The sequence below is a fragment of the Trachurus trachurus genome, assembly GCF_905171665.1.
Source record: "Trachurus trachurus genome assembly, chromosome: 15".
Classification (NCBI taxonomy): domain Eukaryota; kingdom Metazoa; phylum Chordata; class Actinopteri; order Carangiformes; family Carangidae; genus Trachurus; species Trachurus trachurus.
Genome location: NC_139906.1, coordinates 9512833 through 9574058, shown reverse-complemented (window position 1 = coordinate 9574058; position 61226 = coordinate 9512833). Strand labels below are relative to the sequence as shown.

The window sequence follows — 61226 nt, the reverse complement described above, 5'->3', positions numbered from 1 at the left end:
AGGCTAAAGAAAGCATAATGAATCGTTGTATCTGATTTGTATATTAGCTGTCAGGTCTCTCCCTCAACCACAGCTTTGTGGTAGCCTATACAATTAAATGTAGGCTAATGAATTTATCAGTTTTTGTTAGTGGTTCTTAGATTAAGGTGAACAGAGAACATTGATTAGCAAGCTCAAATCAGGCAAGACAAAGGCCAAACAACATCAATCTCAGCTTGTGAGAGCAAACCATAACTTGACCTTTCTGTCTCTCTTTCTTTGCAGGTCATTCCTTGTTCAGATTTCAGTTTTCAAAAGCCATTCAAATGAAATATCAACAAAAAAAATTGCTCTATAAATGATATTGATTACACTTCAAAATTAATCAGAAAGTGCAAAGCAGAGATATGTTGCACAGAAAATGTAATGTGATATTTTCAAAAACAGACGATAAGATTGTTGAATAGTCATACAGTAACTATAAGTACAGCAGATACTACAGGTTACTGGATAGTTAAATAATACCAAAAGAAATACCATACTGATTAAGACGTGCCACAAAGACAAGGAGAAAAAAAAAGAACCATTATATAAGACCCTCACCATAAAACGTGGACAACGTGGAGTAATACAACTGTACAGTAGCTAATCTCAGCCACTGAGGGATTATTATGGAGAACAATCAGTTACCAGAAGTGCATTGTAATGAAAACCACCACAATGCAGTAGAAATACAGATGCAATCATTTCCATAATAAAAGTCAAGAACATTAATTATGTTTCTAAATGCTGCCATCTCCTGGATAAAAGGTAATTAACCATGTTGTGTATGAAGCAAATGTAAGGAATGCTCAATGATCATTTTCATGTAGGCTGGTTTCTGTAATGGAGTAAATGTCAGTCTCAGTGGAGACGTTATTTAATGTCTTCATTAGATGAATGTAGTTACGGATAAATAAATTAACCTGGTAACCTCAATTAGTTAAGAATCAGGTCAGTCGTGTATAGCCGTCATGTGTAAGTCCCTTAACAGGATTGAGCTCAGTCATTACAGCCAATTAGTCATCCCACGTCTCTCCACTTCTTCTGTAAAGAAGACCTGCACAAACATAAACACTATCACAGATAGACTGCGCAGCAGGTTTGCTCCTAAAGCAGTGATTTACAGGATAAATATTTGACCATTTCTGAGATAACATTTTTTTTTACATAAAGGGGACCATTTCCAACATATATCAAATAGCTCTTCACTGTTGAACCTGCTTTCAGTCTGATTTCAAGGTATTGTTTTGAATGTATCAGTGGCACCACATTGTGATTCCTGGATACTGTGACACATGGAATAATGTAATGAGAAAAAGTTATTTTTATTGGACAATAAGGCATTAAACACAACAAATAATAGTTGGAATTGTTTGATGTGTCATATCTAAAGGGATAGTTCCACATCTTGGGAAATATGCTTTTACTTGCCAAGGTTACTTACTTGAGTTTGTGTACTTATTTGCCTAATGTAATATGACACGTTCATTTGTGAGCTTAAGATGTGTTGGATTGGTGGTGGATTTCTTTCTACCTTTGTGGCGGGTTAATCTCCTGTTTTAGTTCATTTTAGCTGAATGAACAAATACTGTATGTTTGCAGTGTCATCAATCTTATCATCTAACTCTTGGATAGAAGGCAAATAATCATACTATTCCTTACACATAAACCACCTGATACTGCAAAAAACTTTATTATTATTATTATTATTATATATTATTTCTGCTGCCAACGTACGCCCAAGTTATGCTACATTAGATCAATATCAAATTTACAGCAGTATGAAGTCTTACAATGACACAAGGCCTTCACATGATGGTATTACACACATGTTTAGTGTCACAGCTCAATGAAGCACTTTGGCTGGTTGTGAGGTAGTGGGAGAGGTTTGTTTTTGACTAGTTTGACCGCGACTGCATCAGGAACCACTTTTACAGAACTATATTCAGTTCTGAAGATTTTTCAATGTTAAGGCTTGTTTCACATTTAGATGCTGCAGAGAGAGTCGGAGAGAAGACCAGAAGTGAATAAATCCTCTTTGTCCTTTTATAGATTCTACCAAGGAAGCTCAGTCCCGTCCCAGCTGTATGCCTTGCCAGTCTTTTCCATATTCAGTGCCTCTATGATGCTCATCAAACAGCTGACAGAGTGTTCGGCGCTGAACAACTTGTCTTTTGGCACATTCCTGTGATAAGGCCGGGAGAGGTCTGTGTTTACCGTTCCTGGATGTAAGGATACACACACCACCTAGAAACAATCAGAAACAAGTTCTTTAAGTCCATACCCAAACACATTTTCTCAGTTGGACTTGATTTTGTTCATGGAATTTAAAAAAAAAGAGTTAACATTCAGGCCTACCTTGGGTCGACTACGCCCCAGCTCTATAGACAGATTTCTGGTGGCCATGTTGAGAGCAGCTTTAGACATCCTGTAGCTGTACCAACCCCCAAGACCTGAGAGAAGAAGGCAAAGGAAGCAGGAAGTTGCAGTGGCGTAGTGTACATAGCCTACTGTGTGTTCATGTATATAAAAGGATTCTGTATTGTAACCTGTTTTCTGCTTTACAATGCCTACCGTTGTCACCAATGGATCCCACTTTGGCAGTGATGTTGACGATGATGCCACTGTGCTGCTTAGCTTTTTCTGCTGGCTGTTGCCCAAAACTACCTCCACCCTTCTGAAGGAGAGGGGCAAAATACTTTGCCATAACCAGTGGACCCACAGAGTTGGTTGTCAAAGTAGAAATGATGCCCTAGAAGAGAAAATCAATCAAAAAATCAGTACAAATCCATGGTTCAAACATTTAAGATGGTGGTGGGCTTTGGTGGTGCCTCCTGTTCATTTCCAGGTAATAGAGACACCTGGTGGTTTCCCGGACCTCAGCATGGACACAAAGATGACAAGTTTATATTAGGAAAAAATATGGTTGAATACTTCGAAACTGGATTTAATAGTAAACCCAAACTTTGCATCCAAGATTATATTGCCTCACAAAATATGATTTATAGATTTACAGTAAGGTCCAATTGCTCAAAATGATAGATTTTGTCAATGTAACAGGAGGCTTGTTCCTTGGCAGCATAATCTGAGCCAGAATCCAAGTATTGCATTTCAACAGCTGTGAGTTAGCTGTAAAGTACATATTTCCTAACTGACAGAAAAAGATACACCACTTTAAAGCACTACAATCAAAATAGCATGCTTTACCTGAGCAGAGACATCTCTCAGACTGGTCTCTCCCTTCCCAGATGGGTGAAGCATTGCCGACGAGTTGACAATCAAATCCAGCCGACCGAAGCTCTCCTTAACCCGCTCCGCAGCTCCTCTGATGTCCTCCTCCCGGTTCACGTCCAGCCTGAGGACCGTCAGCCTCCCCGGGTGTTGGCCGGCCAGGCCCCGCAGCTCGGCGGCACCGTCCGGGTTTCGACATGTCGCTATAACGGCAGCAGGTGTTTTGTTTTTTAGGATATGTTTGCAAAATTCAAGCCCCAGTCCTCTGCCGGCGCCTTGAATGAGAGCGATGGGGGCAGCCATGACAGGTAAATGACATAACAGTGTGGGACATGAATGGAGGAAGGTTGTATTTGCTGCGTTCATGTACTATCAGAACGTCGTTATTTCGAGAACTTTGATTGTCAAGATAGTAAATACATGACTGTAAAATTACTTTTACAAAACATTAAAGCTAAATTTGTTAACTTGACACACTGAGTAGAAACAATATGTGGTTTGGGATCAAATTTTCGACTTTATTATTAAGAATTCAAAACTAACGAGGCGAACCTAAAGGCAGCATGTTTCACAACATGAATAGTACGCCCTCTGTAGGTTATCAGGAGGTTTCTTACACAACTCCGCATACACACTACACGTGTCTCTGTCTCATTTAATTAAATCAACACTACTTTCCTTTTGTCCTATGTAACACGATAAAGTCTTACTTGCAAGCAATCACGAAAATACAAAGTACTAACCTCATAAAATAAAAGAAGCAACTTCAGTAGAGATTTTTTTCCCCCAACAGCTCCGTCCTCCAGCCAGTAGGTGGCGGTAGCTTGATAGAGGGGGAAGAAGCGTGTCAGATAGTTTCTCTTTTTTATGTATAATACATTCAATTTGACAATAAACAAAACATAAAAACGATTAATATACCACATATATTTCTTGAAATATATTTTTTACAAATCATAAATTCACACTAAACAAGATGATCTGGGTATCTCCCTCTAGGCAACGCCTGAAGAAGAACTCGGTTGCCTAGCGACCAGTGGAAGTGTAGCGTCAGCTAGCCACTGTAGCAAGGACCTGCTAACACCGCGCTAACACATTATAGATTATTATGAATCATAAAACGACGAACAAATGCCACCAAAAAGAAAGGGACCTTTGCAGCTTGTCCAGAGAGAAGTGGACGAAATCAAAAAACAGGTTTGTTACAGACTGGTGCCTGCTTTGTGTGTGTTTTTTTTGTCGCAAAGTGATGCTTTAACTCACAGTGTGAAACTGAATATTAGCACGTCAAGAGAAGTTGATGCAGAGTTATTTCAGGCAATGATCTTCTGTTTATCAATTATATCGATCCCAGAGTTTGAGGTGAAGCAGTTTCGTTAGAGGAAGTTTGATTGGCCCAATTGTATCATTACAGTTCATCTTACAGTTCGTTTTACCTTGTAGCCTCCTCTAACCATACGTTGATTTCAGCGGGTAATCAATGTAAACAAAGGTAAACATTTGGATTTATTTGAAAAAGTACAGGCTTTTGATGGCTGAAACTAATCCCGAAGTTTGTAGAATACACCAAGGTAAAGTAGATAACAGGCTGTTTAATGTGGAGCTCACTCAAGAACTAGGAAATCATTAAAATGTCTGATTTTAAATGAAGACTGGCCTGCAGCATGGCGTCTTAAATTAGCTTCATTTTTTATGTACAATTTTTGTTTAAGATGGTCACAAGAGGAGACAAACCAAAGACCAGATTACAAGACCTGCTGCTTGACTGTCCTGTGTTCAATATATATTTTGAAATGGTTCTTTTAACCCAGGTTGACAGTCTGGTGAAGGATGTGCAGAAACAGGATGGATCTACTGAAGAGGCTTTTCGAAGGTAAACAGCTTCAACAGAGCCAAAGCATCGTTTCCCTAAACTACAACTCCAGTTAAGACCAGGAACCTCCTCCAGACTTTCACTGAAACTAATGTAGTTTCATTTTAAATCTGTCTAATTCCAAACAGATGTCAAGACCTCCAGATGTCGGCTGAGAAGACACAAAGGACGCTAAAGAAACTGACAAAGGTAAGTGATGTGCTGTCCCCACAAATAATGTTAAACCTAAGTTTGTTGACAACCAATTTTGGGGTAGACATCAAGGTAATTTGTTCTTTGAAGTTTGTGATAAATCTTGGAATAAACTGACCACAACACTGCATGTTATTGATTCAAAAATTCATGATTTGCCTCTAGGCTGATGAGCTGGCTCCCGTTGGAAATTATGATAAGAGGAAAGAGGAAGAGGAGAGACGACTGCAGGACATCATGGAGCGTCTGAATAAGCTCTCTCTGGAGCTTTCACCACCAGGGCCGAGCACCGGTGCAGGGTCAGTGACCTGAGAGCTAACAATTAACAATTTTAAAACATCTAAACACCTAAATTTAAAAATATCTTGCATTCATCCACAGTGATGTTTCAAAGGAAGACAGTGAGGACGATGCTGATGAAGACAGTAATGATGATGATGATGATGATGATGATGAAGATGATGCTGACGGTGATGAGGATGAAGATGAGAACCAAGCTGTGAAACCATTCTCTCAGTCAGACCCTCCCGTCTACACTGTCCTCTGCGATTTCAAAGGAGACCAGGAAGGAGATCTGCCTGTTCAGGTGAAGTACTTCCTGTTTCACGCACTGAGAATGAGCACGGACAACAAGTTGTGATATACAATTTCTAGGTATTTTATCTCATGTAGACAGACAGACTTGTTCCCAGATTTCCCAGACTTTCATACCTGCTTATCATGAATTGAGTTTCATCTGCTTTGCTCTTTTAAATGTTTCTTTAAACAAAAACAAAAAAAGTCTCTTTGAAGGCAATGCATGGACTAACGTGAAGTGAAATGACTTTGAATTTACCCACTTTTTTTTAAAGAGGGGGGACATATTGAGGATTATCAGGAAGACAGCAGATGGATGGTGGCTGGCTCAGGACACTAAAGGCAACAGAGGAGTGGTACCAAAAAACTACCTGAAGGTACACAACCTGATAAACATCTGCACCACACAGTGTTAAATAAATACTATTGATTATTTATACTGTTCATTTAAACAAGTATCAAGCACTTTTGTACAACATATAAGATAACTGTGAACATGATGTGTATTAAAAAAGGTTTAAAATTAAAACGAAACTTCAGTATTCATAATAAACCGCCCTAATTTTCATTGAAGTAACTTTGATGTGTTACTGTAAAACAAAACACAAATTTTTCAGATTGGCTCTGGTTTTGACAATGAAAATGAAGATGAAAATGATGATGATGATGAAGATGACGACGACGACGATGATGATGGTGACAGTGATGAAAATGGGGAGGAGTCAGAGGAGGAAGAGCAAGATGGTGAAGAACTGACCAATGATCGAGACAAACAGAGGTTCAACTTTTAAATTTTTTGTAGAAATTAAGTCGAATGATGTCTATGGATGACAAACAACAACATGTGATCGTAATGTTAACGCTGTCTTTTTTTCTGTGACAGCGGAGCTTTAAATTCAAACTGGTCCACAGTGAGGAAAGCTCTGACTGAGGTAAAACTACATCCTCTAATTATAACGACTAGAACTGATAGCGCTGTTCATGTGCCCAACTAAAAATACTGTGTATTTCATATGTGTGTGTGGACCAGATTGATACAACAGATGTGCTGTCTGCCATGGGGGCAATACCTTCAGGATTCAGACCATCAACTCTCAACAAACTGCTGGTGGATGAAGGTCATTATACACTCTCAGACACACACACACTTACACGTACTGTTAATCAGCTTCTTGAATAATTAACTCATTTCAGCTCTGAATTGTTTACAAGAAAATCACACCCAGTTAATACAAATTTCCTGGTATTTCTGTTTTTAAAACCAGTCTTTAATCATTTCTTTAATAACCATTTGTGTCTTCGTCTAGGTGTCACGTACAGAGGAAGTCACCATATTCAGCCTGAGCTCAGCCAATCACAGCTGTCCTTTAAAGACCTCTTTCTGGACCCTGACACTGGCAGGGTGAGATGGTTGCTCTTTCTTTCAGCGTTCTCTCCGTTTCTCATCATCCGGTCACGATATATTTTATTGCGTATTGTTGTGTACTGTATGATGGTTTTATCCACGCTGTAAAGCACTCTGTGTATTCGTACTGAGAAGGGTGCTATATAAATAAAGTACTTACTTACTTACTTACTCACGATCATGCCGTCTTGACTCAGATTTCTCTGAACTTGTCTTGTAGGTTCGGGCTCGGCAGGTCCACACGTGTGTCTGTTTCACTTTGTGGAGCTGCAGGATGATTCCTACTCCCGGGGTTGGAGTTCAGGTCCTCAGCCGACACGTCCGCCTCTGTGCCTTTGATGGAGCTCAGGTATCCTGCGTGTGTCTGTTGTAAATACAGCTCTACTCCTTTACAAGTGGACACCATTTAATACTGGTTATTTTTTAGTTAAAAGTTAAAATTAGCCTGTAAATCCATTTTCAAATCACTACTTTTAGATACAAATGTCCCTGTTAATGTGCAATTGATTAACCTTGATTTCATTTTTAGGAAGAATTATCTACTCTAAAATCTTTTTCTATCGCAATTTTTTTCTAAATGAGTCTTTGTGTTTCAGGTGTTGAGTAACATCCACACAGTGAGGGCAACTTACAACTCCAAGAGCCCCAAGACCTGGAGCTTTTCTCCTAGGGTAGGTTTACAGCATGATTGAAATGGTATCACACACTGTCACACTGTTCCTCTCATTGTCTGGTCAGATACTTTGCTCAAACTATTTCTGCCTAGGAAACTCAGAAGTGTATTTGTGTGTGTTTGCTCCAGATGGCAGGAATCCTACCCAGCCTCCTAGACGGAGACTGTTTCTTACGCTGCAACTCCACGTCTCCTAACCTCGGTATCCTCTTTGAACTGGGAGTCACATTTATACGAAATGTAAGGATAAACCCAAACCCACACATACAGATACACATGATGTGATGAATAAAATACAAAGAAACATATTTTTTTTGTTATGAAAGAGGAACCCTTTATGATCACGAAGGAACTGCACGTGTCTGTGTGTGTTTCAGTCGACAGGTGAGAGAGGAGACCTGAGCTGTGGGTGGGCTTTCCTCAAACTGACCGATGAGGCTGGCAATCCACTTCCCAACAGGTATATACTGTATATATATACACAAACATTATAGTTTTAATTTCACATTTACTTTTTTTTTCTAATATGCACATCCTGAATGAAGAAACTGTGAACATTTACAATATGAACAATGTCTTTATAAAAAGTTACAGACTTAAGTAATTCTGCACTCAGTACTTAAATGTCTTATCTAATGTGTGTGTAGGACCTATGAGCTGCCAGTGAGCGGTGGAACTCCCTATGAGAAGGACGTAGCAGTGGAGGCTTCGGTCACCAGAGGATGTAAGAAGACACAACAACAGATGTCTGAGAGAGGATTGGCTTTGAAATACATTAAGGGAAAAAAACAAGAAACACTGGAGTTGTGAGTTTAAAACCAGCATCTCTTCTCTGCTTCTCCCTTTCTCAGCTCAAGCTGGTGTTTTCCAGCAGATGCTCCAGGCCCGGCGTCAGCCCAAATTGATTGTCAAGATAAAATCAGCGAACAGCCGAACCAGAACGCAGCTCAGGTGGGAGGATGAATCAGTGATAAAAAACAACAACAACACAGCCTGAACACCTGCTCTGGATTATGTTATATAATTAAGTATTATGTATATAATCATAAACTAATCTAGAGGCTGCTTCTTCCCTTTCAGTCTCCTGCCAGACACTCTGATGCACTGTCTGAGCTGTGTCCACCTGCTGGCTCTGCACAGACAGCTGCTGGCTGACACGCTACTGATGGACAGGCCGACCATGCAAAATGCAGGTAAAAACACACACACACACACTTCATGCCTCTTATCTAAATACCACATATCACCTGTTCTTAGAAACAGCATTTGAATACCTTTGGTGTGTGTTTTAGATCTGATATGCAGTCCTATACTCTCTACCTTCCCTGTGCTGTTGGACCAACCAGACCTGCTGGATGCACTCAGGGTCAGTATGGAGAGATTATAGCATGTTTGTTGTTATTGAAGTTGTATTATAAGCACTAATTGCTAACAAGCCTCTGGAACAACATTTGGACCAAAATTAGTTACTAAAAGTTGCCTGACACACAGTTATAAGAAAGAGTTGCTTTAGCTAGCAGGATGACTCATCCAGTTTATATAATGAACAACAAAATCTTGAGCGCACCACTGAGTAAGTGGGGGAAAAAAAAACATAATTCAGCAATTTTACAACTAAAATGATCAGATGTTTTCTCCTTCAGGGTGCCTGGCTGGATGCTGAGACCAATATGAGCAGAGCACAAAGGGTGAGATGTGCATGTGTGTGCATGTGTGTTTGTGTTTGTAATGCCAGTACAGACCTGTAGAGGGCAGTGTCAGTATGAGTAAACGGGTTGCTTCTCTCCACCGTCAAGTTAAAGCGTGTCTGTGTGTGTTTGTCCCTGAGTGTGTATCCAGTGTACAGTATGTCGTCCGTGCCAGCTGCTGATGAGTTGTGTAAATAAATTGTCTCATCTTTCTGTGTGTTTGCAGAGAGACTTGAATTTCCTGAAGCAGGAGTTTGTTAAAGTCTACATGTCGTCCATCTACTTCCTCCTCCACTCGCCCTCGCTGCCCGGTCACCGCTGGGCCGACCCTCTGTCGGAGGAGCAGCGGGGCAGGTTCATCTACGCCACCCTGGACTCCCTCAAACACACCCAGCACACCACCGGCCAATCAGGAGGTCCGGAGGTCTTTGTCGACCCCATGCACCCTCATCTTGCCTTTGATGTCACAGAGTTGACCTTTGACCTCCTTAATGTAGCGCGGTAACAATTACAAATTGCCATTCATCATAATTTGATTGGAGTGGATTATATTTATGTAAATTGTAATTTAATTGAGTCGAGATATTAGTTTTGTCTATTCAAAAGGAACAAAACCCCCAAAATGTGCCACAAATACTTTTTTTAAATGTGTAAACTTAATGAAGGAAGCAATATCTTGTATTTTTGCTATTGTAAATAAACCCCATGAAAACCAACCATTATCTCAGGCTCAAGTCCACTGGTTTCAAAAAAAAAACAATACCCCAGAAGTCCTACTAGTTATTGAATAATTCATTCCAGTAATGTAAAAAAAAAACATAAGCAAATAAACAGACCAACAGGAAAGGCTGTATGTTTCTTTGCCATTATGCCAAAGGAACAAAAATAATACTCTTTAATCTGAAGACAGAGTGCCTTAATCTTTTCCATGGCTGTCTACATTACTCAATATGTAATAAGACTTTTCAGATCTTATTTTCTGGGAGGAAAAACATCAGACTTTGGAACTTGTTGTAATGTTTTTGGCTTTTTTTCATGGGATTTGTTGAAAATAGTGAAAAATGCTGAATATCACCACGCTGAGCAAACACTTGTGATGACACTCCAGAAATGCTTACATAATGCTTACTGTACATACCTTGCAGAACATACACAGACATTTGTGTACCTTATGACAACTTGAGACACTGATCATGTCTGTTCATCACTTGAACAGGTGTGAAATGGAAGTTGAACAAATCATTTAATCATTGGTTTCACTTTGCCCCTGTTTAATTTAACACATATTAAAGGAATAAGAAGAGGATGGACTCTTGGTGCTGAGGCCAAAGTGGAATTAAAATAAAAGAACCAATGTTGGCATCATTATTGTGCTTTGATACTGTTATTTACTGTCAGATTGATCTATTTTATAATAAACTAATAAAACCAGATGCTGATTTATGGCTGATCTACTTGTGTCATGTTGTTTTCTTCAGCTCTGTCATTTATTTGGCTGGTCACTTATCAGCTCCACTCATCTCCACCCATTAGTTCAACATCAGTCATGTGTGTGTTAGTCTTTCTGTGAGTGTGTGTGTGTGTGTGTGTGGTATAGGGTTACAGGCTATAAGAGCAGTGCTCACAGTTAATAATTAGTTTGCTGCCGTCTTTTTATAGCCCGGTATAAAAGAACAAGAGCAGTGAGAGATTGGATCAGTCTGAGCACAGACATCAGTTCATCAGTTGTGGTTTCACATCTCAGGTAACGCTTATTAATCAGGTGAATAATGGCAACAATACAACTGTTATAGATGTGATAAACACGTTGACATTCATCCAATTTTGAATCGAATTAGCAAAACGAAGTGAAAAGCACTGAGGTTACCTCATCCCTCATAAATCTTGCGTTTAATTCAGACTTCCAGAAATATTAAAAACATATACTTATTTATTTTTTAAGAACTTCAAAGATGGATTTTTATTTGCATAGTTAACAAAATTGTGAATTAAGTCTATTAAGCTCTCAAACTGAATCTTTTTGCAGTGGATGGAGGCTGAATAAGTGCTTCCCTGTTTTCACCGCTGTTTTTCTCTTCTCATATGTAAGTATTTGCACAGTTCCTTTAAGAGAGTAGAAAAACAATGCACACCCGTAAACATTTAACTATTCTGTGGCCCCACTAAGAGCACTCGTTCCCCATCATCCACCCAGTTACAAGCCACCAACAACTTAACCTTTGACCCTTAAAATGGCCCCTTGTTTAAGTGAGGACTGACTGAAACATCCTCATGTGTCTCCATCACTCAGGTCCAGAACCTAAATGTACACACACACACACACACCTACACACACACACACACACACACACACACACACACACACACACACACACACACACACACACACACACACACACACACACACACACACACACACACACATGAGCCTCTCTTTTGTGCACTGTTTGCTGGGGAATAATATTGCAGATCCTGCGTATCCACATTCCTGCGCTGTTGTTGGTGATGTTGTCCGTGGTAACCAAAGAGCAGTGTTCACTGTTGAGCTTAAAAAATCTATATAAAAAACAAAACAAAACTATAGATCAAGGGGAATTAAATTAAAGAAGCTGTAGCCAGTAGGATTTTTTTAATTTCTTGTTAAATTAAATATCAAATCACTCAATCAACTTACTGTTTTAATTGATGCATTGTGCTGTGATTGGTTTGTTTATTGATTGATGAATTAATCAGGCATTCATTTGACTAATTTTCCCTGTTTTTCATTTTCATTTTATCAGTACATGCTGTTCATGAGGCAGTGGCTCTGCACATCACTGGATACTGACAACTCTTGCCTCCTGTAGTGCAAAGAAACTCAAGCACAGACAGAAAACCTCATTGTAGACGAGACTGCCATTGTCACCTGGAAACGCCGAGACGTTCTCACCCACTTCTCTTTTTTTTGTGCCCCGGCAGAACTATTGTGTCTGAGGAGGAGTAAGAGGAGTAAGAGGAGGAGGCCCAAAAGCAGATCAAGACCAGTCGAGCAAGAAAATGTGAGATTCCCGAGCATAATTGGGTTTGAGCTGGAAATATGATCCAGGAGAGGTGTGTTTTTTTCCTCCTTGTTTGAAAAAGTAAACATTCATCCATCCTGAACAGGACTGTATATCTTTAGGAGCATGAAGAGCAGTAATCCTTAAATAATATTGACTGATACAACTTTCCATATTGTATGCAAATGTATATGTGTATGTCTGAGACTGACATTTATAGACAGACAGGTTTATAACTTTTAAAGGTAATTTTGCATATAATTAAACATACTTTGTAAAATATGTGGTTGCAACTGCTTATACCATATAAAAATGAATCATACAAACACGTAAGTAAATGTGCATATACAATTTGTGCACTAGAATATTGATGTGTAGCATATTTGGCAACATCACTCTTGATATAATAAGGATATGCATGCCACATTTCTGTATAGGTGGTAAGACATTTGTGTTTGTCATCCCTCTGGGGAGGTCAAAGGTCAGGCCCAGCTCCTCAGCAGACCCCCTGGAGCTGGAGCTCACAGGGATTCATCAAAGCACAGAGTCACTGCAGAACAAAAGTGCATCAATCTGGCTCCTCAAGTTGAAGTTCATCTTGATGGAGAGAAGTCCTGAAACATTTCATTTCTTCTTTATCTTTTTGTGAATGAAAAATATGTGTGGGATTTGTAAAACAGGAGCCAAAACACAATGCATTCTTTATCAGGGTTTGTGTGTGTGTGTATTACATTATATAACTACACCTGATACTGACAAATAGCCATTGTTTTTTGACGGAGCTGGCAGGGGTTCCCATGGAGGTGTTTGTGTACATAGATATGTGTGTGTGTGTGTGTGTAGGCCTGTAACCAGATCCAAATGGAAGGAGCTGGTCCAAGGTGTGTCTCTTTTAACATTGGCCAAATGCAGCTTGTCGGCTGCCTGGTGAGAGTTACCCAGTTTCACTGTCTGTTTATCTGGTGTTTAGACGAGCCTATAGGGCAGTTTTACATGTGGTTAGGTGAGATAAAGTAAAAACAATTACATGTTATGCAGATCTTTTTTTTTTTTTTTAACAGAATCAATTGTTGGTAGGAATATCCAGGGTATCTAACTCATACAAAACAATACAGATAGATTTAAAAAATGCAATACTGTGTATGTTAATGGCTCTAATGTGTCAGTAGATAGATATATAGAGACAAATATATTTGTGTTTGAAAACACAATAAATGACAGGTAAGAAGTAGAAATGTGTGTCACAAATGCTACTTTATATGTATTTATTGGAAATATATTGTAAAACTGTTGTTAATTTGTGTGAGCATGACCTCATAAAACCTGAGAACATAAAAAAAAACCTTCAGATTATACTGGGGGTGTGGTCATCAAACTGTTTGGCTGAAGAGCTGCCTGGTTACTCTTCAAAATAAAATAAAACATAATAATTTCACCCCCAAACTGACACCTTTCACCCCCAAATAACCTGCGTTGAAACAGTGAAGGCGTCACGTGTGTGTCATTGATTGTGTTGCCAAGAATGTAGAACAGCTTTAATGAACTGGAGGAATCTGGCAGATGTTCCTGCAGTCATGTCAGGTTCTGTAGGATTGTGTCTTGTGAACATATCAGTGACCGTTTGCTTTGCAGCAACAGAGAAAATTTTACAAACACAGTTTTAGTGAAAATGGGGCGAACAGGTTATAGGGTGAGTCAGCTTGGGCAGGACAAAGCCAGTTTATGCTGTTGAAAAGACACCTTCCCAACATGAAAGCTTAACTTCCAGAATGATTCACCACCATTTTGTACGGGCAGTTAGCCAAGGGCATCATTAGCGTGAATCCCAACATAATGCATGTTTTACAAGAAAAGACACTCCTTGCTTGAGGCTTGTTTTATTGTGAAATAGTGCAGCGATCCGTTAAAGTGAACTTAAACACAGTCAAAATGATACATGCACGCTCAACTTTCAGATTATGCATATGAGCCTGTTATGCGTCTTTACTACAACTCAAATACACTTAATTGTAAGCAATGGCTTTTCTTCAGTACTTTTCTTCTTCTTCTCTTGACCTCCAGAAAAATGTCTCCACTTTGTCTAACCATTATGGTGGTTGGCAAACAGCTTTTTGGTGCATTACCACCACTTTTCTCATGTTTATTAGCTACAAATGGATGCTTTAAATTCACCGTCCACCAAAAAAAATGAACACAACTCAAGCACAACACTGACATTCTACATCTGTATCCATGTGTGTGAATGATAGGCCTATTTATTTAGTGACAACGCTGCTGAGTGACTGATATTGAATTGACAGAGATGAAAAGACAGAGCATCGTTCGACACAATGGGTTTTGTATGTTGTCCTTAGATTTAATCCTCTGGCCTGGAGACCATCACACTGTGTTTGTCAACTGGACTGGACGACACACTCAGACAAAAACCCCAACCAGATCACACACTGTGACTCACAGCCGATTGATCTGCACCTCAAAGATAAACTTGATGCTGATAATATTGCTGTAGGTAATGGATGAAGATATAAACTTAGCTTAGCGTGATTAGAAACAAGGGGAAACTGCTAGCACAACTTAAGTTCACATTATAGGCCAACGCCTTTCTTTAATCCATATTAGGTTTTACAAGCATAGCAGTGGGACCAGTGCGACCAGTATCTCCCTGAGGTGTCTCATGGTTGAATCATTTATTCTCTTCAGGTGGAAAGCTACAGTGTGATGAATAAAATATTTGATCCCATGCAGCCACTCCTGAACTCTCTTTCTTTCTTTGCTTTGTTTGCTCTCTTATTTCAGTCCAAACCACCTCATCTACTTGTGTGTTCCTGTTTGACTTTTCCTGTCCCAACCCCTTGCTGTCTTCATCCCTTCATGTTCAGCAAAGCGTGCATTGTGTTAACAAACCAAACACACTGTGTCTCTCTCTCTACCTTCGTTCATTAAGTTTTATCTTTGAAACCAGTTTAACATGAAAGAAGGTCAGTGAGTTCCTACAAAAACACAACACTCAGACCTCCATTTAGCCCATCCTCAGAAACACTGAAGTTGTGTTTTTAAAGTGTGTTCGTGCATTTGCTTGCACTATGAGTATTCGCAGCCTGTTTGTATTTTTTTTCCAGTGTTGTGAGTTTTTACAGCGCATTTGCAGCATTTGCATGTGACATCAGTTTTTGCAGTACGTTCCTGTATTTGCAAGTGTTGTGACTTTTTCTCAGTGCATACATAATTGAACCGATGACACACAACCGATGTTGCACACTTATTTGCATGTGTTTTACTGCACAGGGCTCTCAGGGCCACCATAGACATTGATATATAGGCTAGCTAGCATAAACAGCTGTTTAGTTCCCAGTCCAGAAGAAATGTTGCACATTCAAACTTTATCCTTGTTTCCTTGTTTCCACTGGTTACAACAAGCGCCAATGTTAACTCTCAACTCTTTCACATTGGAGCTACTGTAGCATAGCCCTTACTTATCATCTCACCTTCTGATAGCGACTCACTGTTTCCTCACTCAGTGTGTTAAAAGGTTGAAATATTCTGTTATTATTTTGTTCTATAAGTCTACATAGGTAGATTAATTGATAACTTATTGTATATGAGGCCAATTCTTTCCTTTTGTGACAATGCAACAATGACACATGACATATCCAGAGCTTAAACTGAAAATACAGTAATATAACATTTTCACTGTTTTTTAGCCATGGTCACAGTGGATGACGTTCACCATCAGCTCCTTTGTTAACCAATGAAAACACTTCATTAGTTGCCTCACAATCACTTTTTTGTGTACATGTAAGCAGTGTTGATGTTATTTATAGACGTACACCATGAACAAGTGAGGGCACACAAACACAAAAGAAGAATGCACACAGAAACACACACACACATAGGCATCCTCCTAGTGGACAAACACACTCAAAAAGCACCTGTTGAACAGGTAGTTTCAACTAGAGGAATGGATGTTTAGACAGCGGAGGGAGGTGCAGGCAGAGGGAGAGAGAGAGGAGGAAGACAGCCTTTAAAAAGCAGATTAAAACTGGTCCCACGTCATTCACGGTGAAATCACACGCACAGTGTTTTGGACTATGGCCTCCACCACCTCTGGTGATGTTCTGCCCACGGGCAGCGGGATCTTCACCTCCGTCCCTGACGTGTTCTTCATCCCTGAGTTTGTGAGTTTCACATTTATTCACTGTTATTGCGATTTTTTTTTTTTTTTTTTGTCTTGATCTTGGTAAAATGGTTGATGTTTGATCAGTCGAGCCAGCACAGAGGAAGAGGGACCACTTAACCAGTCAAGTAAAGACTGGAGGAATTGTTTGAAAAACGATCCAAGTGACTGATGAGGAGGTTAAAGCCCTACCAGTTAAAACCATTTAGCCTATACCTGATTTTGATAATGACAGTTTGTCCCCATGAGACAAAATATTCCCAGATGAAAAGGTGTGTTTCCATAGCAACATGAAAACACAGTCAATTTTAGAAACACTTGAGGTTGAAGTTTTCAATGAGGTTCAATGGTCCAATAATTGCCACTTTTTTTTTTCCTGAAAACAGACAAACAAACAAAAACAGTGCAACAAGATACATCCATTAAATCCCCGAATAATAAAACAATTAAGCAGAATTTAAAGGGGGGAAAAAAACTGTCCAAGGCTTAGCTGCAAAATTTCATGAAGAAATGTTTAACCTAAACTGATTTACAATTTGCCTCTATCCTATTTTAAATTCTACTTATGGATTGCCTGTGCTCTCACTGAATGCAAGATCATGTCTATATTGGGTCAAACAAAATGTTTAATGAACTATTCAGAAACAATTAGAGGCTGTTTGCAGTTTTTATACAGGGAACTTTGAAGATTAAATCTGTGTGACTCAGGTGGAAAAACAGCTTTAGTTGCAGTGGGAGGTGTAAGTCTAAACCAACCGTCTCCTGGTTTAGTTGCTGCCTTTGGTCTTTTTTCTTGCCGCTGGTCATCATGCTTTTTCACAGCTGCAGCACTGGTATGGAAATATACAGGTAATCAGACATTATATACAACTGGTTTGGCAGCTTTTTGCTTGGCAACAGTTCAGTTTAGTTTTCCCGGAGTTGAACTGAACGATTGAGCAAGTTCAAAGAGGGTAAGTTCAGACGGGAAAATCCATCATGAGGACATGAACCTGAACTCAAAAGCTTCTTGTCATGCAAAGTGTCCTTTAGAAATGCAGAAAGTTGACGTGTGCTACATTCAATGAATGAAATGAATGGAATGAAATGAAGCACGCCGCCAACAATGACTTAATACTGTTAATGGGATGTTGTTTGACTTGGCCACAAAGTCAAACAAATAAAATGTCGAACAAAAATAAGCACAGGCCATGCTCGACTGATTCTCCATGGACAATCCAGCCGTCGACTATAAAAGGATCACGGCTTGATGACATCAAAGTATTGGAGACTGTACTCAGCTTGGATGAATAATAGTTACCATGGATTCCAATGGCAACCAAGAGTCAAAACAAATGATTACTCAAAGCGTAGCAGCGTTAAGCCCTATATAAATAAGTTCCAAATACCAGAAAAAACACATTATTGGTTAAACATTTCATCATTTTTAAGGCTGCAGGAAGCGTTCACTGACAGTCAGGTTAATTTTGATAGTTTTTGCAGGAGTCGACTTCAAAGGTAGATTTCCTTTGTAAATTTAATAGGCTCCAGGTCAATCCCCTTTAACTTGGGAGAGATGCAAATAGATAAGGTCCCGCCGGTATGCAGTTAAGTGAGTCTGATATGGAGAGTGGTGGAGATAAGATTCATGTAATGTTTGTTGATAAAGCCTATACCACTACATGTGCAGCTCTAGGTAGGCTAATGTTTGTCTGTTTGTTCTCACAGAAATCAACTGTTGCTCCAGGTGTGTGTTCATGTCAGTATCGTTTTCATCACAATCAGATATTTGACTTATTTGAGTTTCTATAAACTTAACGAGCTTTTACATCAAATGGAAACCAAAAGGCGGAGACAGTTTCGATACCGAAAGTCACCAGTTTAAAAAAAGACATACTGTTCTTGAATTAATTCGACAGAGGTTTCTATTTAACTGTAACCACATGGGAAACCACAACTCAAATAAAACATCCAAGACAAAATCTAGGTAAACACAAAAGATGAATTATTACTTACTGAGTTCAAACAATATCTTACCCATTTCAAACACTATTAATAATGTTACCTCTTTGTATTTTAAGGTTATGAAAGATACTATTATATATTGAAAAAATGAGATTTGAAATGTTTTCAAACACACATGCAGGTCAGGTCAGCCAAACACAGGGCAACTTTTAACTTTGATCAAAAAGTGTATTATCCCTATGGAAAAGCAAAATGTGACCATTTTATTTTTCATGTTATATGTACAGTATCTAGACATAGAGTGACATTTAAGTCTCGAAAGGCTGGATTCTGGAGAATTAAAACCATTTGATGTGAATGTGCATGGAAACCATATGTTTAGCAGTTAAACCAACAGATCATTTGAGCATCAAACTTCCTGCATGCATGTGCATTGTTTACTTGAGGGCGTTGCACATTCTCTGCATGTGGTCAGACTGAGTGTTGCCGGCTATAAAAAGCATAATGGCTCTATTATGAAAAGATTGTCAGCAGACAGAAACCTGTTGTTTTATGTTTTTAAGTACTAATTATCTTTCATAAAAAAATGTCAAGGTTTTTAGAGAGCTGCTGAATTTACTAACAGTAACTTGTACAGTATGTCTCACTCTAATCTTTGGGTTTATGTCAGTGCAGCAGAATTCGAATGATTTTTGTTTAAATTGAAAATCCGGTGTATAATTCACCACCCTCCCAAAACAAACATTTTTTAACTTGGAGAGTAAAACAGGACAATGCCTTTTTTTATTTTTCAGAGTAAACAGGAGCTGTTCTCCCTCCACATGATGTCATATCAGTATTTTTCTCCAGTGCCTCTCCTGCACACCTGATACTTGTAGACTTAACAGTGATTGGTTGAGCTGAGGCACCTAAAAGGGGGGCGGGGCTATGTGTGCATCCCTAAACCACTCCACTGCAGAAGCCAGGACACAATAGGCCTATTTCCCAGCAGACATGTTGACTTGTTGTAACAGGAAGAGCAGAGGCGTTACCAACGGCACAATCGAGAAACCTGAACCTGAAGCAGCCGCAATTAATATTTTTTTTATTATTTGCACTTGTAATTTTCCTCCTGTGAATAAAAGGGCCTCTCGTCATAAAGCGAGAAAGTCATGTTGCACAATGGAGTATTTGTGGTATTATTTAATAGTCCATCTTATCGGTATAAAAAGTTTGCCAAAGGAGGAGAGAGATGTGGAAATACAGTACACAGAAGTGGCTGCTGCGTGTGTGTGGGAAATGTAGAATCCAGTTTTTATATAGAGACTAAAATATTCTTAAATCCTCAGCTCATTATGACTCATTGTTTTAAATAAGAATGTATAAATACCAGTAAAGGATTATATTTCTCACCAGAGTCTCCTCTCAGTTTTACTGAGCTGTTTTATAGTGAGTTTAAGCATCATAAGCTGTATTTTACTGTTCACTCTCACTGTAAGTGACTGGCGTACACAGTGGTGAAGTTAAAAAGCCTGGTGATGTTGTTCTACAGAAAAGAAAAGAAAGAAAAGAAAAAAAAACCCAAACAAACAAACAAATAAACAAAAAAAAGCAGAACTTTTAAGATGGGAAGTATTTTTAAGAAAACCAGAAGTTTTAAGAGGGGAAGTATTTTAACAATGGATTTAAATTACAGTCACGTTGCTGCTGGATGTGTGCATACGAAACTTTGCTGACAGTTGAGGTTTGCCACATCAGTTAAAAAGGTAAATGTCAGTGTTGTGTTCTTAATTTGTTTCAGTAAAATGGCCAAACTAGTTTGACATATAAAAGCTCAAAAGTATTGATTTAGTGTAAGAGGAAAGTGTTTGTTGGAAGCTGTAAACATGAAAGGGGATTTTCTGTCTAATTGACCTGTGTTAATGAGTCAGGTTGAGTCAATACATTGTTATGATTCCTTTACTAACAACAACAATTTTTCAAACCCCCCTCCCTGCAGGTGTTTGGAGGTTTGGTATGGATCCTGGTGGCCTCGACCCGAGTCTTCTCGGAAAACCCTCTGGGCTGGGTGATGTTCGTGTCCGTCTTCTGCTTCGTATTGACGACGCTCTGGTTCTTCATCTTCCTCTGTGGAGCCAATCAGAGCAGCATCTGGCCCTCGTTGGTAAGACACCCAGCCAACCGGATTCACAGTATTTAATTAAAATCCCAAATGATTTTTGCTGGCTCTTTCCAGGCCAGACAGGAAAATTATTTCCTTCACTTGTCCCATCCTCTCTTCTGTGTTTTGTGTGACACTCTCCCTCCTCTTTCCACTTCCCTCTACCTCCTCCCATCTCTCTGTTTCTCTGCAGGATGTGGGTTACCATTTTGTGGCTGCGGTTTTCTACCTCAGTGCCTCGGTAGCTCTGGCGTACGTCACACTGGTGATTGGGAGAGCTACCACCCTTTCTGACGACTTTCTCAAAATCTATCGACTGGATATTTCTGCAGTGGTATGATGATCAAACACACAGACTGATCAACACAGTTACACTAGGGACAGTATGACACCAGAGTCTATGTCTGTAGGTATGACATAATGTAAGTCACAGTGAACATATTCAGATTCATGAAAATACATAACTATCAATAGCACAGTCATTCAAAGTAAAGTTCCTGCATTTTCTGCAAGTTCTGCTGCAGTGATAATTGAACATTGTAGGAAAGTGCAATAAATGATCAGAAGTATAACTGCTCATTATACAGATTTGTGCTGACTGTCCTCAAGATGTCAGTCAGATTACAGTAGATGGTCCTAATTTGCCTGCATATCAACTGGTTGATGTTATGGGTTGTATCTCCCCTTTTTTAAATCATGGACTGAAATGTTGATCTGCAAACAATCAGACAAATGTAGTAAAGTAAACTGTATAGCATCTATAATGTGGTGGAGTAACAGCATAAAGTAGAAAGTGGTGCTGAATTTTAAAAACAAGCTTGAGCTAGAAAGTTGTGATAGGATCAGAGAGCATCTGTACTTGTGTGGTTTAAATCTTATTGTTGATAGCTGCACTTTCCTGTGTCTCAAAGTGACCATCACCCGTCTGTGTGTGTTTTCAGGTGATGTCCTACTTGGCCACTCTCTTCTACTTCCTCCATACCATTTTCTCTGCCCTCCGATGGAAGAGGTCCTAAAACAAAACACCAACAACCACGAGTCAAGAACAGGATGGAGAAGCCAAGCTGAGCTTTCATTAGGCTCAACACAGATTGGCTTTTTATTTTTTGACTTTTTTCTTTCATGATAAAAGAGTTATTTATGCTTTCGAACCAAGTTGCAAAGATGTTAAATGAATGAGTGGAAAACAAACAGGCTGTTGATAAATCGCCTGGTTAGTGTTGTATGTACACTATTAGTTAGAAAGGCAGAAATCCTGTCCAAGGTCAAATTTGTTAGTAGCCTAAATATACCATGAGCAAGGCAAGGGGGGTGTACATTAAACAATTAAAACTCACATCTAATTAATTCAGGAGCAAGTATTACATGATTACATCAAGATGAATTTACAAGGACATCCACAAAACAGTATTTTTGTCCTTAGATAAGAATAAAAACAAAAACAAAAAAAGCTTTGCTTACCAATAACTCCAATGAGGGAGCAATTTCTTAATTATTTCACAGCTTCATAAAGTTGTATCAGAGCATCAACTTTGAAGTAATATCTTCAGGATATTTTAATGTCAGCAGTTTGGTCCCAGCCTGCATCAAATATTCACAAATCAGTAGTTCAGTGCATCTAAATTGGAAAGTTTGTACCTTTTAAAACCTGAAGCCTCCATTGTGTTTCCTCCATGTTTACTATGAACAAATGGCAACTATCTATAAATGGATAAATACTTTTTACTTTTGACTCTAAGTCCTCTCATTCAGTTTCAATACACTGGCTTGAAAGTTTTCAAGGCTTTTTTTTTTTTTGATGTGATGTATGGATGAATGTTTCCACATGATTTGTTGTGTTTGTTGCATTTTTATGAGAACTTAAAAAAAAAAAATGCAACCTGTAAATATTTAGCATATGGTAACTTTTAGAATCTATGGTGTAAAATACATTATTAATGGGAAATACCAACATAGCTGTTGAGATGTTGACAGAGTGGAGAGAGACTGAGTTAAGCCATAACGTGTCACAGGATGAACTCCATGAGACAAACAAATTGTGTAGACATGTCATTTTCACCGATTTGCCATGAGAAACAACTGATTGTTCCAGATGGTTTGCTACAGGAGGCTTTTCTCTTTATTTTAAACCATGATTAAAGGTTTATTACAATGATCTTGGAGGTAAATCGTCTCATTGCTGCAGCACTAAGAAGAATTTAAAAGAGAAAATTCAGATTTTTTACAACAGTGTATTCCGACACACACATTTTAACAAGTACTACTGTATATCAGGACCCAGAAATCTGCCCAGTTAGTCATGCAACTTCAGTTTAAGTTAAAAAAGGATTATGAACACTGCTAGAGGACTCAGTGATATTGAGTCTTCAAGATATATTTCCTCTGAAGATAATGACAGGTTAATGAACCTGTAGACAAGTTTATTATGTCCCCAATATATCTCTCTGCTTCTGATTTACCACCGGGGGAGCCAGAGACCACAAGGCAAAAAAGAGACATCATCATTGTTCTTTCAGGATGGAGGATTGGGTTGCCGATCGGGGTGGCTCGCCACTACTCCAGCCCAGCATCCTCGGCCGTCTCATGGTGTGCTGCCTGAAGGGGGCCGCATGGTGTAGGTGTAGTGTTTTTCACAGCCACATAAATCCCAGACTGGGCCCTGCTCAGACTGGAGGATTCAGAGCGGCGCATTGATCGATCAGAGCATAATAGCAGGCTTGTGTCAGGGTGTCAGAGACTTATGCGTCTGGACACCTTCTATAAGCCTACTTGTTTTCATTTGCCTACTCTAAAAAAAAAAACCTAAGGGGGGGGGGGGGGGTTCAAAACACTTTTAAGGCTCATGGCGACTCATCATAAATGCCAGTATATTGTGGCCAATACTTTTGATTTTGCCTTTATATACCACGTAAAAAAATGTTTAACATGCCCATGCTTGGTATGTTTTTTTTCAGCACAACTTCATCCAATAATTCTGAGAATTAATTTTTCACTTGAACCTACAGCACTTTAACACATTGGGCCTAAAAATACACAGAAATCACCAAATCCAAATTGAAAAAATAATATACTATTTATTACAATAAAATATACAAATATGCTCAATGAACTGTTTTGGAACTTTAAAAAGTAAATATAGGTTGCAAATATGAACATATAAATGTAAAATTAAAATTAAGTATTATTTAATAAAAAAATAAAAATATTTACCATAAAAAGCATGTATATTTATAGGCATCTTTTTTTTTTTTTTTTACCTTGCCAGCTGCAACTCTTCAGCACGGACTAAGTGCAAAACTATACAGAGGCCTACACCAGTGCTTTGTGTTCCAAGAGTCTAAAATAGTGCAAATGTAACATAAGAGGTAAAATTGAAATGCAATAACACTATATACAAATATTTCAAACAATTTACAGTAAGGGTCGTTTCCAGGGCTCCAAGTGATGGTGTCGCTGAGCCTGTGGAGCTCTGGGGTCTCATTTATAAAACTGTGCGTAGGATCGTTACTAAAAGTGTACGTACGGCCAAAAGCCAAATATTGTGTGCGCCAAAAAAAATTCAGATTTATAAAACCCTGTGTACGCATACTTGCAAGCAAACTTCCCTTTATAAATCACAGAGTTCCTACAAGTGTGCGCAGCTGAATCGGCTTCACGTCCCACCCTTTACACGCCCTTTTTTAACCATAGATGGTCAATGCAAACCACCTCATGAATGCAGTCTGCATATACATGAGTCTGACGTGCTCTTGTTCTGTCGATGTTGTGAATTGGCTGCAGGTGTGAAAGTGGCAACGCACATGTTGCTGCTGCTGTTAACGGCGTCAGTGACAGAGTGCACTGTGACGTGGTTTTGGTCGCTGCCCTCCCAAATGCTGGACCCGGTAGTTTCAACAATGACAACAGTTGTAGGGAATTTGTTTGTTTTTTAGAGATCACAACCTTTGCGCATAAAGGCCCCCACATAGTTGTTTTCGAGGTAAATTCATGCAAAACAGCTGATGTGCGTTCCTGTTGAGGGCCGTTTTTCGGCAAGCAGTCTCTGCATTTGCCTCGAAAACAACTCTGTCTTGTAACGTTCTGTTATTATCTCATAGCGTGGTGAATGTGCAGGTCACAACTTGTCCACAAGAGCATTTTGGAGTTGTTGGATTGTGTATTTGATGAGTTTGATGAGGGAAACCAAGAAATCCCATTAGCCTCTGTAGCGTAGCTCTAAGCAGCTCACGGCTCTGCTCCGCTGTTCTAAAAATAGCTTGCACTGACAAATAAAGGTAAAGAACCTACTACTATGACTATAAAGGGATTATGGCAATGGGCCAATTTGCCAAAATGTTGAACTATCCCTTTAAAGTGACGTACGCCGCTTTCAGGCTCCGTTTTTTTGTGTATGCAACAGTTATAAATGAGACCCCTGGACCTCATCTGTCTCCTCCTCCCACGCCCTCTCCGGGTAGGCCTCAGTGTAGGGTCCTCATACCTGTATAATAATATATAATTAGAGATTGTTCAGGTTATTGTTCAGCACATGGAGAGTGAATTCAAATGTGGGCACTACATTATAATTCTCTGGCTCCCTACCACAATATGAATAGCCTACTTAAGAAAGAAACATTACAAGTAGGCTAATACATTAATTAACAAGATATTTCACTATGACACATATAAACACTCTTCTCTATAGCCTATGCATAAACCTACCTATAACGTTATATACGTATAAAACTCCCTCCCGCGGTTGGTTTCCGGCACCGGTTCAGTGATTTTTTTTTTTGTTTGTTTTTGTTTTCAAACTTTATTGAAACTTGCCAGCACACACAGATGCATATAAGGATGATTCTTCAGTTATCGTAGAATTTGTGTCCCTGTCAGATATAACAAAAACTTAAACACATTTCTTGTTTTTTTTTATTTTTGGCACACTACATGACATCAAGAGGAACTTTAAAATGGTCTGAAAGGCTATGTTGCCATGATGGCAAAAGTTCTTTCATCTCTGCACTTTCACAGGTGTATCTGTTTCTGCGGGGTCTCCACAAGCTGTTTTCAGGGGTGTGGTCCCAAGTCCTTAAAGTGACGTTACGCAAGCCCGATGTCTCTCCTCCGGTGCGCTCCTCCCCTCCCTCTCCAATACCTGGATGCGCAGCTCCGAGACCTGAGAGCTCAGCTCATCCCAGTGTGCTGCTGCTGCTGCTGCACCTGTTGCTCAACACTGCTCAGGGCAGCTCTTCCGCCGTGTGTCGCGGTTTCATTATAAACCAATTTGACTTGTGTCCATCGTTTTACATCTAATAGCCTACTTAATCTGTTCTCTTCTCCTTTATACTTTCTCACTGATCGTCTCCTTTGCTGTAGCTTAACAATGTGTATTTGTCACCTCTGCGATCAAATTACATTTCTAGCGTTCATCCAGCTCTCCATCCAAACTCTCCAATGCGTAAAAGCCATTTCAATATACTGCGGTTAGCGCGTGTTGTCATTAAAACAATTAATCTGATCATCCCCCAAAACGAGCTATACGACCAAACATGCAAAAAAAAAAAAACATGCAAAACAAACAAACAAAAAAACCCGAATGCGCATCTCAGCACGTTTTACTTTACTTTATTAATTAATAACCAGGCCCTCAGGTGTTTTGGGGCGGGCGGTGGATGAAAATGTGGGTGGTGCAGTAGATGAACGGGTTTGTGTGCAAACTGAGCTTTCTTATAAGGGTCAGCAACACCTACAGCTGCTCCATTAGTTCAGAGGAGAAGGCAGGTCGATCGCTGTTGACTCTCTGGGTGAAGGAACAGGCAGAGATGGCTGCAACTACTGCACAGCCAATGGGGTCGCTGCCCAGCGGACTGGAGATATGCACCACGGCCCCGGATATTTTATACCTGCCTGAATTGGTGAGTGGACACAACGACAGGAGGATGAAGCGTCTTAAGTCGTTTCTGAGGGGGGGGGGGGGGGGGGGGCTGTCCTCTGCTGAAATTCACTTACAAATGCGTTTACATTTCTTTTGATTTTAATGTATTTTAGAAAAAAAACAAAGCACAACAAGCCATTTTTTCAATGGCAACAATGAACCATGAATTATCTTCAAATTGTTTCTCAAATGACATCAAGTTGTGTGCTAACAAAATATAAGCAATGAAATTAAAGGGAAAACATAATAACACATAAAAGTATGTGATATTTACACTGTTAATACATTTTTATCAGCACCACTATACAAATATGAATTCATCTGCTACAGCTCAGCCCAGCATGATGTGATAACTTATTGGTCTCGAAAACATTTTAACCAAAATTGGCTCTAATATTTTATGTTTCCAAATAAGTTGGCTATACCGATTTACAGAAATTGTTGCATTTTTGGTGAAATGGGAGATGATGAACCTGAGAGGAGCCGCCCAAAGTCACATCTCACGTTTCCCTCATATTCTATCTGTGCTACTAATCTTAGAAAGAATGCGGCCAACTCGTCTTGGATGATGACAAAAGAGAGACAGTGCTCAGATAACCGCCAGACAAATAAATTGCTCAGGGGAAGGTGGCTCTGTTTATACAGTACATCTGTTTATGTTAGCTTTTAATTTAAAGGAAGGGTTGTAATGCAGATGAACACCCTAATTCAACTATGCAGCAAGTTGTCAACATTTATAATCCAGCTGAATCATTATTTACAGGCTGCAGTTTGTCCAATATTTTACACACTGGGTTCATTTTATGGTGGTTTTCTACACTGTTCGTGTTCTTTCTAAGTTTAGTTCCCTAATTCTTGCACAGCTCTTAACTGTATGAACAACTTAAAAGAATTACATGGAAAAATCCACCTTTACAATAAAAGCCAATCCAAAGATTTCCTTTTTTGTTCCTGTGAGGAGTATTTGATCCTTGTGTAGTTCTGCAACACTACCTGCATCAAATTCATGTTTGGTCAACAACTCCGGTGACTGACTGTCACACCCTGTTCCAGTCAAAATAATGGTACTGAAGGATGACTTAACAGTCAGTAGGAGCCAACGCTTGGATGAGACACCACTTATCATTACCAATTCTTCCCTTCCTTAAGACACGTTTTCCCTCCATCTGCTGCTAACCTGTTGTGGCTTCAGGGGGTTTTAATAGTTAGGCTTGAAAAATTCATCACAGCTTATAGCCTAAGTATGCTGCAGACAGTATGCTTGCAGGTCATCTGGGGAAAACCGTCTCACCTCAGGAGCAGAAACCAGAGTCTGAAGACATGGTTCTGCTGCTGGTAGGGTTTCAGTTCCTCAGGGAGTTACAGAATATGTTCATTTCAGAGTGACTGCAGGATTCAGTCACTTGGGCTGCCACAGTAAGACAAAGGGAACGAGGGTTAAGATGGGCAAACAGGGATGTTGAAGAGAAGTAATAACAGAGGTGTTTGTTTCAGTCTATTTGCTCTACATTATCAGATGGGTGTAGGTGGAGTACGGTTTGTTTCAGGATTGAGAAACACAGTTCAGGTAATGACAGGGAAATATTACTCTGAAATGTTTCCTCCCAGCGCTGCTCACACACAATGTTTCTTTTTTATTACGGTATATTGAAATACTTTCTATATTCTTTTTGTTCATCAACAGTTCAACAGACTATTTTTAATTTTTGATTTAGTCTTTAAACTGGAGACATTTTAAAATCCTATGTATGTACTCGAGTTTTTTTTTGTTTTTCTTTTTAGTTTTTACAAAAACAATAGTTGAGGCTTTCTTTACTTTTCAGGCAAGAAACCAGTTTTCAAACTGCCCTCATCTCCCAGTCTCGTCCTGGACTCACATAATATGAATTCAATTTTCAGACCTTTACCCTCAATATATTTGGCTGCAAGATGGTGGAGACAGGTATTTTAGTTTAGGTTTTTAGTGTTCATAAATGTACAGAGCAACTTTTCCTTTAGGTTGTGAAGTCTTGTTGCACACGGGAGTATTATCAAATTTAAACCAACCAGCTCAACCAACTTCTTTGCTTTGTGTCTCTGGGAGGATGTTTGTTTTATACACAACTGGTAAAAGGGCTTCTGTCGCCTATAGTCTAAGCTGTGTACTGTGTAAATGCAATGTCATTATCTTAGTCTCTGTTTCTTGTTTTATCTCTCAACAACAAAGGCAAATATGCTGCTAAAGATGATCTTAAACTGAGAGAGAAAGAGTCACTTCACTGATTTTACACATGAGGTCAGTAGTTTGATGTCAGAGTGCGTGTAAAGGAAAAAGTGTACATGGAATAAAATTAAATGCTGCTTCATTTGGAGCGTACCTTAATATCATTCCTCTGCTCTGCAGGTGTTTGGTGGGTTGGTTTGGATCCTGGTGGCATCAACCCACATACAACCGGAAAACCCTCTGGGCTGGGTGATGTTCGTCTCTGTCTTCTGCTTTGTTATGACCTTCCTCTGGATGATCATCTTTGTTGCTGGCTGCCACAAGAACGGCTCTGGATGGGCTGCTGCTGTAAGACAGAAAAAAATATTGTGATTAGGAAACAAAAAAATCGAGAAAAAAAATGAAAAGCTGTGTACTTTTTATTAATTCATATTTTTATTTAACCTATGTGTGTCCAGGACTTTGCTTACCATGGCCTGGCGGCGTTCTTCTACCTCAGTGCAGCTGTGGTTTTGGCTTTTATCACCATCCTGATGAAAACAGGCCCATTAAAAATCTACCAGATTGACATCGCCGCTGTGGTGAGTACTGACTTTAACACAATATAAACAACTTTTTACTGTTTATGTATTTCTTATTCCCCTTGATGAAAATGATGTAGAAATAACAGATTCCAGCTGCTACAGTGAGGGTTAAAAGGACTTTTTCATTATCCACATTAGATTTTTTTTGCCCTAAGTAAGATGAAGACAGTGATGTATGAAAACTACCATTTATTTTTAATTTGTGTCTGTGTATCAGGTGTTTGCTCACTTGGCCACACTCCTCTACTTCATCCATGCCATCCTCTCAGCCATCCGATGGAAAAACTTCTGAAACTTGATGCTGATCCTGTGTGACCAACAAGTCGTTTGTGTTGAGCACAGTGGAAATACTCACTCTGCTCAAATTCATTATGAGGGATTTAACCTCCATTTTGGGACATTTAAGGTTGAGCGATTGGAGATACTTAGAGCAGAATAAACGTGGAGACAAATGAGGAGCTGTAAACCAGAAATGTCACCCTGTGTGTTCTTATGAAAACAAACATGGGGAGTTTTACAAGTAATTTTTGTGACCTAGCAGCTCAGTGTATTCTTACTTTTACAAGTAACATGCAACATTTTGAGCCAATGGCCAATTAGAGAATGTGTTATATTAACCTGATTAACACACCTTTGTTTCTCTACAGCAATGATAAACTATTTTTTAATTGATAATTGTTAGATTGTTTTTAACTAATTTTTTTCTTTGCCTTATAGAAATACCATAACAAATGATCAGTTCTTTAAGGATGGTGAAATATATTTTGTATCGTCAACATTAAAAGTAGACCTCAATGTAATCATTGTTGTTGTGTCTTTGTTTGATTTGCTTTCATTTCTGTGAACTTTACACCTGGTGGCATGTAGAGTAGGACAGCAACAGATGATTGCAACACCTCTTATTGTTCTTCTTCCACACAGTTTGGATTTTCCATTTCCATCACCTTCTCATGCTGGGCAGTAGCTATGTTGTCTTGCAGCACCTTGCCATGATAACGGTCACATAGCATCACACAGCAACTCTGTCTCGTAACGTTCTGTTATTATCTCATAGCGTGGTGAATGTGCAGGTCACAACTTGTCCACCAGAGCATTTTGGAGTTGTTGATTTGTGTATTTGATGAGTTTGATGAAGGATACCAAGAAATCTCATTAGCCTCCGTAGCATAGCTCTGAGCAGCTCGCGGCTCTGCTCCGCCAATCTAAAAGTAGCTTGCACCGACAAATAAAGGTAACAAACCTACTGCTATGACTAATATAGCGATTATGGCAATGGGCCAATTTGCCAAAATGTTGAACTATCCCTCAAGGGGCTTTTCCTTTAAATAAATAAAGATGATAATATTCCATAACTTTCCACCGCATGAACCACTAACAAACCCACCACCTTGCTTTTTGAAATACTGGTTGACACTGTCGATCCTTTGCTTCTTTCTCTTCTCTTAGTTTCCTTTTTTTCCGTTTTTTTGCTACCTGATTTTTGAGGCGTACCGGTATTGCCTTCTCCGCCTCCTTACCCGCGCTGTGGCTCGCTGTCTGTGACAAACCAGTGTGCTGCAGCTGATCCAATCAGCCTGAACCATTTTACGTAAATAGCTGGGTGGGCGTGGGGGGTAATGTTTCCAAAACAAATGAAGTTATTGTTACCAGTACATTGTAAATAAAATATATTTGTGATTATAATTTAGTTAATAACTTAGAGTCATATTATTTTTTGTCAGTATTAGAATTTTATTAGGGGCGTTTCTGGGCCCCTCTTAATCATGGGCCCTAGAATTGTTCTCCCTTTCTTCCTTTTCGGCATCCCACTGAGATTTCTTATAAGAGTCGGCAACACCCACAGCTGCTCCATTAGTTGAGACGGCAGGTCGATCACTGTTGACTCTCTGGGTGAAGGAACAGGCAGAGATGGCTGCAACTACTGCAGGGCAAATGGGGACCCTGCCCCGCGAACTGGAGATATGCAACCCGGCCCTGGATTATTTGCACCTGCCCGAATTGGTGAGTGGACACAACGACAGGAGGACAAAGCGTCTTAGGTCTTTTCTGAAGGGGGGGGATCTGTCCACTGCAGAAATTTAGTTACTATTATAAATGCATCTCTTTACAGAATTGATTTAAATGTATTAATGGCAACAATGAACTATGAATTATTCTCAAATGGCATCAAAGGCAGCAAAGGGCCACCAGTTTCAGGATTCAAACCAGCTACCAGCTTCAAACCACCAACCGGCTGCAGTGAGGGCTGTAGCCTCTGCATATGGGGTGCCTAACTCAACCCACAGTGCCCTTCATAATTGATTATACAACAAACTCTGATTTAAAAAAAAAAAAAAATAAAACAGTGAACAATGAATTATGTTAAAATGATTCTTCAAATGGCATCAAGTTGTGAATGCTCACAAAATACAGTATAAGTGACAAAATAAGAGGGAGTTAATGCTACTTTATGAGAAAAGTATGTGGTATTTACACTGTTAAAGAGTGGACGGATGAATTGAGTAACTTTTTTGTAACCTTAATGACTTTTTTTCACAGTACCACTCATACACAAATATGAATCCATCTGCTACAGCTCATTCCGACATGATGTGATGGTTTCGGAAAAATGAACAAAATTGGTTTTAATGTTTTACATTTTCAGGCTTTGAACTGATTTTGACTTGAATAAAGGATCACAGCTTATAGTTCATATGCTTGCATGTCATCTGGGAAAAAAAACATAACCTCACCTATTGGCCCTCATTTATCAACCTTGCATATGGATCTGATGTAGATCCGAAATCAGTGTATACCAGGTGTCACGTGTGATTTACAAAAGGTGTGTATGTTGCTGATTTTATTGTAAAACTGCCAAGGCAAATCTTACCTGCAATATATTTGGCAATAGGGACTGTGGAGACAGGAGAGCAACTTTTCCTTTACACAAGGGAAGACGGTATTATCAATTTTAAACTAACCAACTCAACCTACATATCTTATTTCAAACTTAACTCTTTTGTTTTGTGTCACTGGGGGGATGTTTGTTTCATACACAACTAGTAAAGGGCTTCTGTGTGCCTATGGTCTAATATAAGCTGTGTACTGTGTAAATGTAATTTCATTATCTCAGTCTCTGTACAGTGGCGGAACAAGAACATGGCTAATGGGTAGGCCTGGAAAAATCAGGATGGGCCTGATTTGATTTGACACTAGAACCGCCCTCAACCATATCCTGTATTCTGTGATTTTCCTCTTTTCTTTTCTAACCGGCCCGTTTCAGTTTTTGCCGGAACACGCCCAGTGTCTCCTCTCTTTCTTTTGCTCGTGCGTGCTCGCACCTGTTTCACATATAGCCTATACTGGTATAAATAAATGTGATAATATGAAAACATTGAAGTGAGAAAAAAATAGATGAGCGAAAAACATGAAATGAAAACATTGTAATAATTGCTGTGACCACAGGTCGACACAAGGGTCTATAACTGCTGTTTAGTATATGCAGCGGCCTGTATGACCGCTATTGGCCGTCCGAGATATAAATGCTCAGAAATCAAGTTTGTTTCATTTTAATACGTTGTAAGCTTCAGAAACCATCAAACACATACTGTAGCCTATATTTAGGAAAGTCACGGACTGGGAGACCTGTTTTAATGTAGCCTAAACCCAAACGGTCTGTGAGACAGCTGTATCCACCTGCTCCATTACCATAATAACCCCCCTTCTGATCGCTCGTGAACTTAAGAGTCGCGCAACATAAGTCAATCACATTCAAGATGAAGTTCATTTTTATTTTTTGTGTATATTATATTTTCAAGAAAATAAAAACCACAATCTCAAAGGAATTTTAAGTCGAAAGCAACTGAACTTGGTTATTTGTTTCACCTCTCATCCAAGAGGCTTCATCAGTTCATGCTCGCATCTGACCACTGGTCCAACTATCTGGTGTGGAGACCCAGGTGCCCACCTGGGTATGTTATTTTAATTTTTTTCTTTTTATGAATCTCACTGGGTGGGCCTGTGCCCATCCAGGCCCACCCATAGCTCTGCCCCTGCTGTACCGCTCAACAACAAAGGCAATATGCTGATTAAGATAATCTTAAATTAAGAGAGAAAGAGTCACTTAATTTTACACACAAGGGCGTTAGTGTATTTTTAGGTCAGTTTGATGTCATACTGAATGTAAAGGACAGTGTCTATGGAATAAAGTTTGGCCTAAAGCCTAAAGCCTACCACAATAACATTCCTCTGCTCTGCAGGTGTTTGGTGGTTTGGTTTGGGCCATGCTGGCTGCAGGCGGCGTACAACCGTCAAACCCTCTGGGCTGGGTGATGTTCGTCTCTCTCGTCTGCTTTGTTGTGACCTTCACCTGGAAGATCACCTCCACTCTCGGCTGCCACAAGAACAGCTGTGGATGGGCTGCTGCTGTAAGACAGAAAAAAAATACAGTGATTAGGGAACAAAACATAGAGAAAAAATTAAAAGCTGTGTATTTTTTATTAATTAATATTTTTATTTAACCTATGTGTGTCCAGGACTTTGCTTACCATGGCCTGGCGGCGTTCTTCTACTTCAGTGCAGCTGTGGTTTTGGCTTATATCACCATCCTGGTGAGCAAAGTCAGATCTGAACACTACCACCTTTACATCGCTGCTGTGGTGAGAACTGATTTTAACACAGTATAAACAACTGTTCATTTGTATGAAAACTACCATATTCGTTTATTTTAATCTGTGTCTGTGCATCAGGTGTTCGCTCACTTGACCACACTCCTCTACTTCATCCATGCCATCCTCTTAGCCATCCGATGGAAACACTTCTGAAGAGCGATGCTGATCCTGTGTGACCAACAAGTCCTGTGTATGTCTGTGTGAGTACAGTGGAAATACTCAATCTGCTCAAATTCATTATGACGGATATAAGCTCCATTTTGGGACATTTAAGGTTGAGGGTGGAGACGCTTGTAAACCAGAAATGTCAACCTGTGTGTTCTTATGAAAACAAACATGGGGAGTTTTACAAGTCATTTTTGTGACCTAACAGCTCAGTGTATTTTTACTTTTACCCCGCAACATTTCGAGCCAATGGCCAATTATTATATGAATGAGAATGTGTTCTTTTTTTTTTTTTTTTAATTTTTTTAATTATCAACCTGATTAACACACCTTTGTTTCTCTGCAGCAATGACAAAATATTTTTCAATTGATAATTGTTAGATTGTTTTAACCAATGTTTTTTTTTCCCCCCTTTGTCTTATAGAAATACCATAAGAAATGATCAGTTTAAAGTTACCATCCCAGGTGGCAGGACTTACAATTTTTTTCAAATTGCACAACTGAAAAACACCCACCCCCTCCATCCAATGAAAGTTGTCTGAGATTAATTTGATTGGTAGTACAAATTTTCCATCCACGACCAAATTTCATCATTGATATCTCAAATCACTTATGTCATTGATTACTGTCTAATATTTACCAGATATACTCAGATTTTTATAATTTTGCCAAAAATGAGCCACCTGGGATGGTACCTTTAAGGATGACGAAATGAATTTTCTAGAAATAACATAAGACTTAATAATTTTTTTGTGTCGTCAACATTAAAAGTAGACCTCGATGTAATCATTGTTGTCGTGTCCTTGTTTGATTTGCTTTCATTTCTGTGAACTTACCAACTACTTTACACCTGGTAGCATGTACAGTAGGACAGCAACAGGTGATTACAACACCTCTTGATTCTGCTCCAGGTATATTTGGGTAGGTGGTGAAGGGAAGTTTGAGTGGTGATGTTGTTCCACACACTTTGGATTATATCTACTGTATTTCCATCACCTTCTCATATTGGGCAGCTATATTGTCTTACAGCATCTTGTCAAGATAATGGTGGCCCCATAGCATGTTGTCTTGTATTTAAGATTAAAAACAGCCTTCTTTTCCGTAAAAACATGAAGTTTCAAACTGCTTAAATGGATGTTACGCAACCTATCCCACGAACTGTTAATGAAAGCAAACCACACTGACAGAAAAATCACGCTTTCGTGTTTCAACTCAGTTCAAAATAACGGTTCAAAAACCTCAAGTTCTTCAGGGAAAAGGGTAATGCACTGTCTGGGCTGCTAGGCGACAAGACAGCGCACGAGTGGACTCTTTAATCAGTTTACTTGGGTTATGCAAGGTGCAAATTATGTCAACACATGTGTTTACCTTACAAACATCCGGCTCATTCTGCCAAGTTTATCTAATTTCCCATGATTAAGACATGGCCAGGCACAGATTTGTGGATCAAGATTTAATCCAATCTGACCACGATAATCCAGTCAGATCATGAAATACCTGATCACACAGACAGGTGTGTGTGCGCACCATGAACATATTTTTTATAACCACCACAGTAATTAAGCAGACAAATTAATCAGCTCTCTTTTTCCTCGGGAGAGTTTGACCAGCCGATCATCTCAGGGGACAGAAGGCTGCTGCCTCTGAAATGACCCGCTGGTCCCAGTGGTTCCACAGGCGGCTCTTCACGTCTCCACAAACATCGGAGCAAGTTTCCAAAAAGGTGGGTTAAACTGACATATTCGTGATCAAACGGTTACTTTCGGCTCATCCATCGCTTTCGTGTACTCTATCATTTCCAATCACTGCTCTCTGCTCCCTGAATCACATTGCATTAGGAGTGATAAGTTACTGACAGGCTAACTAAGGCCCGCCCTTAGTGCCGGGACTGCTAAAGCCTGTCCATGTCCAACTTGCTGTTATAATTATATGTCAAATGGGTTACTCAAATCACAAGAATTGCAGCTTTCCAGAGACATATTACACAATGTGTCTGACTTAGGGTTAGTCCAACTCTGTCCATGTGTTAATTCAAACTAATCCGATATCTACAATTGAGTAGGTAAATATTAACTCTGCTCTTTTCAATATTGAAAGCCAATAAGGTGGATAAGAGTCCTAAAACTATTACAGCAGCTTTGTTCAGAAGCAGAGCTACAAAAAAAAAAGTTTTTATGGGAAGGACAACAGTGTGGGAGGCCAAAGATCAAAGCTGCGACTTGTAGGAAAATTTCATACAATACATCCACACCCCATCACCTTCGGCTTAGTGTTGAACCTGTGTTAGTGATGTCTGTCCCTTTACAGGACATCTTCATCCTTCCACTCTTTCTTTCAGGAGCTCTGTTGATCAGCAGCAACATGTCAGAAATGTTTCAGTCTCAGTGGAGCAGGTGGCTCAATGCTTCCACCTGCTGATTCTTTTGGGAAAATACAGACACAAACAAACATTATAAAGAATCACACAATTAATCCACACAGACATCTTATCTTTTCCACTGCCTGAATGTGGATGACAAATTCAGTCTTTTTACAAACTTTGTCCTTGTTAGTGTGTAAAAAAATCCATATTCTCATTTAGCCATGTGCTTTTAACAGGTTTAGAAAATTAAAACTTTGCTATTTTACGTTGTTTCCACTGCTGAAGTGGGAAAGCTGCAGGCATCAGGAAAAGAAATGTTTTTGGCCTTGATCATCAGATGTTCTCTTTCACATTTTCTTTACCTTTCACATTTCAATTTCAGTCATTCATTCATTGTGCAACCAGATAATCGGCAGATCAGTGTGAAGGTCAGTTGCTGAGGGAAAAAACACTTTCAATGAGTGAAGCTTTTTTTTTTTTTACATTTACACTTTATTTATATTGTAATTTTGAACTATTCCAACAATTCAAACATTGATATCTAGGTCATTCATTCTTTACTCAGTGTGAATATTGGCCTTGTGGAGGTGCAGGAGAACAATGGTGTCAACATGTAATCCAAGTCCTTGGCTGACAAACAACAACAAAAAGTTTTTGTATCACACACAACTTGGACATCTCTGGTCTTTCTCAGTCCAATCCTCTGTCCTGTGTTGTGATCCAGTAGTCAGTCCGCTCCCATCCTACCAGATGGTGCGTTTGACACCTGCCCAGACTGAGCGTTTGGTTCCCTGTGCGGCTCGCACATCGTCCCAGTGCAGCCGGGTGTTGAGGATCTCGTCTTCAGACTCTGGGTCGGGCTGTACTCCGTCTTTAGGACTCGCCACCACCATGGGCAGCGGGCCTCGCTCTGACTGATACTCGACAACGTGGAGCTTCTTCTTGTCGGCCAGATTCTGGTGGGAATTCTGCAGAAGACATCATAATAATTATAATAAGAGGTGAAGTAGCAGAGAGATGTTACTGAGGCTCTGGAGTTGGTCGCGATGAACACGACTCACAATTGCAGCCAGATGTGTGATTAGTTATGCCAATCAACTTAAAGCTGATAATATGTCGCTGTTGTGTTTGCACTGCAGCATTTACAAAGATAATGATCAGTGAAGGAAGAGGGCAAATTGTTTATCATCATCAGAGATCGTAACATTGCCAACAAAGATGTTTAAAACCTCTTCTTAAAGGGATAATTCAACATTTTGGCAAATTGGCCCATTGCCATAATCGCTATAGTCATAGCAGTAGGTTCGTTGCCTTTAATTGTCGGTGCAAGCTATTTTTAGAACGGCGGAGCAGAGCCGCGAGCTGCTCACAGCTACATACGCTACGGAGGCTAATGGGATTTCTTGGTTTCCCTCATCAAACTCATCAAATACACAATCCAAAAACTCCGAAACGCTCTGGTGGACAAGTTGTTCTAGAGGTAAATTCATGCAAAACAGCTGATGCGCGTTGCCTTCAGGGACAGTTTTTCAGCAAGCATACTCTCTATTTACCTCTTAAACAACTCTGTCTCGTAACGTTCTGTTATTATCTCATAGCGTGGTGAATGTGCAGGTCACAACTTGTCCATCAGAGAGTTTTGGAGTTGTTGGATTGTGTATTTGATGAGTTTGATGAGGAAAACCAAGAAATTCCATTAGCCTCCGTAGCGTAGCCCTGAGCCGCGTGCCGCTCCGCCGTTCTAAAAACAGCTTGCACCGACAATTAAAAGTAATGAACCCACTGCTAAGACTATAGGGATTATGGCAATGGGCCAATTTGCCAAAATGTTGAACTATCCCTTTAATACACAGCTTTCTTTCCCAGTTGCACTTAAAACCTCACCTGATTGGCTAATCCAGTGAAGAGAGCCCTGGTGATGTTTAGGTAATTGATCGATCCATTTACTTTGCAGTACATGTCTTCGATGCCGATCAGCTTGCACAGAGTGATGACCGCACGGTGGCAGTGGAGACCATAACCTGCAAACACAGAAAGACATATTGATGTCTCCAGGGCTGGACACGACAGGTGGACAATAGAAATATATTAAAATAGAAGCATTACTAAGTTAGTATACCCCCTTTTAACTTATTCAAAAATGCTGAATTTGAATATAACATTGAATGACAGGGTTTAAATTGAAAATTCATCTCAACTATAACCCTCCTTTCTTTATAAGTTGTACCAAATAACCAATATAACATATTTATTTCCAGAATAAAGGAGTACAGAATGAAAACAGAATATCACTAATGATTTAAACTGATGCAGCTTATTAAAAACTATTCAACTATTAAAAACACATCAGTTAAATACACTGTCGTTTCGGGAATTGTATCCCATTATGATGATTAAAGTGGGCAGTGTGTTGTGTTTTGAGTTGATGCCATACACTCCATCCTGCTGCTGTAAACACTCACTAGAGGCTAAATGTGCATTAATGCAGCTGAAAATGCACTCCATACATCTATTTGAGCGTCATCATTTTAAAACTACAGAGCTCAGCTGCTTTAGGAAATCACTGAGGCTTTTTTTTTTCCAGAGGAAATGGGAATGAACTTCTACGTTTATGACTCATGTTTAATGTCCTCAGCAGGAATGAAAGGGCTCAGACCGTCGAGAGATCGTAGAATAGAGATGAACAAAACACACCGTCGGTTTGTCTTCTCCTTTAACCTCAGCCACACCAACAAATGAATACAAATGTACCTTCGCTTTGTTTCTTCATGCGCAGCGTCGTCCTCTTGAACTTGGAATCAATGTCGTGGTAAACTGTTGGGGAGGAAAACAAAAACACGACTTGCACTCAGTGACTGTCGAGCAGAGGGAACAATCGAGCCGACACATAATAAACAAAAACAGACAAAATTATTCCACAAAGTCTCATTAAGCTCGTGAATTTTTGTGCCGTTTCCAGCAGAACGCGCTCGTGTTTTGTTTTGCATCCTTTCTCCTGTTCTCCCCCAGGACTCGTGTTTCTCTACCTGCCCACCAGATGTCCTTCCACATGCCAGCGTCTCCCGCTCGCCGCAGCAGCTGTGGTTCATTAGTTATTCAGACACACCGAGGCCCCGGGTGGGAGCTGTGTGCCGCTAAAATGAGGCCCTAATATAAGACGAACGTACAGCTCCACCACTCGAGGTTAAAAATCTAACTGCGGTGTCACATCGCTTTAAAAAATCTCACTGGCTGCCGGCTCCGAGACGCTCAGATGGAATTTAACACGCTTAATGAATTAAGATTCTGTAGCTTGATGATGCTACGGAAGAGAGGAACAACAAGTTATGGATGTACTAGGGAACAAATGGAGAGGACAGTGTTATTAAAAGAAGCAGAGAATGTGGTGGTGCTCATCCTGCCGGGGAAAATGCAAAACTAAATGTCAAGCACACACACACACACACACACAGACACACACAGAAGGAGGGAAACATTTGCTGTGGCTGCAGGGGGCCCAGGCTCACTTGGAACAGAGTGTGAGTCTTTTGTGTCACATGTGACTCACAGATCCATACAGCGACAAAGTCTGAGTACATTAGATTAATGTGAATACAGTAACTGTGACTGGGAATTTTTCAACACTTTAAAAACAACTACACTCAATGACGCAAATACTTCATGACTTGTAAAGCTTTTTTCTTTTTTTTGGCATTATTCATAACTACATTTATATGATTAACTCTCAATTCATAAGATCATCTTTAAAGAGACCACGAGGAGTTTGCTTTTGGTTATAAAAGAGTCTCATATTAATTACCCACACTTGTTAATGGGTCCATTTTCCATAAATATATCATTTTGTCTTATAGTTATTTTGTAATTATGCTCGCCCAGCATTTCCTACTTCCGGTTTCCTGGGAATAACGCCGCCGGATCGCCGTTTATGGTCGGAACTACGACGGTATCTGATCGTCTTTGAACCGCCGACTTTCATTCTTGATCAATGAAAACAGTCTTGGCAAATGTTTTCGCTTTCGTCTGTCTTGCACCAGTCCAAGAATTTCACCGTGCGTGCGGAGGCTCATGGGAAATGTAGTGTGAAAACACTTTCCAAAACTCCTCGTAGTCACTTTAATAAAAAGCCTGTTAACACAGTCACTGACCATTAGTACACGTCTACATCACTGTGCAAGTAGAAATTTACATAAACATCCAAATAGTTGATCATTTACTGACACTGGTTTGTGATTGATATAATACTTGATTCAGGTTGTGGAAAACAAAACAGAAATGACCAGACATGCTGCACAAATTGTTTATATCAATGAAGCTACATGATTATTCACAAAAACCTGGAGCTTGGTCCTGGGAGAGAGGGAGCACTGGTGCCAACAACAAGAACAATAACTGGACGGTGTGTGTGGAGCTCAGACTCACTGCCAGAACTCAACACTCCTCCAGCTTATCAACCTGCAGCTTCCCAGGTGTTTTGCTGGTAAAAACAAACCTGGCGAACAAACAGAAAACAACCCGTTCTGCGTCTACGTTGGGGACAAGCAGATGTCCGACTTCCTGACCATCCAACACACCAATCAAGGAATGAAACTGTTAATCCTCAAGGTGGCAGAAATCCCAGAAATGGACCGTCACCAAAACTTGATTATTATTGTTCTGATCGCTGGATTTATCAACAAACAAAGCAGGAGGGATGAAAACTGTAGCCTACAACACTGTTGGCAACTTTGTTGAGGTGACAGGAGGAGTGATAACAGATGAGACCTAGAGGCTGTTGTTTTTAATATGATCACAAACAGTCACATGAGCCTCTAAATGACTCTTTATCTGAAAGCGTTTGCGCGAGGAAGTAAACAAACAACCAATCACATGACGGTTCAGACAGGTCGCAGATGGTCGCACAGTGCGAGCTGGCATATGGAAGGATCGTTTTTTTTATCTATGGGCCTGCAAAAATTAAATATACCACAGCTCAAACTGGGTGGAAACACACACACACACACACACTCTTCTTGTCTGGTTTCAGGCCAAAGCAGGAAGCTAACTTTCTCCTCCGGTGGGCGCGATGGAGGCTGATGACTCACGCATACGCCATTAATCTTCCTGGCTTTACTCTCCAGCAGCAGCAGCGGCAGCCAAATGGAGTTTTACAATAAGAAAGTACGAGACGTGCATTTTAACTCCTCTACCTTTTCTGTTTTTTTTTTTTCTCCCTCTTTAAACCAATCCATTTTTTTGATTATGTCACTTGCATGAGTTGGGGCATGAGATCGGAGGAGACGGTGCAGGAGTGGAGGAGTGGAAGGGATCCAGGAGAGGAAGAGGAAAATTAGAAACGAGATGGATGTGAAGGAGAGATGGATAAAGAGCAGGAGATGTGGGGGAGAGAAACCAAAGGGGTGGAAGAAATAGAGTTGTGATGAGGGACAGCCTATTTCGGGCACCATTGGTTCTGGAAGTCAAGTCCCATTCATTTTTTTTTTCATATAAAATGTTTCATGGCTCACAGTTGGAAACTCCCTTCTCCTGGCTCACATTTAGTGCAAACAGTGAACAGCTCTAATAAAAAGAACAGACACTATACCTCAGGTCCGCTGCAGGATAATGGATTTATTGAAGGGATTTGCTTAGTGGATGTATTTTATTTGGTTTACTTTACAACAAATTAATTATTCGTTATCAAAAATGACAACATTTTGATTGTGTGCCATAAACTCCTCATGAAATAATGTAGTAAATGCCTCTTTATCTTATTGGCCTAATAAAGCCCTGGTTGTGTTTCCGTGTTTGTAAGGAATTATCCAGTGTGTTTGTGTTTTTAGGATGAAAAGTCACTAAACTTAAAATTGCGTTAAATGTTTTTGGCAAGTGAAAGTTGAGAAAACACCTTCTACTGTACGGCTTAAATCAACTTATTTGTGTATTCTAAGCACTACAAAGCTGTGTTTTGTTTCACAACTGTTCTGATAATTGAAGCAGGTATAATATAATTAAATAATATATACACCATATTAAGGAACCTGTTTTGAAAATATGAAGTTTCTACTAAATTCGGTCGAGGGTGATGCATGATGCAGAAAAAAACGTCGACATGTAGTTTTGTGGTTGGACGTAAAAATATAAATGTGAAATCAAAGTGTGGATAAAAACATCTGGGATCAGCTGCTCAGGAGAAAACAAGACAGAGAGGGAGAGGAGAGGAAAAGGCAAACACACACACACACACACACACTTCACTTACTGGTGTGGTTGTTGTATCGATCTATGTAGTACAAATAGTGGATGGCTCTGTTCTTGGCCTGCACACACACAAACAGAGGAGAGAAGAAAACTTAACACTTAAAATACAGAAGTACAAATTGTGGATAACACAAAACTGACTGACTGATTATTATTGATCGGTAAACAAAGAGGTTTGTGGCATTATTACCTTCCTCAGAGCCGTGTTTCTGTCTGCTGCCTTTCCCAACGCAAATCCTGGAGGGAAGGAGGACAGTCAGCATTAAAACTATGAGTGAGTGAGTGAGTGAGTGAGTGAACTGTGTTATTCATTAATGATGTAGCCAATTATTCCAGATGTTCATGTTTTCTGATGCTGCCAAAATAATGTTATTGATTATCTAGACTCTGGAACCAGATGCTAAAGGCAGGTGAACCTCAGGAGTCTGTGAAAACCTCCCTCAGCACTTTCTATATTTTGCCACTCACTTCTGAAAAATGTGAAAAATGTCAAAACCATTTCCTGTGCATCCCTGTGTCTACAAAGAGCAAGAAAGTTATTACTTTTTTTTTCTTTTTTCCAAACACCCTGAAGCTGTCAAAATCTTTTTTTTGGTTTGTTTCAATGTTTTTAGAAACCAAAAAGTTAAAATGACTTCTTCCAAACCAGGTCCAGGTTTTAAAATAACTGCTCCCATCTTTTTTTTTTTTTTTTTTAATTATTCATCTTTAAAATATATCATTAATGTCTTTATCATATGTGTGTATGAAGATTAAGTTGGTTAACGATCAGTTAATGAATAGATTCAAACCTGCGGCTCCGTTGCCGTTTCCCACAGCGACCAGAGCGCTGATGGATCTCTTCCTGCCCTCTTTGGCCGTCATGTTGAACACACTCTTCACCTAGAAGACACACCAAATGAATTATAAGATGAACATATCTAACATATATCAAGAGAAACAACAGACTTTCTCAGTGATAAAATGAAAGATCATCTCATAAACTCATGAGTCTGGTGATTTATCATGGTATAATAATCATTTCTCAATGGTTTACAATGTGGAAATCGGAGATTATTCAGAGATCATGTCTTCTACCCAGGGCAAATGTTTTTCAACTCACTCCACATGTTCAAAATTCTCATTTTTTAAAAATGTTTTTTCAAAAGTGAAGACAAAAGAAACATCTAAGCATATTTAAGTGTGTGTGTGTGTGTGTGTGTGTGGGTGTGGTGGATCCAAACCAAAATGTTGGTCCACATTCAATTTACTTTCATCAATCTGGGATTAAACAATGGTCATCCTGTAGTTAATATAGCTGCAGTTTGACTTTGAAACACCAGGGGGCAGCCGTGATACACGAGTCCAGAGAGGAGGGAGGTGGGGGGGGGTGAAGGAGGTGATGAGCAGTTCACCGGAGAGGAGAGGGAGAACAAGAGGGTGCAAAGGAAGAGATACAAAGGCCAAAAAGAAGATGGGTGCAGGTCTGAGATGAAGGAGATGAAGAAAGGGAAGAAGGGAGGAGGGAGGAGGAGACAAGGTTGAGAGGAGAGAGGAGGGAAGTCAGAGAAGCAGGGTGGTGGTAGGAGGAGATAAAGGAGATTTGTTGGGCATTAAACACAAGGAGGAAGAAGACGCAGAGGGAGGATGAGAGGAGAAATATAGAAAGAGAGAAGAAAGAAAAGGAAAACAGAGAAAACAAAGGTGAAGAGGAGGAGTGACATGACAGAGCAGCAGAAAGCGAAAGGTCTCAGAGTTGATAATGGTTCGCTTCAAAGAATCACACTGTGTGATTGAATGCAGGACTTTGCCTGCGTCTACACTCGTGTACTTGTACCATCTTTGTGAGGACCTGTTTGAGTTTTAGTTACAGGGACACAGTGACACAAGTGCAGTGTTACACAATGAGTCGAACACACAAAACAGTTTTGCACAAAAGAGTCCAGTTCACATTCGGGTGATAAAAACCAACCAGAAAAGCCAGAAATAAAATCAACTACAAGGGCGTCCAGAGAGCAACACTCTCCTCACTGCAGAGAACATAAAAAAAAAAAAATCAGTTCATTGTAAAATGTTCTTCTCTGGCTCACACCCCGTCCTACAACTGAGTTAAGTTCAAACCGGGTCAAACTTTATGCGTAAACCTGCCAACAAATAAGCAATCATGCATGAAAATAAACCTGCTCCTGACAGAATATCTTGGGCCAAAGACCAACATTTTTCTTTAAAACATGACAAACACAAAGAAGCCGATGTCTCATCTCCAATCAGAATCAGATCCAGATGTTTTTACACCATTTCTATCTTCGTTTTGCGTCGTTCTTTATTAATGATCATTTTAATTTCACATATACTTCACTTATAATATGTGAAGCATCTTTGAGCATCATAAAACATACTATTATGAGTATTATTGTTAGCACTAGCAGCAGTCGTAGTAGTTGTAGTAGTAGCTGTTGTTGTGCGGGGACCAGCAGCTGCCTTCGGGGCACTTATCTGCCCTGAAACACACAGTTCAACCAACGACGCTTTCATCCTCACCAGAGAGCACAAGTGACAGAGCAGTGTTGAATTTTAGCTGAGGGAACTTCAAAGTCGAGATCTGCCTTCAGCTCCTCTGGTTATGTAACACACACATTTCAGTAAAGGGTTTATAATTTGACTACAGGGCCACAGCAGAAGGATTGGGGTCAGGGTAGCAGCAAACACCACAAAACAGTGAAAACATACACACCCCGCAGGAGATACACACAAACCTGCACACACACTCACACAATGCTGTCTCTGCTAGGTCCCTTACACACTTGCTAACACTCGAAACATACTGTATTCTTACCTTACTGTGCATATAGACAAGAGTGTGGGTGTTTTTATAATTAAATATGAGACATAAATGCAACATTATACTTGCATACTATGGCTGCAGGCAGCAACATGTTGTTTCTCACAGTCACATGAGCATCTGTGTGTGTGTGTGTGTGTGTGTGTGTGTGGGTATTGTTGAGAATTTGGAAACAGCGCCTCTGCAAAGATCTCAACCAGATGGGATCTTTGTTTTTTTTGTCAATCAAAATTCAACATGTTCTGTGTAAATGTGATTTTGCAGCAGCTCACAGCCAGTTTCTATTAAAAGTGTGTATTGATGCCTCTGGGGGGGTTGTTGAGCTTTTGGCTTTTTAAATTTTTTTTTTTTTAACGCGCCTCGTTTTCAGCGTAGATGCAGCAGTTTTTGGCGGAGAGCGTCCGTGGCACAGCACAGCAGATGGGCCGAGTTTCTGTCCGCCGGATGAGCGACAGCATGGCGGTGGGAGGATGCTTCTAGCTCGCTCTCACTTCTGTTTCATCTCTTATTTTCTCAATCTGTTGCTGCATGCCTCTCTATCTGTAATGTGTCTAGACTCGGCGGTGCAGGGGAGGAGTTCTCACCACATGGAACCAGAAGACACCGCAGGAGCACAAACCCGCGCCAACAACCAACACTTCTCTGACTCCAACTTTCGAACCGTTTCTTTCGCTGGTGTTCAGAGTTGATATGTTGATCCTAAGAAAACACTGAATAGTGATAAGAGTTACTCCTGCATTGAAAAAGATTTCTTGCACACGCTGCTGTGGAGGACAAATCCCTACAGAAGAATTATTTTATTTGAAAGTTGGTATGTACGAGTTTTTGGAATCGCTACATAGCCTGAACAGCTGTAGCTACAGCATTAATGGATGTTCACTCAAGAGTCTAGAAGAAATGTTGCACGTTCAGACTCAAATTTCATTCCTTTACCTGCCAGTAGAGGAAAGCAATATTTGCTTTTACTCTTATCTCTTCTTTCTCTGTCATTTTTCCCCTCTTCTGAAATTAGCAAGTTAACCAGCTGACAGGCTAATGAGCTAGCTTCTTTGTGATTGACTGCAGCATCCAAGCTAAGTTCAAACTAAGATGAGTAAATAAAGCTACCAAGGTGTTTTTTAAACTTGAACAACAATGGCTGAAGCTCCATGTTTCCATGTTTGGTTGTGGAGAAAAATGACTTACATCATCTTTAACTGCATATTTCATCTGTACTTTATGTCTTATAGTAAGAGCTGCAGCAACAATGTGTTTAGTAGCGCAGCCTATATTGACAAAATGGCAACATGATTTCCCCATTAGCTTCTGGATTACTGTAAATTACTCAAAGGTTTTTGACATTAAGATGTTTTGTTCAGTATAATCTTCACCAATTAATGCCACTTTTGTGAGTTTTTGTGGAAATTCTTGATCAGTTATCAGTTTGTTTTCATTGAAAAACACATGCAGTATTTTAATTACTCTTTATAACTTTAAATTGATGGTTTGAAGCCATGAAAATACATTAGTGAATCACACTGTAAATACTGAGCAGAAGAACAAATAAGTAAGTGTATCTCTTTCCACATTCGTTCTGCAGGGAAATTGACCGAGTTAAAGTGTAAATAAGTCTCTTGTAATGGAGCTCCTACAGAAACAGATTAGATTTCTCACATTTAATTGCAAATGCTGCATTTGGCTGCAATTTACAATCAATTTGGCTTCGTGATGAAGTAGAAACTCTCAAGTCATTTCCAGTGTACACACACACAGGGCCTATTTCTTCCACGTCTTTGCTGTGGTGAATCTAAAACATCCACAGGTAAATCTACAAGACTTTCTCTTCACACTTATAACTAAACATTTCATAATAGACAGACCAGATGTCTAGTTATTGAGAATAATGACATTTTGACTGTTTCTATTTTAACTGGTGCATCTTTTCCAGCCTTTACAGCACTTGTCATGTGACGCGTCACGCTACGCAGCCAATCACTGTCACCGTGAGAGATGACGTTGGAGAAATAAGTGAGGAGATTTCCTTACCGTAAGCACTATTTTCCTGAACATGCTAATAGAGTAAAGTTATTAAAGGAAACTGTATGTATGTATATAAAACACACATGATTTTATTATAAATAATCATTAGTCTGTGCATCCATCCTTCCCGGGTTGAGTTCAACCATCTTGTTCCCGATTAAAGTCGTGTCGCTATATTAACTTTCACCAGCGCTGTGTGATGCGACGACTGTCGGCTTTCATCTTCAGATTTATGAATTTGTGATTTCTATCATCTTAATTACGATCCGTAAAGTGAAAATCTTTGATGCTGTTAAACAGTTACAATATCAAACTCAGCAAGAGAAGCACCATTAACTCATAAATCCAATGTAAATGGGATTCCTGCAACAGTGGTTTCAAAGTACAGGGAGTTTTTTGCAGCAGGGATTATTATTTCCTCAAATTTCATGCAGAGATGAGAGAGTATATGAACTTTTAACAACCTGTATCACAAGAGTTGCTTTTAACAAATTAATAACCAATGCCCAGTATGAGAATTTCACTTCAGTTATTGAGCTGTCCACATGTCTCGGCCCACTCTACTACATCCTTGTCACAATGCAACAACGTCTAATGTAATTGAAAGTTCTTGCAAAGTTGATCTCATCCAGCCCGCTGCCTGTTTACTTTCAGTAAAACTTTTCAAGGTTATTCAGTTCAGGGAAGAGTGAGAGGCTTTAAAAAAAGAGACAAAAACCTCTGTTCTGACACTGAAGACGCTCCATCTCTGTTAATGAAATCACAGAGTCCCGTCCAAGTGGCTGCTGCTGCAGCTGGAGAGTGGCCATCGACATCACTTTCCTCTCCATCACTCTCCTCCCATTCTTCTCTCCACTGTTACCTCTGCTCTCCGTCATCCCTCGCTCTCTCCTCCATCTCTCTCAGGTCCAACTAACTGCACCTTTTACAGAGACTCGGCCAGAGACTGAGTGATTTAACTTGATGGGAAATGTTTTCATTATCTGTCTCTGTACTCTACTCTCTTGTCTCACTGGTAAAACTGGTTCTTAGTTATAAATCCAGCAGAAATAGAGCAACAAAAACCTTCACTCTTTTAACGAAAATATCTATAACCTAACTTGTATTTCTGGCCACAAATCTAAAATTCAGTCACTTTTTAAGCTCTGTTTTTGGTCTCCACCAACTCCAGATGTAAATATCTTTCTCTTTCACTGGTGATGGTGAGCTGGTTAATTGAACATCTCCATTTAAAATCTTTTCTTTTCTCTTATTTATCTCTAAAAAAAAAGTAATTTAATACATAAAAACGATACTGTGAGATCCTCCAACAAACATATTATCAATATACTTGTATATTAATATGAGATCTCTACTTGTCACACATCAGTAACGTACAAATCCTGTGTAAGACATGTGTGGTTGGAAACTTATTGGATAAACCAAATCCAAACATTTCAGTGAGTATGGTTGATTTATATTTTAGTACCAACTCAGATGAGTCCACGACACTTGAGACTGAATTGGCAAGAAATAAATCTGGAACAAAATCTCTGGTCAGACTTATAATTAAAAAAAAATATATATATTCGGGCCAAGTGTATGTGGCACACTGTGTTTAAAAGTATGGCTTCTTGTATTTAATTCATGAATTTATTCATCAAAATAAAGTTGTTTTGGTGCTGAAAAATGTTTTGAACAGTTATGAAACATTTCCAACGACGCAGTAAAGACTGATCAAAATCATCAACCGCATTCACAGGAACTGTATAATTATGTGTAATCTCTGTATTCTGTACTGATTACTGGTAATGCATTTAGGTGATTTCATGAATATTAATTATTGGAACAGGTTTGTTGAAATATTAACTTTCTCTACAATTTAAGACTTAATTTTATTATTAATGTCACACAGTCAGCCACCTTTTCTCCATACTTTCTTCTCACCTTCTGACTTCCTAACTCACTCTCACAGTTTGTCCTCCACCCCCCTCCACCATCTCTTCCATTTCTCCTCAGCTTTCTGTCACCCCTTCTCCTTCCCTCCCTTCTTCCCTCCCTCCTTCCTTTCTTCCCTCCCTCCTGCTGGATGTGTTCACTAATGGCATGCCGGCATCATCGTCCTTGGGAGACAAGCCTTTTTATTCCAGTAAGCCTTTTTCATTTCATTAGGCCTGAATTTATAGTGGCACGCACACACCCAGACACACACACATACACACATGCAGACTCCACCACACACACACACACACACACTATATTTATAGAGGGAGAAGGCACCATAAAAGCATCCGTCAGTTTCCATGGGGGGAGCCTAATGTCTGTGACACCACTTTTATTTATGCGGGCAGGAGAACTGGGGAAGACTATCAATGTGACACCAACAAATTTGTAGACATACAGATCCAACGTCAAAAACAAACTGAAACAAAGAAGAAAAAACACTTTTGTGGGGGTACAATGTGTGTGTGTGTGTGTGTGTGTGTGTGTGTGTGTGTGTGTGTGTGTGTGTGTGTGTGTGTGTGAGAGAGAGGAATTGGCCACATTAGTTTAGCGAGGTCCATTAGTGGTAATTGGATTAAGGTAAAGTACATGAAGACAGAATCTAAATGAACGAGGTCTGTCCATGCAGCTCTTCGTCTCTTTCTCTTTCTCTCTCTGACACAGACACACACACAGACACACACACACACACAGACGCACACACAGACACAGACACACACACCCGCACAGGCTAGTATTGAACTAAGCAGTGTGACCAGGGTTTGAGTGTGTTAGTGGGTGAGAGCTCATCCCTGGAGAGTTGCCGGTTCAACTTCTTGGCTTCAGATTCAGTCTTGTGTTGACAACATGAATTCAGTCTCACCATTGAAACTTAAAGGGATAGTTCAACATTTTGGCAAATTGGCCCGTTGCCATAATCGCTATAGTCATAGCAGTAGCTGCGTTGCCGCGAGCTGCTCAGAGCTACGCTACGGAGGCTCATGGGATTTCTTGGTTTCCCTCATCAAACTCATCAAATACACAATCCAACAACTCCAAAATGCTCTGGTGGACAAGTTGTGACCTGCACATTCACCACGCTATGAGATAATAACACAACGTTACGAGACGGAGTTGTTTTAGAGATAAATACAGAGACTGCTTGCTGAAAAACTGTACCTAAAGGCAATGCACATTGGCGATTTTGCATGAATTTACCTCTTATCCCTTTAACTGACGTGACATTTCTTGACTGAGTTTGTTTGCCATTTTATAAACCTGAGTTATTACAAAACAAACAACCAAGAGAAATGATGTAGAATAACACCTGAAGATCAAACACTCACCTCGATGACGCGCGAGTCAAAATCGTAGTATGTTTCTGTGGAGATAAAGAGAAAGAAAGTAGTTGGTTAGAAAAGAAAAACAAAAAAAAACACTTCTGGGCACAGGTGCACACACTCAGACAAATTAAACCAGGCAAAATACCCAGAAGCCCTTGCAGCAGTGTAAGAAGTCAACACTTTTCATTGTCAGTGACCTCTGTAGGATGTTAAGTCTCCCAACAGCAGCCTGTTCACTTCTACCCAATTAACAACAAACAAAAGAAGAGAGCTGACTCGAAGGCTCGGAGGACACAAACACACACACACATACACACACACACACACACAAACACAAACACACAAACAAACACCTCAGCTGGGACATTAGCCCACCATCTGTAAGAAACTAAACCTGATCAGAGACAAGCAACCTAGTTACAGCTCTCCGCACATCACATTCACCAGGGCCCTGTGTGTATTTGTGTGAGTGAGAGCGACAGACTGTGTGTGTGTGTGTGTGTGTGTGTGTGTGTGTGTGTGTGTGTGTGTGTGTGTGTGTGTGTGTGTGTGTGTGTGTGTGTGTGTGTGTGTGTGTGTGTGTGTGTGTGTGTGTGTGTTTCACTGTGTGACAAGAGAGGAAAGATCAAGGGGAAATGAAAGGAAGAAAAACCACGGAGGATGTGAGGGGAGCGGAGAAGAGGAGAGGAGAGAGTGAATGAAAAGAGGAGGAGCAACAAGCGAGAAAAATGCGCTTTGCAGACACAGAGCCTCCGAGTCCCTGGTCTGTCGGCAGCTCGAGGTAAACAGGCTGAACGCAATCCTACCAGCACAGAGCGAGGTTTTAACGTGTAGCCTCATAATAAGACTGGGGGCAGGCGGCCGGAGTGGATCCGCTGGAGGAGGTGATAAGACCAGAGAGAGATGTACGGTACCTCTGACGGCTTCAGTTTACATTCAACCTTCAACCTTCAGTCCTGATATGAACAATTAATGGAAATATTATCAACATTTCAATGTGGAGCCAAGTGCAACATCCTCATTGAAGGAACTGATTATCTTTTGATAATAGTAAAGTAAACATTGTGGTGCCTCAGAGAAACTCTTGTCTACACACAGATATTTCTTTACTATGTGATCCCATAAAAAAATCACTTCCTCATCAGTCGAAATATTTTTCCAGAGAAAATGAAATGCAAAAATGACTAGAGTTGCACCATGGCAACAGTGACCAGGACAACTGGCAATAACATTCAAGATATTTGGCGACTTTCATATAGAAATAGCCTACTGGGTTTGACACTTAAAGGGATAGTTCACCCAAAATTCAAATTTCACTCATTATCTACTCACCCTCATGTCAACTAAGAGCTGTGAGAATTTTCAGAGTCCTACGTAGGGGTGGGACGATATGGGTAACTCACGATTCGATACTGTGGCGATATTTGGCCCACGATAATGATAATATCACGATACACGATATCTGCGATATTCGATATATTGCAAGAAATTTCATCAACGATATATCACGATATATGTGGATGAAAAAAAAAACATAAAAAGGAAAAAGTCTCATGCATTTATTCCAAAACTTTGTACAATGTACAAATGAATAAACACTGTACAGCTGGAGACATTAAAGTGCATGAACATTAATAACATGTCTTATGTAAACCAAGACAGTGCTTTATGATACTGAAAAGTCAGTAGCAACTTGTTTTATGTAATTTTCCATTCATGGTATTTAAAAATCATTTTCTGTAACATTATAAGACAGCGCCACCCCCATTTTATACAAGTGCAAGTTACAACAACATATTTCAATTGGATTTAGGTCTGAAACATGATTTATTATTTGAAAAAAAAATTGAAATTTTTTTTTTTTTTTTGAATTTTTTTTTTTTTTTTGAAAAAAAAAAATCGATATTTAAATATTGAATATCGATATCGTATCGCGGTATAACGTATCGCGATATATTGCCATATCGATATTTTTGCCCACCCCTAGTCCTACGTTCCTTCTCTGAGTTACGGGGGGGTCTGCGCAGCAGTATTTGTCCATATAATGGTTGTGAATGGACACCAGAGCTCTTCGTCCAAAAAGACACACCAAAAAACATCCAAATACCTCCATACTGCTCGTCTGTAATGTCCCTCTTGTATTGAAGCCCCGACATGAGAAATTGTTCCGCCGGTCAGTGCAAATCACGTGAGATTTGCACTTACACAGGCAGAGCAGTGAACTGAGACACTGGGAGCTTCCGCTACAAACAAGCTTAAAATATAGACTTATTTAATTTTTTTCGGAACAATTTCTCATGTCGGGGCTTCAATACAAGAGGGACATTACAGACGAGCAGTATGGAGGTATTTGGATGTTTTTTGGTGTGTCTTTTTGGACGAAGAGCTCTGGTGTCCATTCACAACCATTATATGGACAAATACTGCTGCGCAGACCCCCCCGTAACTCAGAGAAGGAACGGAGGACTCTGAAAATTCTCACAGCTCTTAGTTGACATGAGGGTGAGTAGATAATGAGTGAAATTTGAATTTTGGGTGAACTATCCCTTTAACCACAAAAACACAAGGAGGAACCAGCAGAGACAGACTGTCCTGCATCATACCATTTACATTTATGAATTATTACCATTATAATAATTATTAATATTATTATATAATCATTTATTTTACTTTGAATTTATGATTTAGGCTGACTATTGAGAGTTACACTTTAAGCAAAACTGCACAGGAATCTGTACAGACACTACTGCTGTGATGTTTGACAAAGAAAGTTAAGTTAACGTAACTGAAGTTTGTTGACTGTAACAAATGCACGGTGAAGTCTGTGTCTGACTGGAAACACAGGTGGTAGCATGTTTGTGTTTAGCAGGTTCAGTGTTTGCAGTGGGTTGGCATAGATGCATGCCAACCTCTTTTAGTTATGGCTGATGAGCTGGTGTCATTGGTTTTGTACTGGACTGAAAACATTGACCTGTTTCATAGTGACCCATCCAATAGAAACAGTGGAGATATTTAAAGACTTTAAAAAAAAAGAGAGGAGTGATAAAAACAGGACATGGCTGTAAAATATAGCAGAGGAATGGTCTGGTCATTGAGGGTCAAGAGCACAGAGGGGAAAAGAGACGAGTTTGTGGGAGGAAAGAGACAAATAGAGAAGGTGATGAAGAAGAAGAGGGGAAGGGGGGAGGAGAGAGAAATGGGATGAAAGACCGGAGGACAGAGAGACTGAGTGTAAAACTGAACAGCAATGACAGAGAAGGTATAGGAGGGGAAAGAAAGACAGAGTGACAGAAGAGTTAAAGAGACTAAGACAGAGAGGAGGGGAGAAAGGGAGACAAGTGAAAGACAGATAGAGGCGGAGAGAGTGAAGGGTATGAGAAGGAGAGAGAGAGAGAGAGAGTTCTGGAGACAGACAGTGTGACATGGAAAAGCAGGGAAAAGGAGAGAAAGAGAGAGAGGGAGAGAGAAAGATGTCGATCTAAATAAGGAAACTGTCCCACATGGTCGAATCCTCATCTTCATCAGGGCCTAATGGGCCACCGTACAGGCCTGTCGCCATAGCAGCACATCCCTTATTACTCCTTTAGTGCTCCATCCATCCCCTCTCTTTCCAACAGTCATCGCCGTGTCTTCCAAACCCACGCCACTCAGTATATCAGAGTGTGTGTGTGTGTGTGTGTGTGTGTGCGTGTTGTCGCAGTGAGACTTGCTGTGTCATGAGATAAGACTCATTATTGCTTCACCAGGCGGCACAGGAGGAGGCAGATTTACACGTCTTCACAGAGTGTTATGCAGACGTGAACTAATGTGAACCTCCGCACAAAGGCATGTTTCTAACTCTGGAGGGAACTATTGATTACAAAAACAACATTCAGCAACTACAAGAAAAGTTCATTCTGTCATTTCCAATGATGTAATTGACGCTCTTCATAACAAACTGTGCAGTGGGAATTAAAAATGTGTTTATTTTAGTTTTTTGTGTAATTGACTAGTGAGAAAAAGCTTTCATTCTTGTTTTGATACAAGTTTGGGGTTTGGAGAGTGTGTCAGACAAAACTTACAAGAAGGGACAACTATTTTTTGACTTTTTAAACTAGAAAACAAACTGCAGACTAATCTATTATAATTAGATATCAGATGCATAAATCAACACTATTACATGTAAATCCAACTTAATTGCTTCTGAAACAAGGGATTGATATATTATTCTCATTAAGTTACTGATTTGTGCAGCTCATTTGTGTCTACAGACAGAGAGCTCTTGGCCTATTTGTAAATGTTCTCTGCCGTGGGACATTGTTTCTTGTCGCCGTTGGGTGTTGATGATCCTCGTTTGGCGTGAACATTGTTGATTTTCAAAACAAGAGGTTATAAAGCGACGACAGAGCAGAACCTCGTCTTCAGTGCTGACTGAAGGTCAATGGTTATTCTCAATACATGAGTCAAAATATAATTTGCAAGATGTTTGTAAATTTGTTGTACAAAAAGTTAAAAAGAGACTAAAAGGAGATGTATATCTGTTGTTGGAGTTAAACTATGGAATGATGCTAACCTGGATTTACGAATGTGTAGTTCATTTTCGGTTTTCAAAAAAAATGGTATGCAGGGCAATTTTTGAAGGCTACAAATGTTAATGTTTGTTTTCTTTTGATTTTCTCTGATATTTAATTGTCTTTATTACTATATATTTAAGTACTGTTAACCTTATTGGTTTCGGTCTTTTTCTGGTTTAGTTTTGCTTTTATGTATGTTAGTTTGCTTTTCATATTGTAAGAATACTGGGTAGCTTAATTTGGTATGTAGGACAGGCATTAATATAAGCATTATGCTTCTGCCTATGCCTTTTCAGTACCTTGTTGATAATGTTTGTAGCTATTATGAAATGTCTATTATGTGATGTGACCATCATCATCATCAAGGACACAGTGAGCTGCTACTGTAAAGTTTTTTTTTTTTTTTTTTACCTCCGTTGGGTCCGGGGTCGGGGCAGCCCAGGCTGATGCCGCCCCAGGAGTTCCCCGTCCATCCTCGCTCCCTCTTCACCTTCATCTTCCTCCTCCTGTCCCACTCCTCCCTCTGACGCACTGCAGGGGACGGAGACACAGAGAGAGAGAGAGAGCAGCACATTTAACACCGGCAAACCCCCCAAGAAAAGTGTACACATGCCGCAGCTGACTTCAAAGAGATCAACGCGATAAACACGGCGAGGCGCTATCCGTCATTGTCAAATTATCCGTGCAATTACTGTCACACACACAGTGGAGACAAAGTGGCAACTTGTACCTCACACCTGTGATGCTTATGCTTCTCCACATTAACTCCTGATTCCCCCCCCCCCCAGGGCCCTTCCTCCTAGTGGCTCCTCTCCTGTTAAGTAACTGCTCTTTGCTTTAAGTGTTTGACGGATGTGATCGCAGTGACTGGTGGTGTGCAGTCAGAGGAGCATTTAACACACGGCAGCAGGTCAATGCATCTAGGCCTGGAGACACGGTGGAGACAAGCTGCTGGAGTTCAAACTGAGCATCAGAGAGAGGAGGAGAGGTGATTTAAGAGACTTTGAATGTGGTGTGGTTGTTTGTCTGAATATTTCAGAAACTGCTTATCAACCATATCCAGTATCCAATATCTAAGAAGTTTCTAAGTTTCTTATATATTCAATTATTCAATATATAAGAAGTTTCTATCCACAAGCTGTCAGGCTCCTGAATCAGAACATGTTTAACATGTTTTTACTCGAGGGACAGCACAGTCTGGGGGTGTAGTCAGGATTTCATTTCACTGCTTGTTGTAAGTGTACACTTTAACTATGCATGTGACAAATAAATAATCTTGAATCTATCTGTTATTGCCTGTTATTATGGTGGTGGGACTCCTTTTCTTTTTTTCTGATGTCTTTTTTACTTTTTGGGGTAAGGACAGTCATGAACTAAGTCATTTTGGTTTGGATGGTGGTTTGTTCTCCTTCCTGTTTCGATATCTTTGTGAATACAGAGAGCACTTGTATGATGTTCATGTTTTGTTTCGATAAAAATCAATAAAATCTATTTTAAAAAACAACCATATCCTGGGTTTTTAAAGGAGGGTGGTCTGAAAAAAAAGATAAAATATCGGTAGTTCAGAGGCCGGAGGAACTCAACTAACTCAAGTGCCCACTCGTTACAACCGTGGGATGCAGAGGAGCATCTCTGAATGCTCTGGTCTAATTAGACTGTGATATTCAGATAGAGGGTCAGAGCGTGGTGTAAACAACATGAAAGCCTGGATCCATCCTGCCTTGTGTCAACCGTTCAGGCTGCTGGTGGTGGCGTTGGTTTTAACAGTGTGGGGGCCCTGCAGTCGACCTGACTATAGCTGCTGACCATGTCTGTCCCTTTATGGCCACAGTGAACCTGAATCTTCTGATGGCTACAGTACATCCGGTGGGATAACGCACCATGTCACAAAGCTCAAATCATCTCAAACTGGGCTGATATGAAAATGAGTTCACTGGACTCAAACGGCCTCCACAGTCTCCAGATATCAGTCTAATAGTGTTTTCTACTTTTGGGATGTAGTGGAACAGGAGAGTTGCTTTTATAGTGTCACATAGCTGCAGCAGACCGATCTGCAGCAGCTATGTGATGCTATAAAACCAAAGATGAGTGTTCCCGGCACCTTGATGCATCTGAAGTCTGAAGGCAAAAGGGTCCAACCAACGCCAGACTAGCAAAGTGTATCTAATAAATTTCATTTCATTTAAAATGAATGCTCATTACGTAATGTGTGTTTGTGTGCGTGTCTGAAGTCGGAGCATCCAGTGTCTGTACTGTACCTAACTCCGCCTGCACCTCCAGCTGCTTGGCTTCGCTTCTCCGAGTTATGGTCTGCATAACCTGATCCTTTACCACCGGGCTGTTGAGACCAGGCCACAGGAAACCACCTCGACCTGCGAGTGACAGACACAGACAGAGAAAAAAATAAAAATGTAGAGAGAGAAATAGTGCGAAAATACATGACACCTTTTAGCTTAGTGTAAAAAAAAATAAAACAATACGACAAAATGTGCCTTGTGTTTAAATAACTAAAAAAATAAAGAGGCTGAGGAGATACAGTGTGTGTATCTGTTTAAAGTGTCCACACCTATGAAATTTTTTATTTTAAGATTTTAAACTTTTAGATTTTAGCTACAGTACTACTCATCTTAAAAATAAAAAAAATTCCATTGAATAATGAATGAAAAACACCGTAGAACAGTTTGGTTTTAAAAAAAGTACATATCCAAGGACAGACGTATGAGTCGCGGAGGTGTAAAGGGTGATAAATGAGAGACATTTAGTTAAAGTGAGAGCAGAGATGAGCAGAGACACTGTGACACAGAGACAGAGACTGAATGAAGACTGATGATGGCTCCTCTTAACAGAAAAGTGAATAAAGCAACTCAGGAACGCAGGAAACAGAGACAGAGACAGGCAGAGAGGACGAGGGGGTGATTCCTCTCCCTAGCAGCAGAGCGCCGTCATAAATTAATCAACACTAACTAATGAATATTCTAGTTTGTCGTGTCCGTCAGCTGCTTATTAGCATTGGGAAGACACAGTGGTGCCGACCCACAACTCCGCAGCAAAGCAGAGGAAATGGTGACAACACACAAACAGAAAGATGTGAACAAGCACATTTGTTTGTACATCAGCAGAGAATGAAAGACAAACAGAGAGATAGAGAGAAGAAGGGACAGGTGATGTCTCACCTTCTCCGATGGTCTGTCCCCGGTTCAGGTCCTTCTTCATTTTGCGTTTGGTTCTTTTCCCTCGGCCCTTTCTGGCTCCGGCTCCCGTCTCTGCCAACACGCCTTTCCACAGCTCATCAGCCGTCACTGTTCACACACACACACACAAACACACCAAAACATAAACATAAAATGATCTTTACTTTTTTATCCATAAAAGAGAGGAAGGAAAAAGAAGGAGAAAAGCAGAAGTAAGAAGGAAGAGGAAAAAAGGGAAGAAGTAGAAGAAGAATAGGAAGAAGGAAAAGAAGGAAAGAAGAATAGAGCAAAAAGAAGAAGGAGGAGAAGAAAGAAGGAGGAAGAAAACATAGGAAGGCAAAGAAACAACAAGAAGAGAGAGAGATAAGAAGGAACGAGGGGAAGATGAAGAAGGGAGAGAAGAAGTTATAGAGGGAAGAAGTAAAGAAAGGAAGGAGGTAGAGGAAGAGGGGAAAGAAGAAAATGGAGTAAGAAAGAGGGAGGAAAATAAAGATGATGGAAAGAAGGAGAAGGAGAAGAAGAGAAAGAAGAGGAGGTTTAGAGGAACAAGACGAAGAACAAGGGAAAGAAGTAGGACAGGAAGAAGATAAAGAGGAAGAATAGAAAAGAAAAGAAAGAAGAAGCATAACAAAGAAAAAGGAGAAAAAAGAAGAAGGATAGAAGAGGAGGACAAAAAAATGTATTTTCAGCTAAAACACACCAACACCTACAGTATTCGACTGTAAATTCCCATTGAAGTCTACTCTAGACTGTTTGTTTCCATCAGATCCTGAACTTCTCACCTCCACAGCTCTGAGCTCAGCTCCGACGCTGCTAATGACTCTGTGTCCACGCTCTCCGAGCCCGTGGCTAAATCTCGAATCAGCAATTTCACTTAGAAAACTAAATTAACGTGTGGCACTAAAACAAGCCGCAGCGAGGATGTATGGAGCCTGTGGGCTGTAACGGCTGCGAATAAAGATGTCCAACAAGTGACATATGGGATCGCCAAGGGACTGTAATTAAAGTACACTAAACTCTTAGTGTTTGCAAAGGCCTGACACGTCCAGTGGGGACAGCACAGACCCAGTTTAGGACCTGCAGTATATCCACAGATTAAGACCTGTCTAAAATCACCGCACATCAGTGAGCTGGATACTAAAAATAAAATAACACAACTCAAACTCTACTAAGAGTAAAAGATTTTAAGACTCTTTGTGGAGAAATGTTTAACCCAAAGACAGAAACAAAGACAGTGTGTTGACATCCCTCCTATCTATCTATCTATCTATCTATCTATCTATCTATCTATCTATCTATCTATCTATCTATCTATCTATGCAAACAGAGGATCTAAGGAATCGATTAAAGAGTAACCCCAGATCAAAGGTGCAAAGTTGTTAAATATCAGGGATGTCCACGACTTTTGGCCATTATTTAATTGATTATCTTCCAAGGAAGCACAAACGAGCGAATAAAAGGAAAAAGAGAGGAAGAGAGAAGAGCAATAACTGTGGGGATATTGTGGTTTAAAGAGCAAATCTCCAGCCAAAACTTTGGTGTTTTTGTTGAATCCATCAAAATCAGAGCTGCAGCTCATTATTTTTTGGATGTAGTTAAAAAGTTGTGGTATTTCAGCTCAAGCACAATTTAATCCTGTGGTATCACAACTACAATAAAAAACAACAACAACAACACTGTGGTAAAAATGAACAAAGCCATTCTGTTGCATGTAACGTTACGATTTGATCCAAACTCACAAAGGAAAGTGATGATTCACTCATTCACTGTTGGCGCTACCTGAGATTCAGTTCTGTTCTCCAATATGGAGACAAAAGATTATGGAAACAAACAACATTTTGATAAACTGAACTTACACTTGTTGAAGAAGCTGCCCTGCCTGGTTTGCTGCCATGCTGTTGCAGGAACCGGGGGAAGTGCAGGATTTCTTTGGAGCAACGCAGCTGAGCCTCGACTCACCTGAGCTGCTCCAACAACGGTGCGGAGAGGTGCAACACCTGAGAGAGAGAAAGAGAAATGCATCAAAATTTGCATCAAGCAGCTTTAATAGAAAGGCACACCTATGAATATAGAGAAAACATGTTATTGTTTTTGTTTTGTTTTCATTAATTTGACCTTGTTAGGTTGAAGTGTTCAAGAGTTACAGCGGGTTCTAGGAAATAAGTGTTCATCTCATCAATATGCAAATGTATGAATAAAGAGGTTATCATGGTGTCAGGAGCTTCTTTTATTCAGAGGAATTGAAATCCCCACAGGAAAAAGAGACAG

At 39.9% G+C, this 61226-nt stretch overlaps 5 protein-coding genes across 5 annotated transcripts in view; 3 read left to right on the top strand and 2 right to left on the bottom strand.

The window, feature by feature from the left end:
- Nucleotides 1–2076: 2076 nt before the first annotated feature.
- LOC310998200 (C-signal) lies at nucleotides 2077–3555 on the bottom strand (the record flags this gene model as incomplete). Its single annotated transcript, XM_083988137.1, has 4 exons — nucleotides 2077–2268; nucleotides 2380–2474; nucleotides 2596–2773; nucleotides 3229–3555. The coding sequence occupies 4 exons, from the start codon at nucleotides 3553–3555 to the stop codon at nucleotides 2077–2079; spliced, it is 792 nt and encodes a 263-aa protein (XP_083844263.1).
- Nucleotides 3556–4383: 828 nt separating this feature from the next.
- Nucleotides 4384–10164, top strand: nphp1 (nephronophthisis 1; the record flags this gene model as incomplete). The annotated part of the gene is made up of 20 exons (XM_083988478.1): nucleotides 4384–4449; nucleotides 5064–5125; nucleotides 5254–5314; nucleotides 5483–5616; nucleotides 5699–5903; nucleotides 6169–6270; nucleotides 6511–6671; nucleotides 6777–6825; nucleotides 6924–7011; nucleotides 7201–7295; nucleotides 7519–7647; nucleotides 7895–7969; nucleotides 8101–8211; nucleotides 8349–8431; nucleotides 8619–8695; nucleotides 8823–8922; nucleotides 9052–9164; nucleotides 9264–9337; nucleotides 9615–9659; nucleotides 9886–10164. The coding sequence occupies 20 exons, from the start codon at nucleotides 4384–4386 to the stop codon at nucleotides 10162–10164; spliced, it is 2109 nt and encodes a 702-aa protein (XP_083844604.1).
- Nucleotides 10165–16785: 6621 nt separating this feature from the next.
- Nucleotides 16786–29948, top strand: LOC310997743 (myelin and lymphocyte protein-like; the record flags this gene model as incomplete). Its single annotated transcript, XM_083987534.1, has 5 exons — nucleotides 16786–16872; nucleotides 20794–20958; nucleotides 29253–29420; nucleotides 29531–29653; nucleotides 29874–29948. The coding sequence occupies 5 exons, from the start codon at nucleotides 16786–16788 to the stop codon at nucleotides 29946–29948; spliced, it is 618 nt and encodes a 205-aa protein (XP_083843660.1).
- A 1616-nt stretch (nucleotides 29949–31564) lies between these two features.
- On the top strand, nucleotides 31565–34458 carry LOC310997714 (myelin and lymphocyte protein-like; the record flags this gene model as incomplete). The annotated part of the gene is made up of 4 exons (XM_083987504.1): nucleotides 31565–31657; nucleotides 33895–34062; nucleotides 34171–34293; nucleotides 34384–34458. The coding sequence occupies 4 exons, from the start codon at nucleotides 31565–31567 to the stop codon at nucleotides 34456–34458; spliced, it is 459 nt and encodes a 152-aa protein (XP_083843630.1).
- A 2875-nt stretch (nucleotides 34459–37333) lies between these two features.
- mrps5 (mitochondrial ribosomal protein S5) overlaps nucleotides 37334–61226 on the bottom strand; it is a 24603-nt gene continuing 710 nt past the window's right edge. Inside the window, exons 2-12 of the mRNA XM_083987704.1 lie at nucleotides 60815–60955; nucleotides 58941–59066; nucleotides 58026–58139; nucleotides 56179–56298; nucleotides 51218–51252; nucleotides 43861–43951; nucleotides 43260–43306; nucleotides 43071–43128; nucleotides 39584–39646; nucleotides 38717–38853; nucleotides 37334–37800 (exon numbers count right to left, since the gene is read on the bottom strand). Of these exons, the coding sequence (XP_083843830.1) occupies nucleotides 37576–37800; nucleotides 38717–38853; nucleotides 39584–39646; nucleotides 43071–43128; nucleotides 43260–43306; nucleotides 43861–43951; nucleotides 51218–51252; nucleotides 56179–56298; nucleotides 58026–58139; nucleotides 58941–59066; nucleotides 60815–60955 (1157 nt within the window). The 3' untranslated portion in view covers nucleotides 37334–37575. The remainder of the gene's footprint in view (nucleotides 37801–38716; nucleotides 38854–39583; nucleotides 39647–43070; nucleotides 43129–43259; nucleotides 43307–43860; nucleotides 43952–51217; nucleotides 51253–56178; nucleotides 56299–58025; nucleotides 58140–58940; nucleotides 59067–60814; nucleotides 60956–61226) is intronic.